Consider the following 60948-nt stretch of genomic DNA (forward strand, 5'->3'; position numbering starts at 1 on the left):
TATAGACTCTATCACATCTGATCAAACCATACCAACACAGTTTTAAGGTCATTTAGTTTTTGAGTGTTAAATACTTAATAAATGATACCTAAGAGTGTCTTTTTTACGAGCTTTAACTATGATTGTTGTGCAGGTAGTTATTTTATGTTATAGAAAAATACATATGATTGGAAATCAGGTTTCTAGGGGCTTTAATTATTGACCCCATATGGACACACAATCGCTTTCAGATTTTTTATGATCAATCTTGTTTGATAGAGTCTGGAAAAAAAACATGTCTGCAGCAGAAATTGAATGCTTAATCTTTGCTTATTACCTATTGTACATTACTTGACCAATGAGACCTCCACAATTTCTAAAATCTGTTGCTGGAAAAAAAGGTTTTTAAGCACTCAAAACCAAATATGTTCTTCATGATTATGGCACTCTGACATTTTTTTTTTGTTTGAAATTCTGAATCAGCATAGCTGGAGTACTATCTTTGTGTGTGTGTGTGTGTGTGTGTGTGTGTGTGTGTGTGTGTGTGTGCGCGCGCATGTGTGTGTAGTCCTATGCGATTATAGTTTGGATCTCTCGTGTTGACAACACACGATCAATAGTGTTTGTTTCCATGTCATTTATGAAGCAGGCATTCGGCACCATGAATGCCTGACTCTGGCCTGTGCAGAGCAGTGAATGGAGGCCAGTTCATTAGTGAAAGGAGAGGAGTGATGAACTGGCTGGAGAGTGTGAGGTGATTATGTCATACAGTATCATTTGGACATCATGGAGGGTGCTGTTCTCAGCTGTGTGTGTTTTCAACACAGGGATTCACACATAGAGAGGAGTGCTGCTCATCAGCATATGATATGTTCATGGACACACATATACACACATATCCCACGCTGTATGTAGTCTGAGACACTCTCTCACACACACACATACACACACACACACACAAACAAACAAACTACCACAAACTTGTGTACATGTATTCCTCTCTCTAAGGCTGTCAAATGCACACAGTGAGGTGGCAATTGAGATTTGAGAGATGACATTAACGGTGACACTGACAGCAATCTGAAGACGGAACACCTTTGAGGGATTTTATGAGGTGAGGTGACAAAGTTTGTCTGCAGATAAATTGCTGTGTCTGTCTCTGTTGCTGCGCTGGGACTGTCAAAACAGCACCTTCCGCAATAGCACCTGTTCCTTGCTCCCTGAGGCCTGATGTTGTCAGAAATCTGAAGGGACTTTGATTGGTATTTGAAAGTATTCACATTCTAATTAATATAGAGATTAAGGGATGTCTAATCAAAAGCACAAGAAGCAGATTCTTATGATGACTGCAGCTGGATAATTGTCTGTTTTTCCCCAGTGCAGCTGATTATAAAATCAAGGGATTTATAAATTAATATAACATCAACTGCACTTGGAAAATTGAAAAGTTTTCTGAAGGGTGGCTGTGTTGATTTACCATGAATACTTTACATAAGGAGCAGAAGAACACAACAAGAAGAAAAAACAAGACGCATGAGAAGGCAGCATCAAGTAGCAATACCCTTTATAACTTTCAAATGTGGATCATTTGCAAATTGAAGGAGAGATTTTAACACATTGCTCACAAATGTCCCTCTTCTGTCGCCACATCTGCACTCATCCTTTATCAATCATGCAGATGCAACCTTTTAGAGCGGTGATTGACGCTTCCATGTCAAGACTGTTTCCATGGAGACACTGAGATCCAATACATTTCTAGGCTTTCCCTATCACTGGTCTAAAACACAAACACTAGGGAGTGGTGGTTCTTCAGGACCAGCAAATGTACCAATCCCATAAACGAGGTACCATAATGTGTCTTTTTATCCAGGTAATTTCAGACTTCCCATTTCCCAATCTAGTGGGTCAGACAACCATCTAGGTGTCATGCACATTTCATTTAGAGCAGAAGATTGTCTGATGCATAATGTATAATGAAATCTCAACTTATTGCCAGTGGAGAGATATCACTGTGAGAGATTTGGCATCTTTTTTCATCTCCGGGCTCAGCTTGCATTTCTCCTCGAAGATTAAACGACAACCGCTCAATATCACAGCTATTAGGGTGTGATGTATGAAGGGAGAAGAGTGCTGTGAAACGTGTACATATGTGCATATGTGGCTGTCTCCTGTGCACGTGTGTGTTCTTGTGAGTATGTGCACATGTTATATGTGCTTGTGACTGTGTGTGCTAGAATTTTTTTTACAGACGTGATGTTTTTTTGCTTCGTCACAGTGACCGCAGCGCATTTTAGGCCTGCTGATCATCCCCTGCTCACAGCCAAGCTGCTGCCTCCATGTCACTATGGAGACACTGCTGTTGCTATACATCAGCCAATCACTGCAGAGTAGGAGATGTTAAAAAGTTGTCAGTTTAAAGATCCTCTGTGTTATTTGGTGTGTGCTCAGGAAGTCAGACTGTTTCTGTCACTTTGTGTCTCTGCCTTTTCCTCTCCGTTGATGGGGTTTCCATCCACTTTTTTTTCTTGTAATATTAAAATGTATAGAAATAAAGAAGCAGAATGGAAATGGCAAAATTCAATACAATGTCCTCATTATCATGAAATAGTTTTCACCGTCCCTTGATGCGGAAAAGTTGGTTTGAAACCGTCCAAAAAAAGTGCAACATGTCACAATCTGTTGAATAAACAAAGACTTACTCAACACATTTAGTTAAGGAAGAAGTTCAAATTCACCTCAAGGTTTGATGAAATCTTACGTTGTCTTTCTAGTTTTGTCTCAGCCCTGTTTACACATCCTTTGGTCCATTTCATGCATTCTGAACTCAGTCTGAAGGACAGGTCGAGACAAGTGATCGAATAGCCATAAGGACAACAAAGACATCCTGACATGAGATGAAGAAGGTGAGGTGTGCTAACATCTCAGAGCTGAGCTGAATTTTTGTGGACCTTCAAAGTGCCTTTCACTTAAATATGCCTTATATTTTACCCAAACAATTGAATTGGCAGTATGACGTTGTAGTTTAACTTTGACCTTCTGTAGAACGGTCAAAAATACAAATGTAAGACCCACAAACATATTTTCTTAAAGTGATGTTTCGGGTTATTTGACGCAGCACATCAGTCAGCTAGTGTGCGAACTAGTAGCAGGCTACTCCAAATATATTGCAGATAATACACTGACTATGCATGACTACCTCACACAACCCTACATCAAATAACCAGAATTATCACTTTAAGTGACCATTATTGTAGTTGCTTTTTAAATGACAGTGAGAATAAAAATGACAAGACAACAGGAAGCAGCTGAATGAGAAAGAAAAGAGAAAGAACTGAGGGAGAGAAGAGGGATGAGAAGCCAGTAGTGGGAAGAGTTCAAACAAGTCAGGTTAGAGAGAGAAAGAGATGGGAAAGGTGAGTTAATGATCCTTTAGATGGAGGCTAATGAGATCATATGAGGTGCTCTAAGGTGCTGTCTAGACTGTGATGACACACACACACACACACACACACACCTACACACACACACACACACACACACCTCCCCACCCCCCTCCTCCCTCTCACCTGTGGAGTGGGAACAAAGACACACCATGAATTGATGAGCTCCTTCCTCCAGTATTACTGTTGTTAACAGCTTGCCTGTAGCTGCTCAGGCTCGGGCTCAGACAACTACTGCTTCTTGTTAAGAGAACTTATGAACGCTTAGGCTACATCCACACTACTATGTTTTAGTTTTAAAACGCATCTCTTTTGCTACGTTTACGCCTCCGGAGTTTTCGAGCACCTAAAACGGAGACTTTTGGAAACAGTGCTGGCCCCGTTTTAGTTGTATTTGCGCGACATTTGGAAACGATGACGTACACACGCACCGTCGCTCCATGATTGGGTCTTATCACCCTTGACGACCAGTGGTGAAAGCAACATGGATAATGAAACACAAACATTACTGACCTTGTTGTCTTTGTTGGCAGCTGTTGTGCAGTTAAATTCTACCTTTTAATGCTACAACTGCCTTTGTAGTTTATTGTTTACAGTATTTTCTGCAACTAATCAACTGCACAGTAGACAATCTGCTTCCTGTTTATACTGGCTCGCACATGACCAGTGTATGTGAATGGTCATGTATATGTATGAGTTTTCAGGTGTGTTAGCATGGATGGAGATCGTTTTTGATACGGAGCTAAAATGCTCGTCTGGACAGAGATTGATTTCCTGGTTGTCAGGATGTAGTGTTGAAGTTTAAAACTCAGGTACAGCAAGAACCCTTTTGTTATTGTTGATGTTACTGTTGTCACTAGGACAAAATAAATATGAATTCAGCTTCATATTGTGTGCTTTGCTGCCCCTCTTTCATCTTCCTTTTCAATCTTTGCTCTGTGACTGTGTGAATGCACCTCAATTGCTTTGCATTTTACCTGAACCTCAGTTACCTCGTCTTGAGTAAATTTTCACTTTGTGATTGATTTGCAATTAAACCCAGAGATGATGAAATATTAAGTCTTACAAGTAACAGATTTTCAAATGAGGAAGTGTGTGTGTGTGTGTGTGTGTGTGTGTGTGTGTGTGTGTGTGTGTGTGTGTGTGTGTGTGTTGTGTGTGTGTGTGTGTGTGTGTATTGATGATACGCACTATTGATCTTTCCTCTGCTCTCTAAATTGCCTCCAAAATTACATTTGCTCATATGGAATTGAGGTGGCAGAGAGGCAGTGATGGTGGTGGTGGGTTGCACTGCAGCCATCTCCTCATTGTAAACGGTTTGTTGTCTTTGATAGCCAGGCTCACTCACCTGCATCAGCCCTAAATGCAGTGGATTAATAATGTAGGTGCCTCGCTCCCGTGAGGAACACCACTGATTGGATGGAAATCATCCTGTCACTTCATGTGCTCCGCCTCTGCTGTGCCACTCCAATTAAACATATTGTATACACACACACACACATAGACATGCAGGTGATCATACATGCCTGTCACATTTGGAAACATGTACTTAGAGATGTGAGGAAATTTGTGACACACACACTCATACACACACAGCAGCCCAGACACAGGCAAATGTGACTGTCACTGCCTGTTACATGTGTCTGTTTCTTCATGGATGTGCTCATCCTTTGTGTAATTCCATGCAGTGCAAATAATGGGCTGAAAAATGACACATCTCTATGCATCACCCTACAACTGATTAGAAATTTCCACCGCCACAAGTATAGTGGAACAGAAAAGGTCTAATTTGTTACAGAACGCCAGCTTGCCCCGTCTCCGAGTAGGACACAAAACGATCCTTTAATTTGATTATGTAGAAGGTAATGAGAGTGGGTGATAGATGACAGTGCAAAGACATTCAGCAGATGTGTGTGTTTGTACTGTAGCTGCGTACGTCTCCCTGTATCTGCGTCAGTCTCAGTTTGGCTGTTTTGGTGCACTTTGTGTCATTTCATGTAAACGATGGAAGCAAGTGAGGGTGAGGCGACGTTAGTGTGATGCACAACACTGTCGTCAGGTATGAAGTGGACCCCTCTGGCCTGCGTGGAGTTGCAGTTGCTGTTTCTGAATAATCTTAACTATGTGTGAGCAGTGTCAAAAATTCAGTTGCTAACAATATCTCACAAAACCAATCCTAATAATTATGAATGTGTCACACAAAGCTTGAAATTGTTGAGCTCTAGTTTCTAAATGGAAGTGGTCCATTGAGCATCCACAATTATAAAGCTCTACAATTTTAAAGTGTGATGGATTCAAACATCATCAAAATCATTCCTTGCAATTGTAGTATACCTGCAGTGGTGGAACAAATACTCAAAACCTTTACAGTTCTTAAAAATACAAAAATGTAAAAATACTCCATCACAAATAAAAGTCCTGCGTTCAAAAGTGTACTTAAGTAAACGTGCTACTTAATGTATCAAAGATTGTAGTCCTTGGCCCTTCTGACTACTAAATTATCATGTATATTAGACTGTTAATACTAATGCATCAATGTAAAAGTAGCATTTAAAAGTTGTAGCTGGTTGAGTTGCGACTAGTTTTAACTACTTTTAGTATCATCTAGTGGTTCCCAATGTGGAGGTCAGGCCCCATCCAAAGGGTCATAACATTAATCTGAGAGATGATTAAAAATCGAATTTCCTCTGCCCAGATATTTTTTCATGTTTTGGATTTTTTCTCTAATCTTCTCTAACCGAAAAAATTCTCGAGTTGTATTTTATAAGCTTGTCACTTTTTTTAATGTAAAATCTCAATTCGAAAAGTAAGTAGTGACTGTAGATGTCAGATGAATAGTTAATGGTAAAAAGCACAATATTTCTCTCTGAAATAGCAGTGTAGAAGTATAAATTGGCATAAAATGAAAGTAAGTAAGTAAAGTACAAGGACTTCAAATTCATATGTAAGCACAGTTCTTGTTTAGATGTACTTTCCATCACCATATACTTCCGTCTAGCTGATGTTCTTAGCTAAATATATAATTCAGCTTGGTACATGTAGTATAAATGTCATAATTCAGTAAATAGAAAGGCCATTTTATCACCACAGTTTCTAATGAGTCAAATGGAATTAAATGCATGTAAAATAAGCAGCTGGACACACACACACACACACACATACACACACAGAACTGATAGCTGTGACGCACAAATTTGATGCAAATTAATACAAAGTAAAAATAGAACTGGTGCCAAACCAGCATTGATCATAGGTGGATGAACAGCCTAGCAGAATGGAGCAACATGATGGAACAGTGAGACAGTATTAATCCCATTCACATTTTTTTATTCGACATCATACAGGTAACAACTTTTGTCATCCCTGAAATAGTTACGCCTGTTTTGGAGGAAATGCCCTTTGGCCATGGTTTCCATACCCCGTTGGTGGTAAAAGAGGATGCTTTGGGACGGCTGAAGGGGGGGGGGGATGTCAAGCTGAATCAGTACAGAGCAATAAGTGACTGGCAGTGTCAGCTCCAGTAACACACAAGCTCTGATCAGCTGAGGGCGCAGAGAAGACGCCGTGTCGTGTTTAACCCTGTTTTACCCTTTTGTGTAAAACCGGAGGTGAGCACCTATGTGAGAGGGAGAAATATCTCTCCTACTCTCTCCTTCTGTTCATTGGCTCAAATGCAAATGGATGATGCTCAATATTCTGAAAGTTCAGCAGGCATTTCATTCTTCTGCACACAGACCAGCAACTTTAGCACTTGAGACATCCTCTTGAGGGAAACCAGGAGTCGCTCAGCTACCATGAAAGGCCTTTGTGCCCTTTTCTCCCTGAAACAAAACAGCGTGATCTTTCCTTCCTTCTTTCTCTCTCTCTCTCTCTCTCTCTCTCTCTCTCTCTCTCTCTCTGATTCTGTCTCTCACTCACTCGCTCTTGCAGTCTCCATGGTGACTATGAAGCTCATACCAAGGAGCAAGTATATACTGTATAATGAGAAAAATTAAAATTAAGATTGAGAAAACTTTGGCTGTACTTATGTGCTCTCCTCCCACGTTGCCCATGAGTGAGTCACAGGCCTGCATGATGGAGATGAGAGCTTTTACCAAGCAAGTGAGAAAATGGTTGTTCTGCCAGAGTCATTCAAAGATACAATTAGCCCATAAGCTGTGCGGCACTGCACATTTTTTCTAATCTAAACTGAGTAAGTGGTGAGAATGCAGTGTGTTTCTTTTGCTTTTTTGGAACATCTTGGTTATGTCTCATATATTTTTTTTACCCCCATGAGAACAAATGCCAGAATGGCCCATAAGCTCAGCCTCCCTTAACTATCAAAACAAAATGCAGATGAAGCAGTTTACAGGGACATTTTCTGTGAAATGTTCTTACCGTGCATCGCATGAGGACTCAGATAGACGCCTGTTCACACACTGCCACATTGGCCTTTGCTTCAAGTTCCTACCTTTGCTGTTTGAGCACAGCGAGGGCACGAGAATATGCAAATGTTCGCTTATTCTCGTTATAGTTTTGTCATGGAAATGTTAAACTCTTATCATCTGCCTCTTAGCATCATGTGCCATAACACAAGTTAGATAACAGAAGTGACGTAAGTGGTAAATTTCAAATACAAAAGATGCACAGAGTGAGACAGGACAGTTTTGTTTTATGTCTGATGATGCAGTCCTATAATATAACAGCAGTTTGCTCAGCCACAACATGTATTATCAGAAGGTTTATAAGCAAACTTATATCAAGCTCTCGTTATTGTCTACAAACAGCAACATTATCAAAGCTCCTTGTGAAAGAAAGAAAGAAAGAAAGAAAGAAAGAAAGTGAAAATGACAACAGGTACAACAAAATGAAAGACAGACAAGCCTAGGCAAGTTGCTGTTTGCCAAAAGCTCCCAACAAACACTTTTCCAAAATTTGTTGTTGTCTGTGTGATTACCTGGTGCTGGCTTTGTCAGTGTAAGCACTATTCATTTTTTTCTCTTCCTGTCTCTGCTCTTCCTGCTCTTCTCTTACATAACAGAAAAAAACATAATGGCGGTGCTCAAATTTATTTTTCCACAAGGGCTGGACAGAATAACGCCTCCATGCTCATCATTTGTAACAATTATTTCCTGTGTGCGTGCGCGTGCATGTGTGTCTGTGTGTGTGTTATTGCCTGACCTTTTCTTCCACCTCTCTTCCCTATTGATTGTGAAAACAGACTTGGATTAATAATTCACAAAAACAGTGGGAGTTTTGACTACTCTTGTTGCCCATGGCAGCAAGACCCTAGTTTGTGTTTGCATGTTGTGTGTGTGTGTGTGTGTGTGTGTGTGTGTGTGTGTGTCTGCAAATGTGTGTTTTACACCAACTCAAACCCTATGAACTCTAAGGCTGCTGATATCACAACTTCCATTCTCTCCACTGCTTTGTCCAGTCCTCCCTTTCAATACTGTGAGTGGAATGTATAATATATGAGTGAGCATTGTTATTGTCACCTGTTTGAAGTGTCAATGAATACACATGGACACATCTCATCATACACCAGAACCACTGTCTGGAATCATTAAGCCATTAAAGGAATAGTTTGAGATTTCTGGAAAGACGCTTATTCGCTTCCTTGCTGAGAGTTGGATGAGAAGTTTGATACCATGGCTAGGACCAGTTGCCAGACAACCAGCAGAAATTAAAGCTACATCCACACTAATACAGTTTAGTTTTAAAACCCATCTCTTTTGCTATGTTTACACCTGGCATCCACAGGAGTGTTTAAAGCACCTAAAACAGAGACATTTGGAAATGATGACATAGACCCCCACGGCCCCTCCCTGATTGGGTCTTATCGGCCCCGACTACCAGCGGTGAAAGCAGCATGGATAACGAAATATAAACATTGCTGACCTTGTTGTCTTTACTAGCAGCTGTTGTGGAGTTAAAATTCCGCTTTTTAATGCTAGAACTGCCTATGCTGTTCCACATTCATAGTATTTTCTGCAACTAATCAACTGCATAGTAGACAATCTGCTTCCTCTTTATAGCTGCTCGCAGTGTACATGACACCGGCAGTGTATGTGGTTGTGAATGTATGCGTTTTTCAGGTGTGATTGTATGGATGGATCACAGCATTAAGAGGCATGTGGGCATGTATAATCAAATTACTCTTGGTTATTTCAAAAACATGCAAATAAAAAGTCATCGGAGGCAATAACTCAGGTGACTTTACAAAGTAGCAGTGCGACAGAAGTTACGTCAAGTCACGTAGACCTGTGTGATAAAAAACATTAACCCAAGATGATAATTCCCAGTAATGGCAGTCTTGGTGCTCAGTGAAATGAAAATTGTTAATTTAATTGTTTAATCCACTTTAAACCAGGCAGGAATGGGCTACTGCTAGATTCCAACCCAAGTCCATTCCAAGTGAAATCACATATCACAATCGCAACATCTGCCAAAATAATCACAATATCGCATATCGTGCAGCCCTAAATAAAAAGCTACACGTACGTGGACCTGAAAGCAACATTAATGGAGACTCTCTCTCTCTTCGTCATTTGTTGAATTCACTCTTCTTCCTCTCTTATTTCCAGTAGTAAACGCATGTGATTTAGTCAAGCACGCTCCTCTCAGACAACATTTAATTTCCACATCCATGCTCCGTCAGCTCCTCTTCCTCCATTCTGCCTCCAGGCCAGAGTACAGTATGCGGCGTATAGTGTGTAGAGTGGAAACAGTGGTAGCATGTTGCACTCTTGCGCTGGGCTGGATTGCCTTATTACAGGTCTATCTCCTCTCAACAGTCACCACCGATCCAAGTCATTAGACAGCAGAGTGCCTGCTTGAGAGAGCACTGGAGCAGAAAGATAGAGAGGGAGGGAGGAAGGGCGGGAACAGGGGAGAAGGGGTGAAAAAGCAGATAAAAAGAAGGTGGTGATGAACCAATGGCTCACTGTCACTGCCTTCAGAGGAAAGCAGCAGAGAGGGGAAAGGAAACAGAGGAAAAGAAGAGGAGGAGAAAGTAGATTGAAGTCGACATGGTGGAGGGAAAAAGAAAGAAAACAGTGATTAAGGAAAGAAACAGAGGAGAATGGGGGAGCGTAATCTGTTGCCAGGCAAGAAAGAGACGCAAAGAGATAAAAATGAAGAAAGTAGAGACAAAAGTCAGAAAACAAAGATGTGAGATAGAAAAAGAAAATGAAGAAAGAAAAAAAACTTGTTCAAGAGAAGGTAAATGGGAGAGAGAGAGTGTGAGAGAGAGAGAGAGAGAGAGAGAGAGAGAGAGAAAGAAGTGGGAACAAGAAGTAAAGGGAGTGGAGTGTGGGCTGTAGAGAGAGAGAGAGAGAGACTTGAAAAAAAGTGACATGGTGACAAGGAAGGGTAGAAAATGGCAGCGTGTCAGAGAAGAAGAGAGGTAGTTTTGATTGGAGGAAAGAAAAACATGGTCATACCTAAGCAGAGTGGAGAAAGACAGCCGAGGGTGAAAGCAGCGCTTCGGTGTAAATTGAGTGTTGGTGTCACTGTCTCCCTGAGGTGAAGAGCGTATTGTTCAGTATAGTACATGAGCTTTTCTTTTTCTCTTTTGATTGAATTCACTGAGACCTTTTTTTTGACCACAAAGGAAAGACAGAACAGGACAAAGAATGAATACAATATTATCAGTAGAATAAAAGCAGCATCAGTATCAGCAACAGCAACGTAGAGAAGGAAAAATAAGATATGAAAGGAGAGTACACCTTTGCATGTTGTGCATTCAAGTCATGTCTAAAGAATGTCACTATCGTCGTACCATATTCATGTCATATGTTCAGGATTTGCAAGCCTGTATATCACTGGACAAATCAAGACAGTTGCATGGCAGCAGAGCTGGTCGTGTGCAGGTTAAAAAATACTGTGCATTAACAATATAACACATCCATGTTTGCTTACTTTTAAACCAAGTTGAATATGTCAGAGTTTCCAGAAAAATCTTCCAGATTTTTTATCTTAATGTTTATGCTTATGTTTTATCTTAATGATAAAAACAATAGTGCATATTTGACATTAGCTGTGTCCCAAGTCAGGGGCCGCATCCTTCCGAGGATGTTGTCTATGACTGTGGCTGCAGGCAGCAATCTTTTTCACAAAAACTCGAGGTTTTAAGGCTCTTAGTTTTAACTGTTGTTCCGTTCAGCTGACCTGAAACCCAATATTTTAACTTAAAAGTGTAATCCTCAGGCTCTCTGTCTGCGTTGTTTTCTGCTATATTATTTTCATTATCGCAAGGAATTTGGGACAGGCCCAAGAAAAGAAGGCAGCATTTCTTGGCTGCATTTGTGGGAGCCTTTGAAATGGGACAGAACTGCTATGGGATAGAACTAAGCCCTTCTAAATGACTTGATTTAATCACTTTATTGTATTTCTCCTCTCTTCTCCTGATAGTGTGTCATCTAAATGTAAGCGTGATGCTGTATGGTTGATTATACCTATTTGTCCATGATGTGGTAATTAAATAAAACCATCAAAAGCCACACAATCAGAATCACAGAAGTAAGCACCTGACTACTCACGAATTGCAGAAGTGTGGGAACTGGGAGATAAAGAGGTAAAATGGTGCACTTTTTGCAAAGTGTGATGTGTTTCTATTTGTCTCTCGCCTGTTGTCCTCACTCCTGCTCCACATCGTGCCCATCATTTCAATTTCATTTCATGTTCCTTTCTCTTTTTTTTTCTCAGTCCACCAGGCTTGCAAGAAATCTAACCCTGTGATTTCAAACATTTTTGCCAGCTCAGACACTCTCTGAGGGACACCGCTGAATGGAAAATGCTGTTACTGTACTGCTGTGTGTAGAGAATAGGAGCAGCTTTGACAGCACTCAGTCAGAGGTCAGGAAAGGGACTGACAGCTTTACATTGATAGCAGTGACTCAGAGGACCGGATGACTCCTCCAAACATCAGCTTCCCTCATCAACAAAGTGACACAAAGGTGAGCCAATGGCTTTTTCTGAGACTAGGCCATACTGTGGCCACGTGTCTAGATGTTTTTCTATAAGATCCTCATTCACAGTAAAATATTCTTTTCCTCTTTTACCAGTTGTATTCTGCACTCAATTTATAAATGGTACTGCAGGGAATAAATAGAAGATAAACCAAAGTAAGATTACATAACTCACATCTTCATGCATAGAGTAGTTTATGAAAATTAGGTTCACACATCCATACATTATAACTGCTATTATTAGATGTCAAATGCTATTTGAAATTTTCACCTCTTTCATCATGTGCAAATCTCACATTGTTTCACCCTGCAGATATCATTGTGTGTTATATACAGCAACCTATTTTCATCAAATCTAAAACATCATCTAAAATAATCTAATGAAGTATATATATGTATATATTACATATATACATACATTTACATATATTATTTTCAAGTGGTATGGTAATTGTAAAAATCCTAATGATATTCCTACTTACCTGTTGCATTCAAATAAATTCACAATTTAAAAACACACAATACTCTCAATTTATAATTATATATTGTAATCCATTGGGTCTGTGTCAAGCCTCTGTGAATAAGAAATTAGATGAGTGTGAGGGGGGTAACACAAGCAGGCTGTGGTTTCCTCCACAATCCAATTACATACAGTATGAAAGCAATCTAACAAGCATTTCCTTGACCTTTTCCGCACGCAAAACAATTACAAATCTAACAGTATAGAGGGTCATCTTTGTTGCTATATTTTATTTATTTATTTATCTATTTATTTGTCTCTTATGCAAGTTTAAATTATTTACAGAGCCACATTTGCCTGTGCACAATGTTATGTTCGTGCACCTGCAAGTTTCCAGCATTACTAAAAGGTATTCCCTGCCAAAGTCCATTTATACTTCCCAACTATTTTTATTCAAGCCGTAAACCATGCAGAAATGAACATAGGGGCAGAAAATAGGTGTGATCCACTGGCAGAACATTTTTGTGTGTTATTTTAATTGACATAATATTAAACAGTTTGTTTTTGCATGTATGCAAACAGGTGAGTAATCTATATACCTACGTGGGCGGCAGAGAGTACATATGGCTGTGTTTTAGTGTACGCTCTACCCATGCTGTTCTCACCGCTCGAAGGTAAAGGTCTCATGAATGATTTAAGGAGCTTTGTGCATCTATTACAGCCACTCTTGAAAAGCCCTGACCTGCAGTGTGTAAGGTCTCTGGGGTATTTCCAATAGATTTGTCTCTCAATTCAACCGCATTTTCTGGTTGAGAAGTTCCAGGACCGAAGCGATTCTGTGAATGTGTGAGCAATGACACAAGGATAGCTGACGGCTTGGTAAAGAAAAGACTTGAAATGCCATTTTTATTTCCTGAATAAATGCATCCATTGATTTCTCCATCTGCAGGTAAACATATAAAAACACCATATGGAGGAAAGACACTACTTTTTTTATACTATGTGTTTAAGTAGGATTTCCACAGGAATGCAAGCAGAGGGAAACTAACACAATTATGCATCAATACAGATTAGCAGAACACTGATGGTAAAACCTGTGTGGAAGAACTGATACCAAAAACAACATGTCAGAAATGGAATATTGCTTTACACTGTGCACAAGAAGTCATACCAACATTCACACCAGCATTATTGACTTTTTTAATTCTTTTGAAAAAAGACAATCATGGACATATATTTAATCAGAGCATTTACAAATCTAGAGTAAAATACAAATCAGGTGTGTTGTTTACAAGAGATACTAAACTCTGGGTGAGTCTTTTTTCACACGGGGGACATTCATATGGGCATTCTGTGTATGAAACTCCTCCAGGTTTTTTGTATAAATTGTATTAAACACCATTTTTCAGCTGTTCATTTGAATTAACAGCTGGTTTCTGTCCAGCTGAACAAGATGGCAGGATTCACATGATCACTGCAAATTATATAAAATAGTCAATAAAATGAAAAGGGAAGGTTAATTTACTAAAATATAAACCTGTACAATGATCAAGCAACTATTCTGATTGGAATAAGAAAAGTGGAAACGTTCCTCTCAGTGGGACCTCAGAGCCAAATGTAATCATTTCTTCTTCTTGTGTTCCCCGGTGAAACGGCGTCATTTAAGGAACTTTAATTTCAGTGCACCTGCACCAGCTGAATGACTTTGGGGCCAGTGTGACTCACTGAAAAATAACATGGTAGATTAACAATATACAACCTTTGTGTAAAATCTACGCAGGAAATAAAAATTACTGCTGTCAGGTGAAATCTGATTTTTGTGTTGATATTGATTCTACTAGAATTGAAAAGGTCATCTATGATTTGAACATGACAATAATTAAAAAGCCACTAAAAGCAAAGTCTGTCCCAATGAGGTTTTCATCTGACAGCAACAATATAGTTGTCTACAGAACAGAAAAATAAGGAAGTAAGTTTAAGGATTTATTGAGGAAGTATTTTACAGTCATAGGCAATAATTAAATGAAAAAGTCCTCTGCGTCATACTTATCCTAAATATTTTATCTTTAGGCATTTATGGCCCCAAAAGAAAAATAATATAATTCAATAGGCTGCAGCATTGCAAATGAAAAATATAAGTGCCACAAACATCTCTATTTTTTCTAAATTTGCAGTCAATTCTTCATGGATGTTTATTATACATTTGAAGGTGAAGGTATGTTTCATAACCCACAGTTAGAGAGACAAAGTCATGAGGTGAGATGACATCCAGGCTATAGCCTCCATTCCATTAACTTCAATAACGCAATTTAATGTTTTCTTAATTGCTTTTGTGAAAATCGAACCATGTTCCTTGATATTTCTCTCCATATTCAAAGTCAAATCGCCATCCACAACAGCACTTGCTATTAGAAGTAGAAACCTTTATGATTTTAACAAGGTTAACAAAGTGTAGCAGCGTGGGAACATCATCGAAAACTCACCCATGGTCTCAAATCATTTTTCCATGCAGTAGTTGTATGTTCCCTCCTCTCTGTCCTGCTATCATTACTAACATGTTTGAAGTAAATCGCTCCCTCTTCTGTCCAGCTGGGATGTTTAGCTCACAAATGTCTGGGGCTTATGGGAAATGGTGTTTGCTAAAGGCCACTAAAACATTTTTTAACATTGCCTACAATGATATTAGATTGTTTTCCAAAAAATGTACCATACTTATCTAAACACATCAAGTGAGCCACACGACATACTGTTGAGAAAGGCTCAGCTCCAAGGCTGGACTTCTAGCTGTTAGCAATGATAAAAATGTGAATGGGATTTTGGGGTCTGTTCGGTTCGGAACAAAACAGAGCCCAAAGTTCTGGTTTCACTTTGGCTCTCTATATGATAATTATTTAGTTAATTAAGTTACTGTTTCTTTACCTGTCACGCTTGTCAACCCAGATTTACCACATCTACCATTTGAAAAGTTCTTTTGCAGCGATGGTCCAGTCCTTGATTTCAATGGTAGTCAAAGACAGGCCTCTCATTTCTATACAGTGACAATCAGTTTTTTTTAGCTGAACTATCACTTTCTGATTTTATCAGCTGTCGTTATAGCTAGCTAATTAAGCTAACATTAGCCTCACAAGTTGGTTTAAAACCCTGTGTTCGGCAGACTTATTCATATTTTCATGATTCGTTTTAAAAGAAGTAAAAGGGTCTTAAATATGTTGATGTTGAGTTGATGGTTAGGCATACACACGGCTGGCTACATAATACTGTGCTAAAAGAGAGAGGCTGAAGCTAAAAGATCTCAGGCAAAAAGATGGCATCCTTCCAACTTGACAATGCCACTGACTTTGGAAGTAATGCTGGGTGAGGTTGCTGTCACTGCAGTGTATAGTTTGCCGGACATGATAGCATTTGCATCTTATGTTTAATCCAATTCTTACACATTTGTACTTGTATGTTTGTTTTTGGAGAGTTTTTTTTTTTTTTTTTTTTTTAGAGGAACCACTATTCATATTCTTTCTATGAATTATCGGTCTAACTACAGCCCCATGCACGCTGCTCCAACATGTAGAGTAATCTTCAGCATCACAGGAGACCTGCTGTACATATTTACTGCTGCTGAGGTTTGACTGGACAATCGCTGTTCAGGGTTGCAGTTTAGCGAACATCAGTTATTTTCTAAACTTTGTGTATTTCTGTTGCTTTTATTTTTTATGCCCACTAAAAGCAAAGTACATGTGCTAACAATCAAAGCACAACCTCCAAGCTTTAACAAATACTATGGACAATATTAGAGCTCCTGGACTTAAGTCACCAGGGGTCTTGAACATTGACCTGAAATCAATGACTGATGTCAAAAGGGAGAATCAGGCAGGTGGTCTCTCTGTAGACAGTGGCACATATTGATTGAAGAAAGTCCATGGAGAAAAGATAAGACTGCAGTGACAGTAGCCGATTACACCAATACACTCCAGTTTAAACAATGTGTTACAATGGCTCACCGCTTTTTTTTTTCTTCAAATGTTATCTGGTCATTTATTTCTATGTAATTTAAATATTAAGTCTTAAAGTTTGATCATGACTTGTTTGTTGTCATAGTGGAATTTTTTGTCTAGTCTAGCATCTGAAAATCATTTTACTTTTATTACACTGACTGCAGTTGGACAGTTCAGGAATTGTAGGATTAGCCACTAAAAACCATATATAAAAATTATATTTTCCGATGTGATTGTCCAACAGTGTAGCAGTCCTTGAACTATAAAGTGTCAAAACTCTTGTTGGATGTGGAACTTAAATACGTTGACCTATGTCCTGTACGGTCAAGCCTTAAAGGGCAATTCAGGTTTGTTTGCATGGTTTACCTCATTTACTACCTGCATCTCCTACAATTGTTTGTACTCGATCCGTTCTTCACTTCCACTCATCCACTGGTTGCAGTTTATTTTAGTAAAAAAAATATGAACCTTGGTGGGCTAATGCAGTTACAAGCAGAACCCACATGGACCTGATAATGTGAGTTTGGTACATGTTTTTTGTTGTTTTTTTTAAGGTTCTCTTCAGCAAACATTATTTAAATGTAACGTTTTCAAAACAGTTCCTGTTTCCAGCTGATTTACCACATGAGGACAACATGAATTTCTTTGTTTTTGGCTGTGGTATCTTTCATATGCAACTCTTCTCAAGTTGATTTTAATATTTTACTAATATGAACTGAAACCAGTGGACATCTGTAGGTGGGAAATCTGACTAAAAATTTTTTATATCTCTTTAAAAATAGCTTGCAGAAATGATAAATATGTGGGATAGGATTGGTAGTTAAAGGGCTACTTGTTCAACCAGGTTGTCTGTTGCACCACCTCTGGCTAATCTAAGGGCTCAGGCTCAGCATCCATGCAGGTCTCCCAGGGATTACGTGGCATGTGGGGCATGGAGATGAGGAGCAGGGCGACTCCACTGAGGATGAGCAGGGTGAAGGAGGCGCAGGCGCAGGTAAAGGACCAGGAGTAGTAGTATTCAATCCAGATGGTCTCATCACTGTCAATCATACGTTTGACAGACTGGCGCATTACCTCGACAGAAATGATGATGCAAAGACCTGTGAGTCAAAACAGAAAGAGTGGATTGTAATGGGCTGTAGGAAGCAGATGCCGCACTTGCATTGATGGCATTTGTGTTGTCTAAATTGTTTAATCAAATGCTGTTACAGTTCCACATTTGCACTACATGATTGTCAGTTTTATTTTACCTTTGAATCTGTAACGTTAAATGTGATTTTAGATGGGAGATCACGCCCATCACAGTCAATTTCATACTTTTAAATATTGAAATGTTGTCCCAGAGCTGCAACAACTCTATCAGCACTTGCCACCTCCAAAATAATTGTCAGTGAAAAATGAGATTTGTCAACTCTGTTAAATCAGCAGTATCAGTAATATTCATCTCCAAATGAAAAGGTGTGCATGATAATGACACTGGCACACTTCATTTCAAGTTGAGCTATAACCAAGAGACAAGAGGCACTACAGACGAAGCATGATCTGTGATTCACTTCATCCGCTATTTCTGACCTGCAAAGGCAAAGAACATCCCAGCAGGCCGGAGCAGGTAGTCCCGCCCCTTCCCAAAAGAGAAGGTGACGCAGAGGGTGCCCAGGATCATGAAGAACAGACTGAAAATGGCGATGGCTGCTGCTGAGATATTGTACTCTGAGGAAAGAGGAGAAAAATAGAAAAAGAGGAAGGATGCAACAGAGACAGCAAGATCATGAAGACAGATAAAAAAAAACAGTGAGGGAGGAATATTGAGGGAGTGGGTAGGAACAGAAGGGGAGATTGCAGTATCGTTTACATAATAATTGTTTCAATATTGCACTCTGGCGAGTTATGACACAGATAATTAGCCTTTAAATTAGCCTCACTTGAAAAACAACAGTCATTTATCCAAACTGGCAATAATGCCGTTTGCATGACAGATAAGATGCTGCAGGCTTATAACAAGATGATTAGAACATCCCTCCCTCCTTCTCCCTGCCTGCCTCCCCTCCTGTCTGTTTGTCAGATAAAGATAATCTAGTCTTTCCTTCTCTGTAACACTCCAACTGTGATAGAAATGATCCTTGGAGCAGCCTGTGCCGTTTCAGCATCACAACTGTGGAATAACTCTAATGTGTACAATAACCTTCAACTCAGCCTCTCCAGTGTAGGTCGGGCTTATTCTGTCTTAGTCTGTTTGAGGACTGGTGGTCTGGGGGTATGCATGTGTGCGAAAGTGTGTGTGTGTGTGTGTGTGTTTATGCATTTCCTGTGTGCATGTTTTTTCTCTCTGTTCTGTTACATCAACAGATTTGCAGCTTTATTTATCATTTATTTTTTAAAATTGTATTCTGTGTAGCGGGGCCGGTCAAGACTGTCATTGCTCTTCTCTCTAAAGCTGCATCCCCCTGCAACAGTTTTTTTTTCTTTCACCTATATATATATATAGTGTATAATGTACCATCCTGTCGACCTTGCACCACATATGAAACCCTTTTAGATGTATAGTTTTCAATGTGTGCCTTCACTGATCACCGAGACATAGCCGTGTCCTGTACACTGTACTGTACATCTACTGCAATTTATTTAAAACTTCAAGAGTGTGTTCCTTGCATGTTCCTCAGTGTCTGTCAGAGAGCTGAAAGGGTCAGCTCACCAACGTAGGAACAAAGGCGCTGTTTCCTGGAAATACGTTTACTTTGAACATAACAATCTTCCTAAAGCAGGGAAGATGAGAGGATAGAAATCAGAGGATATTGCAACAGATTGTTTTCTTATCTGAGAGATGGTCTGCACTGTAACTGAAAAACAGTATTCCAGGCAGCATTAGCATTTCCTACAAAATGTAGCTGCTATTGCAAATTAGTTGTGTGGGAAAGGAACTGTAGAAAACACAGGTTACAGTGTTTGTATATTGCTGGGGTCTTACACATGACGTGTGTGCATTTCCTCACATGTTGTGCGCCGTATTATGTGGGTATGTGATATGTCAGAGCTTATATCCTTATAGAAAATATCAATTTACTGCACATCTCTTTTCCTTTTACTTCTATTTCTGTTAATCTTTTTCACACAGACAGAAAGTTGGGTCCGAAAAAAAAAAAAGAAACAGGATCTGTAACATGTAGTCTGGGAGGCAGTGAGAGGGCACCCACCTTTCTGGGTCTTGACTTCAAAAACTTCAGCTTCTTCCCCCGATGTAAAGTGTTTGAAGTAGGAGCAGTTTTTCGCTGCAGAGTAAGACAGGAGGGTGAGAAAAAGGGGGAGACAGAGAGAAAGAGATGAAACAGGAGATTGAGATACAGCAGATACAGTAGCTCAGGTTGCGTCTGTAATACCAATGTAAACGTTAAATCTCTTGATGGATCCCATTAGAAATCTAACAAATACACATGCATTAATGAGGCAAACAGCTATTGGAATTCGGGGTTGGTCTTTTGCTACTAGCCTGAACAATTATTTTACGTGTATTCCGTTACTTAATTTTCAGCTAGAAAAGTTATTCAATCATTACAAGTTCTTTAAAAGCCTTATGTCTTACGTGTCTAGAAACCTTACATCTCTGGCAAAAATGATTTACCCATTTATATCCTCACAATTTTGTAAATAAATATTGTCTTCCTTGAAATCAAACTGCAGTTCTACTGACTGATGCCTCTCTGTATTATCTCACAACCCAGGAGATTAAGGCTCATGAATGCTTAACCAGAGTGGATACGTGCAAACCCAGCAGCTTGAACTTGTGCCACTTTGGTTGAAAGACATTCTTCTTCCCCATTATGTCAGAAAATGAAGTATAAAGTGTGTGTTGTGTGTTATCCAAGCATAAAACCACATATCTGTCTTGTTTCTAAATTGGTAAAGAATCAGCATGCACAACTGTTACGGTTCGTCTTTGGCTGTTTGATCAGATGCACGTTCAACACCGCCCTCCATATCACAGCAGTACTTTGTGACTTGCCGTCATCCTAGAATAAAATATCTCTTGTCCCTCATGTTGGCATGTGTTTGCATCTCAGAAATGAGTTCACACCAATTTGTACACAGCAATGATATATTTCTACACTTTGCTGGCCCAAACTCTAGTCCTTTGACCACAATCTTCAATATAGCCTCATATAGAAAAACGATTCCTGGGTGCAGTCATTTCCCATACATCCATTTATCTATTTGTTTCTAAGGGCAGCTGAGCTGGGAGGGAGGGGTGAAGAGGACATAAAGGCCAAGTAAGTGTCCCCTCTTTCTTCCACTCGCCATCCTTTCTTGCTGAGATTAAACCCATAAAGCAGGCAGGTGCTCTCTCCGTTGACACAGAGATGGACAATGTTTGTGTGTCGTGTCTGCTCGTCTGCATGTGTGTGTGTGTGTGCGTGCGTGCGTGCGTGCATATACTATGTGTGCATGTGTGTGTGTACCAGGCAACAGACGAGCTGTTTGTTACCCAGGATGAGAAAGAATCACTAAAGAGGTAACCTAGCAACAGGCTGCTGCAGGTCTTGGCTAGTCCTATCTATTTACTCATGTAAAGGCATATCAAGGGGAGTGTGTGCGTGTGCATTCGGTGGATGTGTGTGTAATAGCATGCAACCTTAGGTGTGTGTGTGTGTTTGAGGTGACGGACATGCTGGCAGTGGGGAGAACTGGGGCTTGGCTCACAGAGCAGCTTGGATCTGCAAATACATTTTTTTCATTAGCCTCTCTCATCTCTCTCTCTCTCTCTCTCAGATCCTCTTAAGCTCTGTCAGGTTGGATGGGGACCGTCGGTGGACGGCCATTTTCAAGTCTCTCCAGAGATGTTTGATTGGGTTTGAGTCAGAGCTCTGGCTGGGCTACTCAAGGATATTCACAGAGTTGTCCCTAAGCCACTCCTGTGTTGTGTTGACTGTTTGCTTAGGGTCATTGTCCTGTATGAGGGCGAAACTTCAGCCCAGTCTGAGGTCCTGAGCTATCTGGCCCATTATTCATTTAGGATATCTCTGCTCCTCTCAGCTTTCCCTCAACCCTGACCAGTCTCCCCGCCGCCACCATGCTTCACTGTTGGGATGGTACTGGGTAGGTGATGAGCAGTGCCTGGTTTCCTCCAGACATGATGCTGGGAATTGACCAGAGAATCAGTCTGTGAGTCCTTTAGGTGCTTTTTTTTTTTCTTCTTCAAACTCCAAGCAGCCTTCATGTGTCTTTCACTGAGAGAGGCTTCAGTCTGGACACTTTGCGATAAAACCCAAATCAGTTGATTGTCTCGCATCACAGGATCTCTGGAGCTCAGCCAGAGTGACCATCGGGGTCTTGGTCACCTCTTTTACCAAGGCCCTTCTCCCTGGTTGCTCAGTTTTGCCGGACTGCCAGTTTTAGGTAGAGTCCTGGCTGTTCCAAACTTCTTCCCTCTAAGAAAGATGCTGGCCACTGGGCTCTTGGGAACCTGTAATGCAGCAGAAATGTTTTCGTAGCATTCCTCAGATCTGTGCCTCAACACAATCCTGTGCAGACAGTTCCTTCCACCTCATGGCTTTTTTTCCTGATATGCATTGACCTTATATAGACAGGTGTGTGCCTTTCCATATCTTTGGACAGTTGGATAGTCAAGGTGTAGAAACTAGTCTAGATCAGAGATGATCAAGAGAAATGGAGGCAAATGAGCCATAAGTTCAAGTGTCATAGCAAAGGGTCTGAATACTTGTGTCACTGTGATATTTCAGTTTTTCCTTTTTGATAAATTCTGTCTCTCTGCACTGAGTGTAGACTGAGGAGGGGGGAGTGACTTTAAATGATTTTAGGCTGCAACATAACAAAATGTGACAAAAGTGAAGGGGTCTGAGTGCACTGTATGTGTTTGGGTGAAGCTATAAGATTTACTCCTGCCCTACTCTCTATGAAGACTATTATCTGCTCACCACACTAAGACAAGATAGAAAGACCTTTGATTTATACTAATGAAGCTTCAAAAGACCGAGCCACTATTTTTCTGTGGTTCGTGATTGAAGAAGGATAATGTCGAGAGCAGTGAAAGAAAATGATTTTTTTAAAGGTAATAATTAGCCTAATTGACTGTTCACTAAGCCCACCCTCCTTAGTTACTGTTGCTATGTCTGTCAAGTTTTCCTTTCTGGCATGGCACAGCTAAAGCAGTTTGGTGGTGCCAGATTTGCCACTCAGAATTTGCAATACATTTTGAGACAACAGATCTTCCATTTCACACAGACGTAAACAAAAGCAGCATTTCTAGCTGTGGCAACTTAAATATCACCTCTCACTTTTACGAGAGGAAGGGATTTGTGTATGAGGCCAAAAATAATGCTATTCAACATCACTTTGGCTGGAGTTTCCGGTGTGTGAATTCCCCAAAGCAAACGAAGAGAAAGACGCGGCTAACATTACACTTAATTCCCATATACTAGCACCTTAGCTCCCATGCAGTGGATGCTCCAGTCCTGAACAGGTATTTTTCCAATGTAACCTGAAACCCCACACAATAATTAAATTAGCTCATGATGTTTTTGGAAGTAATGCTAGTTTTACTACTTTAGCTGTTAGCCAGTTAGCTGAGCATGCTAACATTTGCATACTGATAAATCTGTTCTTTACACTTTTGCTCCTATGATTTTGGTTTTGGAAAGGTGATAAAAATTAAAGATAACAAAAGACACCTCTCTCACAACTCTTTACATATGAACTATTGCCCGTAGTATCTAAGCAGTTAGATCAATTAATGCTTACTGAGACTTGGTCAAGTCCATGTGACTGTGTTGCACTGAATGAAGCATGTCCTCCTGGTTTTAATTAGTTTCAGCAGCCAGGAGGTTGTGGAGGTGGTCTGGCAGTTTCACAGGGAGAATTTTAAATGTTCCTACAACTCACTTGGAAACTTTTCATTTAAATCACTTGGTTTTATCATAAATGGCAAGCCCCCACTACTTTGTGTGTTATACTACAGACCCCCAAAATCTCACTAATAAAGCAGTCCCTCCTTCCACCTCCTGCTCCAACAGTGCTACTTAGGTTTCTTAGCCTGCCCTCAATGCAAAGTTTGCTGATAGCTTTCATAAGGCCTTCTCCTCCGCATCTACACACATCAATAAGCATGATTCAAATATGTCTTCAGAAAAATTCAACTTCAACAATACATGTGAAGGACTTGCCTCCATAGAACCTGTACAAATCAAGAAAGTCAAATCAACTCACAGCATGCCTTGGCTGAAAAACAACACCAGGGAAATAAATAGAAAATGCAGACAAGCAGAATGGAAATGGAGAAAGGACCCTCTGGTAGTTTCTCATCAGATTATGAAGTAACTAATGTCTACCTATCAGAAATCAATAAAAGAAGCCAGGTCATGACAACAAACCCCGGAAATTCTTTTCAAAACCATTGACTTTTAACCATTGAATAGAACTTTAAGCCCCTTTCATTAAGTACCAGAAATGACACAATGAAAACAAATTAAAGCCTTCATCGAGTCCTTCAGATTTTATTCCTGACAGACTTTTCAAAGAGGTTTTTAACACTGCTGTTCCAATTCGAACAACTGCTTACTGTGTTCCCTCTTGCCTTAAAGTGATAGTTCGGGTTATTTGACGTGGGGTGGTGTGAGGTAGTTGATTGTGAAAAACTTTTGTTGCCAATAATGTGTCATAAAAACAGATTATACTGTTACTCTGTAAACACTCACATTTTGTCATGAAAGAACCCAAAGAAGTTTAAAAAAGTAATCTGGCGTGTTTCTTAAGTCTAGATGGTGAACATTCAGTGTGGAGGAGAACATCTGGGTGCGTATCATTGACCTTGCAGTCTGGCTAATGGGGAGATTTAGTTCCAGGGGGGAGAGTGATTAGAGCGAGGTATCGCCTGTCATTTTAGTTTCACCTCTTTCCATTACGCTGCGCAGCCTCCTCCTCTCTTTGCAGCTTCTACTATACACTTCTTCTTCGTCTCCGCTTTCCCCTTTCCACCTGTCATTATACCTGTCACCTCAACTTTCTTATTCATTGTTCTTTCAGTTTGGTATTCTTATGGTTTTACTTTTCCTTTTTTCAGTTGGTTTCTCTGCTCCTGCCGCCCACTTTCCCATTTATCCATGGAAGTTTTGAGGATACATGAACATCAAAAATTAACTGACTTTTAACTAAATTATTATGATATTTCCATCTTTTTACATATAATGACAGCTGTGCAGATGACTTGCACGTTTGCCCTGAAAATAGCTTCTATTTCTTTCACAGGACTTTCACAGAAGATGGGTTTTTTAGGTGATGAAAGGGGGGTTGTTCTTTTTCTAGCCAGGCGGAATGACCGACTAATTCTGGGTCAATGTGAATAGGATGGGTGGTGGTATTTGAATGGCTATTCCACCAGGAACTAGTGATAACTGGGACACAACAGCACAGGAGAGTCCTCATGGCCCTCATGATCCTGTATGTTCGTGTGTGTGTGTGTGTGTGTGTGTGGCCTGGCCTTTGTCATGAAATTCAAACCACTAAAGTTAGACTGTCATCATCACAACGGCCACAAACCGCATCTTAGCATCACATTATGTAAGTGATGGCATCTCTGAATATGTATTTCCTTTTTTGTGTTTCAAATTTACATAATGGGGAGTGATTCAGTCAAATTTTGAACCTCTCGCTTGTTTTCTGAATGCCAAATCAGCACCACACCTCCACAGTTTTGGATCTGCACTAGAAGCAGGAACCTGGCAGACTAGAGAGGAAAATGACAAAAAAAAAAATTAAAAAATTAAAAATGGTGGTTCAAGGTGACATCTGCGTTTTCGAGGGTATGAATTGGGGGCACCAGCACAAGCAGTGTGTCACTGAAAAAAGCAGAGGAGGAAGGTTTTTTTTTATTTTTTGAAGGTGTAAGTGCTCTGTAGAACTGGAAAATGTGATACTTGACCTCTTGGAAACTCTTAAACATCTCTAATAATAAAATCCCTTCCTCCGTGCTGCCTTTGTGCACATATTGTTTGTGTAGGAACGCACACATGCACACAAAAGCAACATTTATATGCTCTTTATTTCCCAGCCGAGCGGCATGATGTGATCCATAAAGTGTTTGTTTGGTTTTTACAGCACTCAAGCTGTCATGCGTCATTTGTGGGAAGCTAATTTCAAAAGTCATTTGGGTTCACCGCTTTTCTGCCATTGTTATGCAACCCGTCCGCAAAAGCAGTGTAATTGTGCCTATATGAAAAAGTGTTTGTGTACGCGCCTCTTGGCGACTAACTCCCCCTCTCTTTGGGAAAATGCAAATGCATGTTATTAAGTCCAATCACCGCTACTTGCTTGGGTATAATGCTAATCAAGAATGTAATCTGTTATAGTGCACTCTCGATCAACTCTGAAGTTTTTTTTTTAACACCACTGTGCATTGCTTATGTGTTCAACACTCAACCTACAACACACATTAGATTGAGAAACGGGTAAAGTAACGCTGGTGTGGCAATTTTAGCCAGCTGGCCACTCCATTAAAGGCTCTAAATTCAGTGGCCAATTACTTATGTAGACCCATGTAGTAGAGCTCTGTTTGCTTCCAGAAGCTCACATCCTACAACATGCCAGTAAGAGTAGATGTGTACTTTTCACAGCTGTCTTGTTGCTAATTGAACCAAAATTATTACAGAGTTTGTTCAGAACTGTCCAACTGCATTAAGGGGTTGAATTTTGCAGACCCTGTCACGAAGTGAACTTATCACATGTGAAACACAATTATATGGGTGAAATTTCACCCAAAGCATGCAGCCTAGCCAAGCCTTTAGCACTCAGCCAAGCTGCCACCCCTGATAGCCTTCTATCAAGGAAGAGGTAAACCACTGAGGTCAGAGAGCGGCTGTTTTTCTCTCTGTTGTCAAACTACACCAACTTCGCAAATTGACCAGTCGGGTGTCAGCAGAGAAAGCACCCATTAGCCTTTAGATGTCTTTTCTTGGCCACTGGAGGACAATCAGCAAACTGATAAGTTTGCATTTAGCCTTTCCCCCCCCACAGACATCGGCTTCACCTGGTGAGGACAGTCTGTGAAACTCACTTTCATAAAACAGAATAGAAACTGACCAACCAGCATCTTACCAAATCCCATCTCCACGTCACGTGTAGTGAAAGGCACGGACAGAGGAGTTGCGAACCACTCTGTGGCCGGGGACACGCCACCTCACTCGTAGATCCATCTCTGATGACACCGGGGCAACAAATGGGCTTGTATAACCAAAACTATTAGGCCTGGCGTGGGAGCACACAGCCACATGCCAAATCCCTAGACCTATTAGAGAATGACTCATTTTCTCTCATAATCCAAATGTAGAAACATCATGTGGTTGTGGGAATGTAGCCACAGGGGTCTCTAACTAAACAGCTGATATTTCTTGCCACACAGTTTCACAGGCAGCAGCAGCAGACTTAAGGAGGGTGGAGCCCTGTGCACTGTGCCGAAGTCCCCTTTGCTTTACCGAAAGGCAAGCTGCCAACACATGTAGTTTGTCAGATGGTCTCTCTATAGTCAGTCAGTCTGCAAAGCAGCTGGGAATCTGCAAAGATATTCCGAAACTGTTTTACTGTTGCTGTCAGATTGTGAAGGTTGTATCTGGATCATTCATCATATTGGAGTTGGGAGTCTGTCAGCGACAATGAGCCCCTCTTTCACTCCACAAGTGATTGGCTTGTCAAAAAAAATCTCCAACTACTGGTGTAAACAGAGTTTTCTGTCTCCATTTTACACCAAGAATGTGTTCTGGGGTTCATCAATATCCATGTACTTGTCGTATTATATGACAGGCAGCTGTCATACCTCTTGTCCGTCTCCCTCTCTGTCTACTGGCCCTCTTTTTCTGGTTTCTGAACATGCAATACCTAAAACGTAGTACAGTAACATCTCTAATGACTGAAAGCCCCCCTCCCTCTTGGACACTGTAAACCCCCCCCCCCCCCCCCTTTTTCCTGGACAACAGAGGCATCCCTCCCTCTATCCACCCACGCAGACTTCTTTCTTCCCCCAATCCTCTTCATCCCTCCCGAGTCTCCCAGGTGTACCCTAACTCATGAGCTGGAGTGGGAAGCCACACTTCATTAAGACCTGCACTGATCCTGAGGTGCTGGAGCCGGGGGATAAGTCAATGATAGAGTCAGAGTGAAATCTTTCTGTTAGGCTGCAAGGCACGCACACACAGCCAGAGGCCAGCGAGAGCAGCGAGACACCCAGGGCTGGCTCTCTTCAAGGAGTGCCAGTAATTAAAGCTACAAGACTATTTTGGAGAAGTGGACTTTTAAATACATGACGGAATGATTTTGAGTTACTTTTTTTTAATCGCTTCACTGTATGCAATGTTATGCAAGGAAGGGAAAAAACGTCCAAAACTGACTTTTGTCTTGAAGATTATCTTTGGACTTATTGACACTGATGCCGCACGCACCCTGTCCCTCTTTTTAGTTTTTTTTTTTTTTTTTTCCTTTTTAAAAGCTTGTGATGAAGTGAGAAGTTTGGCCACAAACGTTTAAACACTGTGCAAGTCAAGCTTTATCAGTGGCATCAGAAAATGCTGCTTGAATTCAGTATATTCCTGCTCTCTTGTCAGTCTCGTGCCTGGGCTCATCAAAGCCAACCTCAGATCTGCTTTGACACTGTCACTCAGACTGAACATTAGACAAAGAAGTTAAATAGCATCTTATGATCTTACATTTTAGAATAGGGAGAGTCAAACAGCATGCTGACAAATTATGTAACACTTCCTGTTGAGATCTGAGAGGCCACCCGAAAAAAATGGAGTGGCAGAAAAACAAAAGAAACAGGAGCTTTGCTTGGTTCTCATCTTACATTGAGAGACCATCAGCCCAGACAGAACAGATTCATGTTTTTGTCACATTAAATGTGGAGTATAGCTGCGATACTCTTCCATTACGCACTTGACTTCAGCTGTTTGAGTGTGCTTAATTGTCAGTCTGTTCAGAGACTTCCTCTCTGGAAGATAATGATGGTTCAGTGAGAGGCTGGCTACAGAAGTCTCACACATTCAGTCCAAACACAAGTTTGTGTTTCTGTGTATATATATGTGTTTGTGTGTGTGTGTGTGTGTGTGTGTGTGTGTGCGCACAAGCATATTTAAATGCCAGCATATACAGTATACTGGCATATGTTTGTGAGGGGGGAGAAAATAGCGGGATAGGACGGACACACAGATGGAGGCAGGGAGAGCATGAGTGGAAGAAAAAGCTGACACCAACCGAGACTGTTGATGTCTCAAGACTTGTGGGAAAAAAATAAATGCAGTTTTTCTTTGACTGTTTGTGGTGCATATACAGGAAACGTGAAGAGATGAAACCCACATATGTCATAGTCAAGGATTAATTCTAGCTGTGATTCGAGTGAGTAGATGGGTGATAGCAGAGACTTTGACCTTCATGTTTACACAGACACATAAATATTTCTGAGCAGCTTCCAGTCCACTTTCCACCATAAGAAAAGAAGAAAAACTCCTCGCTGTGATTTTACATCCAGGATTATTTCAAGCCAGGGGAGCTGTCAGTCAGCAACTACACAACACATTCACAATGATAACAAATAGAACACATTTTCCTAAGCTCCATACCTCCAGGTAAACTGATGGGGCCACAGCCTTTGCCCTGGGGGTCCGCCTCCACAATGAAGATGCTCTTCTTGCAGAGCCTCCAGAGGCCAAAGTGGGCTGCCTCGCAGGTGGCGTTGAGCTTCTCCACCCGTGGGCTGAGCACGGCCCAGTGGTCAGTCACCACCGCCGCCAGCATCGATGACATGCCCACCAAAATCACCACAGACGTGATCTTGACCTTGGTCGCCTGCTCCTCAAACATGTTGCTGTCCAGTGTCTGTGTGTGTGTGTGTGTGTGTGTGTGTGTGTGTGTGTGTGTGTGTGTGTGTGTGTGTGTGTGTGTGTGTGTGTGTGTGTGTGTGTATGTGAGTGTGTGCACAGTTGTGGAGGTGTGTGTGCGTGCGCGTGCCTGTGTTTTTGCACGTGTGTGTGTGTCTGTGTCTGTGACACGAGTAAGTGAAATGCTAGTGTGTGTATAGATAGAGTGTGTGTGATCGTAAAGCCTGCGAAAGACAGTCAAGGCTGCCTTTGTTTTTCTTCAGGTCCTTGAGGCCAGATGTTGACTCCAGAGGTTCCCCTGTCTTGTCTACAGCTTCACTACACTTCTGATATCCTCTCCTCTCTCCTGTTCTCCTGTCCACGGCTCTTTCTTTCTCTTTCTCTGCCTTGTGCCTGGTGGTTGGTAAAAAGGGGCCAGATAGCAGTGCCCTAGTTTCTACCTCTCTCCTCTCTTCCTCTCCCTCCCTAGTCGCCGCTGGTGAGCTTAGGCCATTCAGCTTCGAGATGAAGATGTACCGGGAAGTGCTCACACCTATTACACCTATTATTTGACCATTCTGATGTCGGGTCACGATCAGACACTTTCACTTTAACACAGTGTATTTGATTGTGAGCGATCCGGTTCTGTGCTTCCAACCACAACATCAAAGACAATGTGATGAAAACTCTTTGACAGTCCTGTTCAATATTTCAGTGCCATTCCAAATACTCCAACTACTTATCAATCCATCGTTTGTCTAGAACATTCCCCGTCACATCTCTCTCGTATTCTTATTCAGTCTGATCCGTTTCCAGTTCAGTTGTCTCAGGCGCTGCGTGCCTGGGGACTCCTGGGGGGAGATTTCCTTTATTAGTTGTCATCTGAATGAGCTGATCTACATATTCAGCCAATCAGCAGTCAAGGTTTGAGACAAGGGTCCAGCCTGATATCAGCAGCTGATCTAGATTTGGAAAGACAGAAAAAGGGCTTTGACTTAGGACATCTAAAATTTGAGATTTAGCCAGTTTATACAGTTTTAAATATGATTATTTAGGCAGCAAACAACAGATTTTTTTGAATTTTATGTTTTCTTCTGTTTAATAAATCAGCTCTGTCATTGTTCTTGGATATATATGATCTTCCAGAGGCATTTAGAGTAAACTTTGTCGCCAAAATCCTACAAGTGGCTTTCATAAAAGACTTTTCATTTCAACTCTAAGATAATGATCTGATGCTGCACTCAGATGCTATTGATGGCTTTACTAAAAATTGGGAAAAACTAAAAACCTGATACATCTCTGAGGCATAATCAGCCTTTTCCCTATGAAATACTTGAGTAAATGGACATGCTTTTTATAAACCACTGTGCCCCACTTTAGACAGGACTCTGGCCCATTTTCAGCCCTGACAACGCTCACACAGCTGTGGCTTTTTAACACATCTGAAGCAGAGAGTGAAGGGAAAGTGTTTCAAGACAATGCAATGATGCTGAGACTTGTTTTTGTGTGTGTTTGTGAAAGAGTGTAGGACAGAGAGAGAGAGAGAGAGGGAGGGAAAATGAATGTAATGTGAGAGAACCAAAGTGCTTTCTCCAAACACCATCAGTAGCTAACTGACCCGGGAAATTGATCATCAAAGATAAATCATCTCATTCACGGGCTTAAACAACAGAAACCCCACAAGGGGGGGGTTGCGAGGAGATGAGAGACAGTTGTGTTCATTATCACGTTGCACCTGGATGCATTTGCAGCAAAACGGCTTTTTTTCTCCCAGAGGACGAGTCCCTTGCTGAGGCTGTGGTAGCAACCGCTTGTCTCTAAGTGTGTAATAATACTTTTGGCGCAGCCTGTCTTACTGGGTGACCCTCTGACCTGCTTCATTTGCTCATGGCCCCCTGGAGACTGTGGAGAGACCAAACGGCTCACAGCTGCAAAGTCTCCAAGCAACAGCCTGCAGTGTGGATGACAGTGGGCGACACGTCATCTGCGATACGGGGGGATCACCCCCCCCCCCATGTCAACAGAACAGGGAGGCGAAACACTGGAAACAGATGACAACACCTGGCAAGAAAGCATGAGTGCCACTCACTGGATCGTTATCAACATTACCAGAAATATCACTGGCAATACCATAACTGTCGGTGCAATGACGGAAACATACAAAATCACTTCTGCCGAAATCAGGATTGACAAGTCTGAACTCAGCAGTGATTAACTTCAATTACAGCTGGCAGCTTCCCTGTTAGAATTTTTATTCCAGGATGAAAAACAACCTTAATTGGTGGCTAATTTTACCCATAGCAGAATAGATTGCATAGCCTTCAGAGAGACCCGCCTCTATTCATCTGCTAATGACAGGCAACATCACTCAAGCTAAATTAGATTACCCATGCCCTGAGGCCATTTCTATGAGGGTCACGTTGATATTCTTCTCTAAAACAACGGGATCATCTACCACACATGTTTGCCTTGGTGGCGCCACCCTCAACCCCATTTGACCCGTTCTAGTGCAAGCTTTGGCCATCGATCTACATGAGGCAGAGGTTCCGTGATGTGGGACAGTGAAATGCGAGTTAATGAGGACGGATTGAAGAAAAATGAAATTAGGTGGAAATTACAAGGGGCTGATATAGCTGTTGTACTGCAACATCAGATATTGCTTTCAAAAGATAATTTCCCCAGCTAGATAAACAGAACAGCTCTGATTCCTCTTACACCAAATGAAATCTCACCAGCATAATTACACATATGAGACAGGGTAATGTGTTTTCATTTATTTAATTATTTGTTTTATATGGGGCACACCATACTTCACTGAATATAACTATCTGACTGCTGGGTCCATTTGAATTAGAGAATGCTCTGTATTTTGAACTATGAAAACAGAAGCTGCTGTTATAGTTGCACATGACCAAATACAGAAACATTTGAAAAGCAGAACCAATGGTAAAAGAATTCAATCCAAGGAGTGTAAAAGCTTGCATTTTGCTTTGAAAAGTAAAAACACTTGATGCTGTAAAAAGACATTAACTTCTAACCTTATTTCTCTGCCCACAATCCCTTCTTTCCTTCAGTCAGTATATTATATGATTCACACACATTGAGAGAAGAAAGGTTCACTTCGCCCACTGATTGAATCAGGTGGGAGACTGCTGAGATAAAAAAAAAAAATGGCTTCATTTTGTCAGGTGGCATCTCACTGAGATAACACTTTGATCTAAGAGCGCTGCCATTAGTACTTACACTTATGATTTATTTCTTTGCAAAACAACGTGGAGACTCCGAGGCTGAAGTAGCTCGTAGCTTATTCGGAGATGACAGTGATTCTGTCTTATGCAGCGGATATGAAGAGGCATTCAGGACCCAGGAGAAGGTCGGCCACAGAAATCTGAATGAAACACTGCAACGGAAAACAGGTCCCACTGAGGTGAAAGTTTATGGCTGTAATTATTTGTGCATAACTCCTATATACATTTCCTGTACATCTGTATCTTAATTTTTTATACATAGATGGAGGGCTGTCACATCACTTTCTCCAGACTAGTGGATTTTTAACCATGTCAGCAGCATTGCTCTTGGGTTGACAATGTCAGCCTGTCGGTCGATTGATCGATCAGCCATCTTTTTTAGACTGAAATATCTAACTATCTGATGGACTGTCGTGAGATTTTGTTCAGAGCATTTTCCCAGAGGATTAATTGTAATAACTTTGGATATCCTTTAACATTTACACAAGCGCCACCATTAGGTTAAAGTTGTATTTTGTCTAATACTTTGGTTTATGGCCAAATACCTGCAAAACGAACAACACTCCCATGTGCCTCAGCTGTACTTTGTGCTAACTGCTCATGAGCAAATGTCAGCACGCTAAACTAAAACGGTGACATTTTAGTTTAGCGTGCTAACACTTGCTAATTAGCAAATGGTAAACAGCACATCTGCTAAATGTCAGCATGTTAAAATTGTCACTGCCAACATGTTAGCATTTTGACATTAGCAGTTACCTCACAGCACCACAGAGCTGCTAGCATGGCTGTATAGACTGTTAGTCTTGTTAAAAGAAATCCCCACTAAAGCACAAAAAAACATGACCCTGATTTAATTTATTTGTCTATGTACAGTCTGTTTTGGGTTTTTCAATTCAGATTAAATAAATTGAGATTTAAAAAAAAATGCTTGTTTGAGTGGAACAATAAATGCAGTATATCAGAAATAAAAGAGAGGCACTCTACTATCCAATATCAAAGAATTGAAAATACATTTAATAGTGATGTAAATTCAGTAGGTTTGTGCTTGAAATGTACTGTATCTAGGGCAAGGAGTTATTCTTTTATACAACACAACAAGTGCCTCAGCTTCTTTCCCTGTATTTTTTTTTATTATGCAACTTCCCCAAATTAGCACCTTCACTTCTGAACATCCATGCTCAAGTGTTTAATTAATTTCTTTAAAAAAAATTGACAATGTGCTTATTTCACAACAATAGTAAGCCATTAATCAATATAAGCACATTCAGTAAAGCACAGCTGCCACATACACATGGAATAGAAAATATAGTATCTTCTCCTAAATGTACTTACTATACTTCACCTTACAAAACAGAATATTCAATAGCTAGAGTTACTTTTTTTTGACTGATAACAGCAAAATAAGTGTTTACCTGAATATAAAATGGTAAATTGAATTGTATGGCCAATGCCAGATTGCATCAAGGCATTATTATTGAGACATAGTTCAGTAAAATAATGCTTTGAAGACTATGTTCATATGTTTGCACATTGAGTATTCGATTTTTTTTTTTTTGTTTTTTTTTGTATTTTTTTATTGTACTTTTATATACAACTTTACAGCTTTACATAACATACAAACACATTTGGATTTTTTCCCCACACTGTATTATAAAAATGTAAGATCTACACTCAGAATGGATCATACTGATGGCTTTCTCTTACATGAGCCCAGTCCGGTATATGAAGTGGTATCTCTAATGGAATATCAAACACACTAAATACACTCAAATACTAATGTGTGGTTGAGTGAGCTCGCTTGCCAAACTAGAACCAACCAATAGCCCTAAGACTGAAAAAACCCACCCCAGCTGGTTCTTGGAGCAAGCTCAAGCAGACACTCACAGCAATTTCTAAATACAATAATGCCTTTTTTTTCTCAAATCATTTTCACCAGGTTTGTCTTTATCACTTGTCCATTTCCCAGCACTACCACAAAGCAAGGAGGGTACCTCAAAAGTTTTTGACTTGCCACAACAGCACAGCATTTCCTGAGAGAACTAAAAGAAAGAGCAGAGATGGACATGCAGGACGACAGTAGGCACACACGCCTGGTTATTAGAGCCAAATCCTTCAGGGACGCAGTCGCAGACAGCTCCCTCTGCCTCTGTCTGGGGCCTCTGTTTCACATGGGAGCGGGGAAAGGCAGCCAGATGGACTCACAGGCGGTGTGATAGACAGACATGCATTCTCCGCCTGACTCTGATCCTTATCCATTTAACACTCTGGATGCTTGGGATCCATTCAGAGCAAACGGAAGTCCTGACCTGTGCCGTTTTCACAGTTCTGGGCACCCCCCTTCTCGTCAGCTGCTCCTCTCTTGTGACAGGCACAAACACAATGTCACATCCATCAGGGGGTTGTGATGGAAGGATGGCGGACTGATATGGAAGTGAGTAAAAAGGGGCCATTGAACAGAGGTGTTCCACTGACAAAAAGAACATTTTGTTCCACTGACAAATGTCAGAGAAGAAAAGGATTAAGGAAGCGGCAGCGGGGGAGAGAAAACCTTTCATATTGTTTGGAGGACTGGATGGTCGACTTGTACAATGTGCTAAAATACTAAACATTCGTAACACTACAACTCAACATGAGAAACATTTTGCAAAGACACTGACTCCCGTGAAAAAAGATGCGTTAAAAACATATATAATTTGTGTTTGTTTAAAAGGCTATATATTATTCTAAAGGACAGTGCTGAGAGACGCCCTGTTGTCTCTTTCAAACCCATGAATATAAGGCAAGACCAAACTGGTTATGAGGACACAATACAAACTCTGGAGAGAGGTCCACATTTTAACTTCACACACATATGGAACACCTTCAAGTTGAAGAATATATTTCATTTAGCACCTTGTTAAATAATTTACAGGTAGAATACTGTTATGTTGTTTGGCACACCACTACGCTTCACTCTCAAGTTTGCCCACAATGTGTAGTGACCATTACACAAACAAAGGGTTGTGATCCACACACTGTTCATTGAAACATTTTGACACAGTTGAAAGATAACACTAACTTTGCATTGGCTACAGCACAGACAATGGTAACGCTATTCTGCTTTGATGGTCTCTACAAGCAGGTAAATAATCAGCTTCTCTTAAATGGCTCATCCTCTATCCAGCTGACCGTCCTCTCGTCTCCCTCTGGTCCTTTCGAAAAGGACAGTCTCTCTGAAATCTGTGCCTCTAAGATGGCAGGCTATCACAAGCACTCAGGCCCCAGCAGGTCAGCCCAATGACTTTTCCAGAATTTCCTGTTCATCCTCCACCAGGTGAACCTCGAGCCCAACAATATGCCACTCACACCGGTGTGGTCCTGCGATTCACCCCGTCCTTTAAATCATTGGGGAAACAGTTATGGACCTGGAGGAACTCAGCAGCCGCCTCATGTTCAGGGCTGTACGTGTTTTCCGTCACACTATCCCTCGCCAGGGCGTACATGGACAGCTCGTCCAGGGGCCCACTGGAGGATGGCGCCCCCTTCAGACCGACCACCGGCGAGTTCTCCCGGGACGCCTCTGTAGAATGAGAGCTGGCGTGCGACGTCCGCCGGCGGTAACGGAAGCTCGGTATCCTTGAGTACGGGGAGGAGGACGAGAGTGAGCGAATGAACTCACGCCGTGCCTTCCAGCGGATCTCCTTGTTTCTCTCAATGTAGATGTTGATGGCGAGGACGGCCACCGTTTCGGCCACAATGAAGGAGAGGGCACCAAAGTAGAAGGACCAGCCGTAGGAGTAAGTGTATTTCTTGTCATCGTCACGTTTATCACTGGGGTCTCCTGCATTGCTGGAGATGTAGACAATGATGCCAATTATGTTGCTCAGACCTGATGATAAAAAACAGACAGACAAGAAATAAGTATAAAGTGTAAATAAACAAGTATAAGGAAAAGCGAAGAGGAAGAGCCAATGATCAATCATCCATGACGTTATCAGTAATGATGATGAAACCCCCTGAACTTCCACTATCATCAGCCAGTGATTACAGGACTCTCATCACTCCCGGGGCCCTTAATGATATGTGGGTCCTCTTCACTTGTGTGTGAGGTGTGTGATGAATGGAGATGCTGACCTTCTTCGGTGGATATTGAAGCTCGTCTTTATGATTGCACCATTGATGAAGTACAATGTGTGACCGCAGGTGCCACATCGGGGGCACCTGCGGGGGTTTGATAATGCCTTTCTGCATTATCAAACCCCCGGCCCCTCACATGATTGGTCCTTGCTGTGTGCACGGATGACAGTGTGTGCAATCCTCCAGCTCACCTGCAGCGACGAAGAGAATGCCTGCGCTGAGTAGGACGTTGTTTGTCTTGTTGTAGACTCGACCCACGCCAACACACAAGCCGCCCAGCATCAGCAGGATGGTACTGAGGATGGGGAACACACTGGAGGCACGAACGATACCTGCAGAGACAAAGAGATTGATAAGTGAAGTAAGCCACTGTAAATGGTTTCAACCAATATTTGATTGGGCAAAAAAAGAGGCTGGTTAGTAAAACAACATGAATACAGATGAATAAATCAATCCACCAATCAATAGATTCAATCATAAGGCATTTTATAGACACCAGAATGCAACAATAAATAGATTCATAACAGACAAATAGGGTATGGAATTTGTGAATAATTTTAATGACACTGCTTTTGTAAAAAAAAAACAAGACTCTTTTAAATAATTTGAATTTTCATTACCCTGCTGAACCCTCATCTATCCAGTTCCAACTCTTCTCCACCTCTTCTCCATCCATTATTGAGAACTCCATTATCATTTGTACTTTGGGGCCTTGTTGTGACAAAGCTTTGCTAATCAGCTGTGGGATGTAACAAGAGCTCTCACTGACTATCACCTCCCCAGAAATGAATCACTGTGCCATTTTGCAGGTTTCCAAGGATGGACGAGCTTATTCAACTGTAAAGTCTTTTATTAAGCCCTCTTTTTATTTAGTCTTGCTAATGGACTGAGTTTGGACTTTGGCCAAAGTCTGATAAGTCTTCTTTGTTCTTCTCTGCATATTAGGCAGATCCTGAATTGGCTGTGCTTTAAATGAAGGTCTTTTGCTGATTGAATATCCCAAATATAATCTAATAACTAATCACAATTTATGTGTAAGCCTGGTCATTCTCTTTGACCAGTTTTCACAGAAGAATACCTTGAATTTTAAAAAAGGAGCAGATTGGTTTAGACCGGATTTAACAAGAATTTTGTCTCACCATGTAGCCACACATTTTTACTGCAAGCAGAGTCTTCACTACAAAAGAGAGTAAGTTCTTCTTCTACAGCTCACAATATGATAGAAATATATAACAGAAAAAAATAGAGGAACATGCAAATGAGCTTCGGATTCTGCAATAGCATCATTCATAGTAATTAAAAAATGAAATTACAGACAAACAAAAAAACTGTGCGAGTGTGTGCACTGCAAATTGTACAGTATTTTTCACGCCTTTTTAATACTTCCACATTTTAACAAGAAAATAATAATGAGCCTCTTCTATGTCTGAGCTGCATGTTTGATACCACAGTGTCAAGTTATCTTTTGTAGGGTTGGAGCTAATTGATGAGCAAATGAGGAACATTGCATTCATAAAGAACCAATCAAATTCTTGCAAATTAAGGCTTTTTTCAGACAAAATTGATACAGTTGGCTTTATCTTGTGGTTGAGTTTGGCAAGGCTACCTTGAATTTCCTCATTAAAAACGGAGGTAATTAATTATGACTAGGACATCTGTGAGGAATAACAATGTCGGAAATCCAAACAGACACAAGTAAATTAATTAATGAATTAATTAAAAGTATCATGAGTTGTAACTTGTAACGCAACTGTGGATATATTTAAATCCTGTCCCGCTGTCACATTTCTCATTTCATGCCTTTGTTGTTTATTTATCAATCTCTGTTTGAAGACTGCTCTCAGACCTACATAGTAAGACGACGAAGGTCGGCGAACTGCCTGCTTGGCCTTAAAAATATCAGAGCGACAGTTCTCACAATGCCAGACAAAGAGGACGAGCGAGGAGCACTTACGCAGCAGGTATTCAGAGCTGTCTGTGTCGTAGTCGTTGTCATCAGGGAAATGGTTGATTCTGTAACAGCTGCCTTGATTGATACCTGCAGGGCAAAAAGACAGAAGGACTGAGTCTCCACATCAAATATGAAGTAGAGCCCACTGTACACATCAGTGCGCTTTAACAGTGTTACGCTGTATATATGCATTAGGGGATGAAGATTGTTCAACCAAGGAACAGAAAGCACATATGCATTAATCACCTCTTGAAGCAAGCCGAAGTTAAACCGGATTTATTCAGTGCTTGGGTGGGGGGCATTTTTGTTGTGAATTGATCAAAGTGAGGTTGGTTTCAGCTGGCTGAAGGATGTGTGGGTGCTGGAGTCAGAGCCACATTTGCTCCCTATAGCCGGTGAACTGTTTTTGTTAAACTGTGTCCACCGGAGTACGACGCTCCTGTGCTCTTGTCTCAGATAAAAGAGGATGGAGTGGGGAGTCACCTCGCACACGAACTCTGGTCATTTTTCACATCTTGGCATTGCTGCCTCCTTGTTACAAAAAGGCAACAGGAGCAGCAGGACATAAAAGGGAAACACAGCCTTTCTGATTTAACTGAACTTTGTCTTCCATTGAGGTTAATTTGGTCAACTGTTAGCAATGAATAGCACAGTCAGGCAAGTGTTATTTATACTGTTTAATAGTCGAATTTTAACTCATTGAAAATACACTGTGGATTGTTGTTATAGCCCCATTAAAGCTTTTCCTCTTTTCTATTAAGCACCATTTTTCCCCTTTTTCTTTCAGTGTTAAATTGAATCTCAAGCTCATTGTTTGCATTAGATAGATTAAATTGGATTCCTTCATATGGCACACAAAAGCTACATTCTCTCTAGGATTAACTCATTACTCTCTCTATGATTTTCACTTTCAACCATTGACCTTTGACTGAAACTGTTGTTGATAGCTCCCTGGGTCAACCATGAATCCCTGCAAACTAAAGCTCACAGCTCAGTGCACACATATTTGCAGAAGAAAGTCCACGTGGGGAGGGGTAGTTTGTGTTTCGAGGATCAGTGCATACGCTCGCTAGGCTACACGGTTGTGCGATTAAGATTGCATTGCCCGCAGGGATTTGATGGGTCGTGGCGCATGTCCTAATCAGGCTCAGGTAAATGGTTGAGTGCTGGGAGGAACAAGGAGCCTACTTGAACAACAAAAGACTGTGTGCAGGAAGATTTTTAATGCCGAGGTGAGTTAGAACGAGAGAATGGAGTGGAGGGTGAGAGTGAGAGAGACAGAGAGAGGTTAAAGCTGAGAGAAGTCTATAGCAATAATTGAGCAGGGGGTATAAACAACACCTTGTCTAGAGAGAAAGGGAATGGGGGTGGCCTTAATGGATGTACTCGGTGCAGTGGTGTTAATGCTGGGAGCTCTTTGGCTATTCATTCACCATTTGGACTGTGAACACCCCCAACACTTTAGTCATTCAGCAAACAACACCCATGGTACTAAAAAGTGGGCTGGGCTGTGGTTTAATTTTCATATTTTTACATAAGCATAACAATGTTTTTCTCTGCATTATGTGTTCACGTGCGGGTCTTTGCATTTGTCTGAATCCCAGAGACGGAAAAGCAATGGGCCGTTTGCTAAGCCCCACCAGCCTTAGTTACTGCTGCTACGGCTGTCAAGTGTTTGGTTCTTGCAGAGCACATAATGAAGTGTACAGTGATAACAGCAGCATATTTACCCCTTGAAATCTTGGTAGTGAAATTTCTAAAGCCATTAGTCTTTCATTTCATGTGAAGGTGGACTCAAGCAGGCTTCTAATTTCGATTTTGCTAAAATGACACTTTCTATAACTGTCTTTGGCATATTTTATCAGCTAGCTAGCTTACAATTCAAGCTAATGTTAGCTCCAGGAGTTGGTTTAAAACAGTGTCTCCTCATTGGCTGACTTTTACATATTTCCAGTTGTCTTGTGTTATACTGGGCATGCGTGTGCCAGTGTAAACAGGAAGTAGATTGTCTACTCTGTAGTTGGTTAATGCAGAAAATCCTCAACTATGTACGAGGAGCAGAAAAGGCAGTTGTCACATTAAAATCCAAAATTTAACTTCAAAATAGCTGCTAGCAAAGACAGCAAGGTTAGCAACGCTTGTAATTTCTTAGCTATGTTGCATTCGCCGCTGGTAGTTGAGACTGTTAAGAGCCAATCAGGAGGCGAGGTGGGTGTCTGCGTCGTCGTTTCGAAAAGGTCTCCATTTTAGGGGCTCGAAAACTCCGGAGTAGCGTGGACATCAGGCGTAAACATAGCAAACGTGGTGCTTTTTAAAACTAAAAATATATTACTGTGGATGTAACCTAAGGTGATGAGCCAGTTAGCCAGACATAATAACAAATCAGATTGCATTACAGCAGATTAGTTGGAACAGATAATCCTTTCCTTAAACTTTTGCCCTTGTGTTTTTGGTTTTGAAAGGGATAGATTAAAGGGACACCACCCTTCAAACGCTTTAAATGCCAAGTATCCCTTGAACCCGTTCTTCAGCGTGTAAAAAAAATCTATTGCAGACATGCTGAGCCTAATTATCGCTGTTAAACTATGACTGGACATTCATTGTTTGGTGAAGGGGGTTTTGCAAATGGTCATTGGCTAAACCTCAGTTGAGCTTAGCCTGTATCTCTGTAAGCAAGAAAGACTTTCATTTATCCCACCTCAAAAATACAAAGTCCTTCTTTTATCCCTAATAGCCTAAAAGGCAGCAGAGATTAGGGACGGACCGACCACTGTATAAATGTCAACCTTCCCATTAACTGACTCCGCCAACAACTGACACCTGTCAACTCTATTTCCCAGGTGCCCATGGGTGAGCAGGACAACTGTCATTGTCTGTGGCACAGCTTTTAAGGGCAGGCTTGCTTCCATTAACTGGGTCTGCTGCTTAATAAGGGACATCAAATTAATTAGCGTCAAATCAGTCGGTGGAAATGGAGCACAAGTTTCTGTGTCTAGTCACTGATGGAAAAAAGGGCTATGAACTATTTTAAGCAGCAATGTGAGACTTTGTGCCTGGTGAAAAAAACACATATGGCTCACGTGGTTAGATCAAAAAACAGTGAGGTTAACAAAAACACAGACACCTTTGCTGTCCTGCTAATTGCTGTGTAAACGCTGCATGCTTGCTTGTAGCTGATTTCACATGTACATTTTTGTACGCCTCTGTGGGTGTGTGTGTGTGTGTGTGTGTGTCTGTGTCGATAGTTGTGTCTTTTGTACTAGTGAAAGTGAAATATCAAACTGCTTTTACACGTTTTTAAAAACTGAAAACAAAACACACCTTACACTGTGAACCCAGAACGCTACTATTAATTTTGACTTGTACATAATATTCTCCCTCCTCTGTTCGAGTCTAGACCCAGCCAATCCAGCCTTGTGCGACTCTTCTGTTGTGTGTGTTTGTGTGCATGTGTGTGATAGAGAATGGAAGAAATTGAAGGCAATATTGCAGCTGATTTGGAATCTGATTATAAGCCGAGGCCTCAAGGCTCGTGATTTATGAGTGACAGTTATCAGCTGAATGTCTACAGTTAGAGTGTGTGTGTGTGTGTGTGTGTGTGTGTGCATTTGTATTTGTGTGTGTGCATTTGTATTTGTGTGTGTGTGTGTGTGTGTGTGTGTGTGTGTGTGTGTGTGTGTGTGTGTGTGTGTGTGTGTGTGTGTGTGTGTGTGTGTGCGCGCGTGCGCAGGCTGTCAGATGGACTCTTCGTGAAATGAAATAAAGTCTGAATACTGACAAGCTGGGAGGGAGGGAGGGAAGGAGTGGGGAGGAAGGGAAGAAGGTACGAGGAAATTAAACAACAAAGGCACAGAGTAGAGGAATGATTGGGGGGGGGTGTAGTAGAGGTTACATTGAAGAGGGACTCAGGGAAGCCAGCAGAAGAGAGTAGGAAATCAGCAAGAGAGAAATCAAGAAAGGCAGAGACAGCTTTAAAGGGCAAAATGTGGATCATGCAATAAAGGTGGGAGGACAGTTGTTAAAGCCAGGGGCTTGGCCAGTCAGCATACAATCAGCTGATCATGGTTAATGTTTTGAAGGTGTTGGTGATGAATAGAGATGATAGAAAAAGTGTTTATCTGGGGGATGTTACAAGGTGATTGTGTTGTGAGAAATTGTGAATTAATCTTACACAGTCAACACATTACATGGGAAATAATGGGTTCCCTGGGCCTGACTGGAGTTGCAAAAGCCCCATGCTGAGCATCTCCTCCTCCTCTCCATGGCAACCACTGTTAGTCTTTAATAAGCTCATTTACATAAACAATTTCCAAGGATGCTTTTGACATCTTCATTGTATTATGATACCCACCAAATAAAAGGCGGCACTTCCCTGGCAAACCCCACTTTGCCTTTCACAGATCTGTCACCTCTTAATAGTACATGACTGCAAACACCAACGGACACATGCACATGAAAGCAAGCAGACATGTGTACAAACATAAACACATATTGTATTGGGAGCAGCTGTCACAGCAGTGGTGCCACTGGCAACAGGATGATGCACATCGTCATTATTTTGAATTAGCTCAGCCAATAAGGGCGCAGCCTCAGTGGAATACACCAATAGCATTGTCTCATCAGAGTCCAACACTTGCTTTCTCTGGTGTCTCCAGGAGTACAGTATATCATGACAACAAGCTCCATGTGACACATGCCCCCACTACCTCATTTTCACACATCAATAGCTCTGCAACTAGACTGATGAATAAACCAATCAAAAGTGACTTTAATATTGCTTTTCATTTGAACTGTGTATAGCCTCCAGTGGGTGATATACCTCAAGCAACAGAACTACAATCAGCAGGAGTAACAACACCTTGTTCCACTTTGCTTCCGTTCTTATCCTCGTTGCTTTTAGACCTGCGACGGAAAAGTGTGACCACAGCCGAGGGAGAACGCTCTGTGGCTTACAGCAGGTGGGATGATTAGGTTTTATAAAGCTGTAAACAGATAGAGCGCTGTTACTGGGGCTTCATATCAAATGCAGACATGCACGCACAACTCACACAGACTTAGCAACACATACATTTATTACTTTGGAAGCAAGGAATGCCAGGGCAGAATATGAAAAAAAAAAATCAGTGCAATCAAACAATCCCTTCCATTTTTTTTTTTTTTTCAGGCCAAGTGAGGATGAAAGAAAAGCAATTTGGCGCAGACATCAGTGATTCAGTGTTGATATGACTGACAGTTGGTTAATTAAATTGTCACCAGGCAGCAAATTCTTGAAACACAGCTCTGCTTGGGGTAGACTGTGCATGTGTAGCCACGTTGTCTGGAGAAAATGCACATGTAGTGTGTTGTGAAGGCTGTCGTGCGTTGTCACTTACTTGTAAAAATGTTAATATGTAATGGATTCTCAACAAGCTGAAGGTCGTTTTGTTTGAGCATGGATTAAAGTGAAAGGTCTTTAGCACTGCGGTCCATAGGTGCTCAGTTACATATTTTACGTTGTATTTTTCCTGTGTGCTCAAAACCTTCATCATCGTGTATAAAGTCTTACAATGACGACGAGGTCAACAGTCACTCAGGAATATCGAAAATAGATTTTTATGAATTCTTCCATATATCCAACTTCTTTCTTTTACTTTCGCATCTTGTTTGTGTGTAATATAAAATCAGTGTGTCATGACAAATCCCTGTCACTGAAATTAAAATGAAGTGATTCAGATTGGTATTCTGGTTAAGAACATTTCCTTTTCCATTTTATCAGGTGGTAAACCAGGTATACATCCAAAAAAAGCACTGTCTTTTTGAAGCTTTTTTTCACCAATTGGAGAACCAGTGTAAACTCCAGATAGTGAATAAATCTTTATATTAGGTTTGCAGAAAATGGCAAATGTTGTTTATGTTGTGTTGGTCGTGATCTTAAAGGAGCCAGAGCTCGTCTGGTTCAGGGGTGAACCAGCAACAGAAAATGGTGATGAATGTCATGTGAAACCACCACTACTGCTTCTGGACAATGAAGGGAAGAATTACACATTTTGACATTTTGGGGGATTATGTGCAGATGCTACTCAATGACAGAGAGGGGATTGCTTTTTTCACCCACCTCCAGTCTTTGTGCTAAGGCGACGGCCACGTGAATATGTTTTCATTTTAAAATTATGTTGCATTTTAAAATAGTAGTTTTCATCCGGGAAAGGGTCACGTGATAGAAGCGTGACAAATCAGAGGAGGATATGTTGTGACTGATAAGACCCAATCAAGAAGTGAATGTGGGTGTTTTTGTCAGTGTCTCCAAAAGTCTGTTTCCTGCCATCCAGACTAAAACTCAACCTCAGACTTTTCAAACTGAAATGGGGCCAGCAGCGTTTCCAAAAGTCTCCATTTTAGGGGCTCGATGATGCGTTATAAACCAAACTCTAAAAGGTAGTAGGATGTAGCTGAAGTTAGTTAATGGCAGTAGTTTCATGCTTAGCATATGAGCATGTGAGTGATATGAATCTTCTCATCTAACTCTCAGCAAGAAAGTCAGTGAGTGTATTTCCCAAAATGCTACTAACAATAGCAAACTGCATACAACATCACTTGCATATGACACAACAAAACTTTATTAGAGAAGAGAAGAGAGGAGAAGAGAAGTTAAATGTGCCCCAAAACTGAAAAGAGGTGGGGGTTTGTGGGCATGACAGAGGGTTCATTAAAACAGCAGAAGAGAAAGCCACGATGAGGGAGATAAAAGAAAGATGAGGATGGAGGAGTTAAACCTATAAAAGGATGAAAAGAGAGAGTGCACATCAAGCGGAGGAGAGGAGGACGGACTGACTGAGGTGGAAGTTGGGGCCTGCTGGTTAATTAGTGCCCCCGCATACATGGCTTCTCAGTTGTCGCGTTTTAATTACAGACTTGTGGAGCACGTTAGGAACAGCAAAGTGACCCCCCCCCCCCCCCCCTTTAACTAAGGCCACCTCACACTTCCACTGTCCCCCAAGAAAAACAGCTCTGCCTCGCCAATCACACGCCAACCCACCGCCAGCTGGGATGTTTACTGTAAACAAGTACCTGCTAATTGGATTATTCATTAGGTTATTCCTCGTGCTTAGAGTTGGTTTTATTTACTCGTGAGCATCGGCCTCTGATCCACCGCCGATTCTCATGTAAATTAGGCGCACTCCGTGCACTGGAGGGGTGCTACCCTGGCCTCACGATCTTCATGCGGGAAAACAAACAAAAAAACAACCAAAACAGCTGTTGAGAAATGAAAAGGACTCCATAAATGAGGGTAGTGCTGACCTCACTGTAAAGTAGCCCCATTCAATATATCCCTGCCTGCTCCTTAAATGTCACGCACGCCTGCTGAGGGAGAGGTAACGCTTGTTGAGCAGGGCGGCTAGAAACACTAACACACATTCAATTATATGGTTCTGGGAGGAGAAAAGGGGCGAGAGAGTTCAGGACGGCCGCCGTGTGTGTTACAACGATGTGTTGATCGTTGACAGAAAGACATGTTGTCCCTGCGATCTGTTCAGCCAGACGTGGTGATGTTTTCCCCGATAGCTGTGGTGCACACGGACCTGTGTCCGTCAATAACCCAGCGTTTCGGTCATTATGACCATAGGTGTGTGTGTGTGTGTGTGTGTGTGTGTGTGTGTGTGTGTGTGTGTGTGTGTGTGTGTGTGTGTGTGTGTGTGTAAGAGAGGTGGGGGGTGGGAGTCATCCTTTTTTGTCTTCTCCTCTACACTTATGAGTCTCCATGACAACAGAGCCACTGTCCAGCAGCTTGTAGTTTTAAGCAGAAGCTCAGAAGTGAAACTATAAGCACTGGAGGGAACGATATTTTAAGCCGGCCTTTCTTTGTGCAAATGATGCCTTCAAAAAGAAGTCTCATTGCACAGAGCCGGTCTTTGCCCCCAGCCTCATCATCATCGATTGAGTCTCTGCTGTCATTAATCCACTTTGATTATTTACTTCTCATTATTACCTTTCATTTTTTGTGATGGGAAATCACGCTCGATGTAATAATTGGTATTTGGCATTTGTGAGGTATTGTGATTTCTTAGGGTCTCAGAGGATATAATCCAAGACAGGTGCCTGGCCAAGCATGACTCTCAATAAATTGCAAGTGTCATAACACACCGGGATGCTCTTCACTTGTGTCTAAAGCGTGCATCTTCAGCACAGGGTGAGCCCAGGAACAGCTTAATCACTGATGACAGCTGACTATATGTGGCCTCTGATGGCATTACTGTAAGTCTGAAAAATGTGAATGAAGACAAGCTCACCAAATCACAGAATAAACTGCAGACGCTGAGGAACACCTCACTCAACACCAAAACTGTTTTTTACAAAGGCAGTAAAACTTTCTGGATTCTGTCAAAATACATGTATTTTTTTTTCTTTTTGATGGACAAAGTGTAGAATATTCCACTGTTTTTGGGGCGAAGACACAAAATTGATTCAGATGCCTTTTAATGAATAAATAAATACACGAGTTAATACAAAATCTAACTGTATTAAGACAACACAGTCAAAGGAAAATGCATAAAAGAGGATATAAGAAAAAAATTCAGTTTCTAAGTGAGTGCTGATGAGGTTAAAAAAAAGTTTTTGATCTTGGCCTCTGAATTTTATTACTGTATCTAAAATAGGCTAACGCTCCAGAAATGACAATAAGGCTGTGTGTCACGTTTCTCAGCAGCTCCGTTTCACCTGCCGCTGGATCACAGTGTGCTGTGTTTAGGGTGGACGCCTCCTCCTTCATACTACATCTTTTCTGTGCATGTCATGTTCACTTGTGAGTCGCTTTGAATAAAAGCGTCTCTCAAATGAGCAAAATGTAAATGTAATGCCTGATGCACAGAACTGACTGATAATGACTGAATTTCACATATGTGATGCCAGCAGTGAATTTAAAGATACATTTAGTCAACTTTGATGTGTTTTTAAAACATCTCTAAACACATTCTTGAAGTAAGATACTTCAGTTTTTTCCCCCTTTTTTCTTCACTTTCGTGTAGCAGGACATGTCAATGTGTTTGTGAACCTTTTTTCTCTGAATTTGTGCGTCATGACAGACGTTTGTGCCATGAAGAAAACCATCCAGTCACATCGACTCAGGCACTGATGGGTGAGGCGAGGAGTCAAGGGGTGGCCGGAAGGAAGATTGGTCAATGAATGAGTGTCTGTCTGCCTCTGAAATAAGACGTCACAGCCAACGCAAACTCTTTTTCAAACACCAAATGCGTAAAATGATTTTTTTTTTTTCAAAAAAGCCTTTCCAAACGGGGGAACGGGTGAAATGTGGAATTTTTACCTCATGTTCTATTACAAAAAAGAGGGTTTTTTTCTGTTTTGCTTGGACATGACGTGAACTCAGAGTCATCTATTTTTAAATCACCGGGCATGTTTCCATAGCAATTTCAGGGATGTTGCCAAGCAACAGCATCGGATACAATGAAGACATGAATGAAAGTAGACTAATAGTGCGCACATTTCCTGGCAGCGCCCGGCTTAAAAGTGAATGGGCTCAGACGCGCCGGTTTGGCATCGCATCCTTAAGCAGACTATAACACCGCCGGGTTTTATTGTGTGCCCCTGTGCTTGAACAAAGCGATGTAACAGTTGGCAGACAGCTTGAGTTGAGCGCTTAGCTGGACACCGTCCGTTTGTTTCTCGTTGATCTGACAATTCAGTGGATCAGCGCTGTTAAAATCCGAACCTGTGTGTATATATACGCCTTCCCCATCCGACCTATAACCTTTGAAAGTTCTTCCAGGTTAATGTTCTTTTTCTTGTTGTGCACCCATCTCCCGATAGATACATTTGCTGTGCGTAAAGGGAGTGCGTGTTTTGTGCGCTCAAATGATTGTGCGCACCGAGGAACAAAAGACTCCTCGTCGGGTACTACAACTATTTGTTATACAAAAGCATCAGGGAACCGTGCAGTCTATGTTTAATTACCATGCAGAGCCATGTATATGTTAACGGCTTTCATGCGTATAGGAAGCCAAAGTGAGACTAGACTCACCTTCAATACAGCAGATTCTCCACAGCCCGGAGTGAGTGAGATCGCCCTTCTTGGTTTTGGGCTGCGGCTGGGTCTCGTCCGTGGTGGCATTGGTGCCGTTGCAGATGTACGCCCGCGAATAGAGCCAATAGTCCGTGCCGATGGCGATGGTCATCAAGCTGAAGGCAGCGAAAGCCCCCACGGTGGCCAGCAGCGTTTGAACCCCGCGGTCACACCAAGCCATGGCGCTTCATACTAGTCCACACTCTCACCGGTCCAACATGCACGCACCGCGGCGCGTCAGGGCGCGGATCCTTTGGTCATAGTACTTGTTTGGGTACGTCCACTCTCTCTGCTCCTCTGTTAAAAGTAGAGTGTGTAACTCAGAGGAAGATAAAGAATTAGGAGTATTGTCTGAAACGCTCAACTGATGCTCAAAACCAACTGGTTGCTGCTGTGAACGCGACAGGACACCAGTCGTAGCCACTCCAGGGGCTCCACATAGGTTTGAAGCTCGCAGGACAGCACGACAGCAACATCGTGTACCAGTTCAGAACACTTCAAACCTCCTCACCACTTCATGTTTCTGTTTTCCCACTTTTCCCCTTGTCTCAAAACACTTTTCTCTGTTCCTACACTCACTGCGTCTCTGTTAAAAGCCATTGCCAAAGAGGGCGACGTCAATGGCTCTTAAGTGAGACCCCACCCTCACCAACTCTAACCAATGGAGAGGATGTGCTGTTGAATAAAGAAAGGGAAAAACTCTGGGACATTACAATTTGCAACTAGATCATTCTTGCGTTTGAAATATGTGGGGAATCTTTTGGGAGAATATTGATTAGCCAAACAATCAGTGTCTCAGCTGACACATTTGGACACTACGCTGACATCAGAATCCATGAATATTACCAAACCCAGAGTCAGCTGTCAGAGGGGTGAGGACTGGATGAGAGGGGGAGAGATATAATGACAGGCTTTGACACAGCAGTGCTTTTCTGTGGTGCACTAAAGCCAAACATTATCATAGCATTTCAAAAGACCTTTCACAGGAGATCAGAGAGAGATAGATAGATAGATAGATAGATAGATAGATAGATAGATAGATAGATAGATAGATAGATAGATAGATAGATAGATAGATAGATAGATAGATAGATGTAATACAGGCACTTGTTGCTCAGCAGTGCAAAGTTAATATTTGTGCAAATAGGATGAAATGCAATGTTTGTTTCACTATATTAAACAAGGAGACTTGCAAAATAATGTGGCATTTACATGCTGATATAAGAAAGAAGTCAGCTGGTTAGTGACAAATAAATAAAACATGTGAATAACTTAGAAAAGCTCCTTCTCTCAGACACACTCACACAAACTCTTCCCTCCCCTCCTTGTGACTTTGATCATGCAGCTGACAAATTGGTTTATTAAACATGCAAAAAGCTTCATTCATGCCAGTATGAACACCAGAGTAAAGACATGCTTAATGCAAACCTGAGCCAGATGGAAGATTTTCAAACCAGCGGGGAAACATTTAAGGAGTGTTCTTCTTGGATGGCTTCCACTGGAAAGGTGCCTCAGGCTTGATAAAAAAAAAACTCTTTACCGTTAGCCGGATCAGCAGACTGGCTGATTTCACCCTACAGTTCAGGTTAGAATAAAAGCTGATTAGTGTTAGTGTGAAAGCATTAGATTAGAATTAAGGGTAAAACTAACAATTCACAGACAAAAGCTTTTTAACAGAATGAACCACTTGAGGTAACAGAGGTACAATATCTAAATGGCCTCACTTAAACTCAGTTCAACTCTCTACAGCAGTCACTATACAGAAACTACAAAACATGAAATTTCCTAAGAATAGTGCAAATGTATGGGGCAATGTATGCCCCAATGCTTTTCTAATATAGTGTCACATATTATATGGGCTACATTAGAAATCAGTCTGAGCAGGAACAAAGAGCAGTGTGAGGTTACTAGATCTGTTTCTGCTCTTTAAGCTAATATTTCTCAATGGAGCTCTTGCTTTAATTGCTATGATTAGGTTAGTGTCTTTTTAGAGCCAAGTTCCCACATGCTGCTGGATGAATGAAAGTTACTTGAAATTTTGAAAGATCCCCTCCAGACATGTTTAATGGTTCTCTTTGGACTTGCGTGGCTGACCATGTGACCATTATGTAGCGTTTAAGTAAAACACATTAATGAGAGAAGGGACTTTAAATACTATCAAAATATTCTAAAATTGACTGTTTGAGAAGTTTTCAAATGTAAAGTTCAGAGCATAAACCGGCAAAATAAATAAATAGAATAAAAAAAATCAACCCAACAGTTATTTAGTCTTTGAAGCCTTTTTATGCAACTGAAATAAATCTGTGATTGATTATATAAAACTGGCGTTTTATTACTTGTTTCTTTGTTTCAGTCTGGTTTTCTATGTATTGCTATTTTCTGTAATTGCGGTCCAGATGATCATTTAATGTTTACTTTATTAATTTATAAGTGATTGGATGTTTTGATACAATACATCAATTAAAACGTTGTGACTTTTTTTTACTTCCGCTTCCTGATGGTGGCGCCAACTCGCGCAACACAGAGGAAAAGGAAATTCTGGTAAAAGTACTACTGTCTATGAGAGTAAAATTCACAAGAAGAAGACCGTGACGTATCAATGAAGGCACCCTGGTGTGTGTACTACGCATGCGCACAGCTCCACAGTGTCTCTTCTCCATTGATTTAGCAGGCTATGAACGCGCATGTGCCAAAGTAACAGTGACGACAGTGTCCGCACCTTGTGTGTTTTCTGAGCAACATCTGAACAAAGGCCTGCCCCTTTTCATGAGGATTTCTCTACCGCCATCGTTACTTTACGTGTAATCACGATTACTAAATCGGATTACGATACTTTTATTATATTTCAAGACGTCGGCAACAGTAGAGGTAGCGTCCGAGATGGATGTGGATCACCTTGAAACCAGCGGCGAGACCAAATCGGCCATGCATACTTGGCGTTATCGCCACCATTTCACGTACAAGGCAGATCAAGGAAAAAATATCATCGTCCAGTGTAATCTGTGTCTGCCGAGGGTTAATCTGCTTTCCACGTCGAAAACCTCAACATCAAACCTAAAGAAGCATTTAGACGTGAGTTACAGAAAGTAATATCACTGTAACGATCTCCCACACCCGTCAGGTTAATGTTTGAAAGAGTCAATGAATGAATAGCAACCCTCGTGATTAATAACGTTACATTGTAGCTGCATGCTGATTACCAACTCATGGCGCTGGAGGCTCTTTATGTTCAACTTTATGTTTTAAAAAAAACTGTCATTTTATTCGAGATAAGGGGTATTTTGATTTTTTTTTTTTTTCATTGCAGAAGAAGTTTGTAAACTGACACAAACTCAGAACATACAAATGGCACACCTCCAGCAACTAACATGAAGCCCCCTGCGTTTTGTCTTTCAGAGAACACACTTGGGCTGTGAAGCAAGTCCTGATGCCAAGAGGGGAAGGAAGAAAGAAGAACGCAACGGCGAGGAAAGTAGGCACTGCCAACTCAAAAAACTTAAAGCAGAAATCATCTCCAAGTGCATGACCCAAGCCAAGATCGATGATCTAATCTTCAACTTCATTGTGGAAGACTGCCAGTCATTTTATGTGCTGGAACAGCCTGGCTTCAGGAAGCTGATTGCGGGTTTAACTGAAGGACTGAAATCCATGGACAGGGTGACCTTGTTTACAAAGGTGGACCAGGGCTTCTCCAGGATGCGAGAGGAGCTGATGGCAAAACTCAGCAGCATCCAGTACGTGTGCACCACGGCTGACATCTGGACAGCCAACAACAGGAGCTTCTTTGGGATGACCTGTCACTGGATCGACGGCGACTCTTTGGAGAGGAAATCTGCTGCTCTGGGGTTCGCGCGGCTGCAGGGCAGGATCACATATGACACCATTGCTGGGCGAATACATGACATCCATGTGGCCTACAATATCGAAAGCAAAGTTCAGACCACAGTCACTGACAATGGCAGTCCCTTTATCAGTGTGTTCAAAGAGTTTGCAGTGGACGGCCAGGAAAGTGACGATGACATTGGGTTCTACGAGAACGTGAGCTCCGTCCTCGAGGGTGAGCCCGAGCAGGACATGCTTCTGTTTCTGCCCACTGTACAGCGCTGTGCATCACACACCCTGGAGCAGATTGTGACAGAGGACTTTTGGCAGGCTGTGTCACAGGGGCCCATGTGCCAGCTACATTACAGTACAATGGCCAAGGTGTTTGCCATATGGAGCAAATGCCACCATCTTCAGGTCGGTATGGATGCAGCAGAGGAGATAGGAAAGATGGCACTTGTTGTCCCCGCTGTTATACGCTGGAATGTGGAGTACTGTGCTGTGCAGAAGATCGTCTCTCTCACTGAGCGGGAGCTGACGGAGCTGTGCGCCCGCCTGGAGGTCCCGCGCCTGCAGCCAGAGGAGATGGCGTTCCTGAAAGAATACGCGACTGTGTTCCACCCGCTCGCTTTTGCACTTGAACTTTTCCAAGCGGAGCAGAAATGTTACTTGGGTCTGGTCATCCCAACTGTACTCAGTCTGAAAAACAAGTTAAATGAGCAGAAAGATGCAGCAAATTACTTTGCTGATGTAATCAACGCCATTGTAATGGCTATTGACGTGCGGTTCCAGGAGCTGTTTGCCAGCACAGAAGCAAAGTTTGCAACAGCGACTACTCCTCAGTTTCGCTTGTGGTGGATGGCTGCCTCTGAGAGGGAGGAGATGTGCTCTCTGCTGGCCACAGAGGCATCTCAGGTGGATCCCTGTAATGTAGCCGAGGCAAACACCAGCCGGAATCTGTCCACCATTGAATCTGAAGATGATTTCTTCAGCTACGGGCCTGTGAAGCCAGCCACTCAGATCCAGCAACGGGGAGTGATGGACGAGATCCGCAAGTACATTGAAGGAACGGGGAAGAGCCTCGAGTGCCTGCAGGACTTTCCCCGAGTGAAGCAGCTTTTCCTGAAATACAACACCACCCTGCCATCCACGGCCCCCGTCCAGCGTCTCTTCAGTCAGAAAGGGAACCTGGTCACGTCACAGAGAAACTTTCTGACTGACGACTACTTTGAGCGCATTCAGCTTTTGAGATACAACAGCAATGTGTGTTCTTTGAGCACCGAGTGAATACATAGCTGGTGACTCTCTCTCTGCCTTTTTAATTGATGCGGAATCAAACCACATTGTGCTTAAATCATTACAGAAAAAAACCCTGAATTAATATCTCATTTCAGACAACTTAGCCCAGATGTGTTTTCTAATATTCCTCCCTTATCTGTTTTGATAGGCATAGGTTATATCTCCCACTCCAAAATGGCCTAATGAAAATATCTAATTGACAATCATGGAAAGTGACATTCAAGGACTGAATATATTGACAAAAGAATCTTTTTATCTGTGCTATTGTTGTGATTTGAAGTAGCCACAGGGTTAAACTGAAGTGATTTTGTCTTTCAGTTAAGCTAGTTTGTTTTTTCTACAGCTAATCAATGAGAATGCATCTCCTGTCTGTATGTTTTATATCATATATAAAGAGACAAGAGCCTCTTATTGTTTGTGTCTCGCCTTTTTTCCATAAAAACCCATTGGAAACCTGAAGTAATTAAATTAGTGACAGGATGGGATCGGCTATCTGACTGCTTCAACACATGCTGATTACTGTTTCAAAGACTGTTTGTGTGAAGAAGACAGAGCGCACACGAACACCAAAATTCCAATGACTCCCGAGTGTATTCCTTGTCATGTGCCCAGATGTCAGTTAAGAGCTTTCGTCTTGTCAGACAGCTGCCTGGAGACCAACAGGAGGCTGTCAGAGCATGCTAACACACTCGCACACAAACTGAACCGGAGCTGTCGAAAACATGACACTTGTGAAGATGCAAAACCAAACCCTAGAGAGTATGAGAAGCTATGGGATTTGTTTTTTCTTCTTTTCAACATTATTTCATGTAAGACCCTCTATATATATATATATATATAGATTTATATGAGATCTATATATCTATATATCATATATATATATATATATGATTTTCTTTGACTTTGCCTGCAGCAGTCACAAAGGATTAGAAATATAGAAACCTCCCCAGCAGTGGACTGCTGTAAAATTGAGCTGCTCCAAAATCTATTCTTCTTGAGCGACAGACAGGGTATTGGGATTCTATTCAGCAACACGTCAGCTGATAAGGAGAAAACACAGCTTGAACAACTGATTGCAGAGAAAAAAACACACTAAAGGTGTGTGGCTGAAGGATTGCTGTAGTAAATAGAACTGTCATGTTGATAACACTCTTAACTAGAATGGCTCTCAGTAGAGCAAATTCCTCTGCCAAGGCCAAACATTTTCTTCCACCAGATACAGATCGTTATCTGGACTTGCACCACACTGTACAAAGTCATAGATCTCAATGCCATAAATGTCTCTGATTTTTTTACATTGAGGAATTGATCAAAATGTAAAAAAAAAAGAAAAAAGAAGAAGCCCTATCTCACAATATTTATTGATAAAAAACAATTCCTGGATCCGCACCTTTAACCAGATCCGCACCAAAGTTTAATGGGTTCTTCACTGGCCCATGTCTCATCCCTCCACCAAGTTTGGTGCAAATCAGTTCAGTACTTTTTGCGTAATCCTGCTGACAGACAAACAGACAGACAGGTGAAAATAAAACCTCCTTGACCGAGGTAAAAATTTTACAGACATATCTCACAGCACTGGATGTCAGTCAATATTTACGGCCCTATTTTGCCATTCCACAGTACAAAAGTCTGACTGACACAGGATTTATGAGGCCATATTGAGATTGATATTTAAGTGCTTTGTGAATATATGTACTTATGTAATATTAATATTCTTTACACAGTCCATAACGTAAGTAATTATTTTTTATAAAGTTGCCTTAAAATAGCCTTTTTTGTGATAACTGTGATGAAGAAATGTACTGGGTAGAACATTTTACAGTTGAAAAATAAACGTCTCTACTCTCTGGTGGACAAACTATAGGATAGTGACTCTGTTTCATAACATATCTTTGGCATTTCAGTTCTTCAGTGTCTTATTTTATTGGCTAGACTATATGAAAATGTAAAGGTTTGGCTTAAAACTGCAAATTTAATTTTAAACATTTTCAGAAATAAATGTCAATAGAAGCTTTAACCAATTATAACATCCCAGGTTCTATTCCCAAACCTTATTTTGTGTTCAATCCTATGTCCTTACTGCTGCTCAAGAGATGCGAGCCAGGTGGAGTAGAGATTTTTCCAAAGACGAGAGTTGTTGTGTTAAATTTGTCATGCAAGAACCACCTGTCTAATGTTTCTCCCTCTTGATGTACGATGTGAAGAGGTGCAGCTCTGTGTGTCCATGGATAGGATCAGCAGGTGAATGACGTTCATCAATGACATTATGTTTGGAAATGATCCTCTATTTATAAATGACAATCCTGCCACCTGTTGGACACAGAGGTGCACTTCATTGAATGCCTCTTGTTTGATCACTTAAACAATAATTGTTTAAGTGATCAAACAGTCCAATAAAACAAACCCAATGCCCCAGTTCAAAGTTTGATCCAAAGTGGAAGTTTTAATGGCTTCAGAAAAACAACTGGTACAAAGTATTACCTTTGAAAACAGCCAGTAATACCCGCCAGCACATATTAACACACATAATTTAGAAGAGGATCATGTTAGGCACAAAGTGGGTGGAAGGTGAACAGTGTGTTACACTAACAATTTCTGTCAGTACCTTTGATTTAATCCATCACCAAGCCCTTGTCTTTACAGTCCTCTCATGCTTCCTCCCTTGGACAAAATAATCTAGATTCTCTTGTTATACAAAAGCAGCATGGCAGAGACAAATGCTCTTGAGTTATTTTAACCATCAACCATCTTGCTTCTACTGAGTCTTTGTCAGTTCAGTGATATAATACAGTAAGGAGGGAAGCATTAGAAAGCCTTCCAGACATGGCTGTGGTATTTTAATATTCTAATGCCTTTCTCTCACTTTGCTTGGTTAAGACACCCTTCTGGTGTCTGGTCCTGGGACAGCCCCAGTCACTGCAGAAGTAGCTTGGCAGGGCCAAAGTGGCCCAGGTTCTCGCAGGACTTGAGCCAGCGCTGGACATTGGTGGGAGCAGAGGACATTGAGCCACTTTGCAGCACGCAGCAGTAGCAGGCAATGTCAGCCAGGGAGAACTCCGGCCCAGCCAGCCAAGGGTTGCGGCCCAGGGCGGAGTTCAGGGCCCGCAGGACGGTGGCTCGCTCCTTGGCACTGCCCTCTGCCAGCTGGAAGAAAGCTGTGTCCACCCAGCTGTCCACCAAAGTGGCAAGAGCAGGGTCGCTGGGGTAGGGAGCCAGCAGCTTGAAGAGGAAGCGTGCCACGCTGGCCTCACCCTTGATCGGACACATGTTCTGGATGCTGAACTTCATTTCCAGTTTAGGGACTGTGGATAGGGCAGAGGAGAAACGTGGCACATGATAACAAGGACGCAAGTATTCACAGCATCCACATCATGTGAAAATGCTGATCATTGACAATATGAACGCAAAGCTTGTAATGGTTTTTTACAGCATTTTACAGTATTGTACATGATTTTATGTGACTTGAAAGGCTAACTTTTATGTATAGAGCGCATGAAATTTGCATGATTTATAAAGAAGTAGTACAAAGCCTTTATTGCCCCAAAAGATGATTTTAACTTTTTTAAATTAATTTTGTCACATTAAAATGTTGCAAAACTTTGTTCCTGATGGATAAATTATTGAGAGCTTCTCAGATGGATTTATGTTTGACTACGGCTGTTATCGTTTTTTTCTCTCCCACTTCACTTTCAGTCTTCCCACACTTCTTGTCCTCCGTCCACCCCTTAACACACACTTTCTTTCACTGTGGCCTTACCATCTTTCCATATGAGGGTGAAACCCAGCTGGAACATGTGGCGGGCGTAGCTGTCGGCGTGACGTGGACCGAGACAGGACAGGAGCTGTGGTGGCACATTGGAAACTGAGGAGTGGACGTGGACGGTGGAGAGCACCCGATAGCGCTGAGAGAGCAGGCTGTGGAGCACCAGCAGTGTCAGAGGTGGTTGTGCCGGGTTGGCGTTCACGACAATGTCACGGAGGGCACCTTGGTCCTGATATAAAGAAGACAGAGGTAAACAGGCGCAGAACCCAAAATAAAAACTGTATTAACATTTGTCTTCTATAATTAGACCAAAACAGCTTTGACAAACAGGCTGTCATCAGACAACACCCTCACATCTGCCTCAAGGCAAATTCCATTATGAGCGGATTGTGCCAGTTAGAGCGTTTACAACTTGGAACAATAGACAGGTACAATGGGTAGGATCAGAGACGGCTACGACCAAAGAGAAAATGCAGTTGAATGCATGGTTCATGTAGGAAAAATTCTCAGATGATGGAAGTCCAACAGTATTACTCCCAGTTTCTCACCTTGCCAAGTAGTGTGTCCAGGTCCGTGGTGCCTTTCAAGGTTGTGGAGCTGAAGCTTTGGGAGGAGAGGCTGCTGCTGACTGTCAGGTCCAGATCGGCGTCTGGGGTGGTCACCGTCTTGGCCAGGCCCTCCACGGCTGCTTTCAGCTCGTACAGTTTTCTCATGATCTCATCCTGCCGGGCCTCCAGAGCTTTGACTGCTGGGTCCACCTCGCCATTCTGGAAACCAGAGAAATAGCTGTTTAGCCAAAAACAAGAATGGACGCATTTACAGTTTAAACGATGTGAGTACGACCTTGCAGCAGTTTTACAGTCTGGGTGTAAAGTGGAATCCCAATATTAAACTGTCCTTTCACAAATAACACTGACAGAATACTGAGAACGTTTTTACAATATTCTCACGCTAGAGATAAACCATAAAAGTATACACACACATACACACACATACACGAGGGATCAACAAGACATCTCACGAAGAAATCTGAAGACTAGACCTTAAACAGATGGGGTTTCAATTTTGTACCACAATATCTGTCTCACATGAAACTCAGTGCGCTGCAGTGTTGGAGGAGGTATCCAGATACTCAAGTAAATCTAGCAATATACATTGTACTTAAAGTATAGGTCCTCAACGTTGTCTAAAAACAATAGTCAGCTTCCAATATGAGCACTGAAGCAGGTTTTACTTGTTGTTATCATTCCTCTTGTTCATACTTACGATTCACAGATCTCTTCTTAATGCACAGTCAGTGTAAGTGATGGGGGATAAAATCCAGTTCTTGTTCTGAGTAGAAATATGCTTGAGTGGGAGTTTTTTAATGCTAATATGAGGCTTCAACAGTTTGAGTTGACAATTTAAGTGTTTTAATGCAATTCCCTGTTTGCGTTACTGTCCCTCCACTTCAGCTCAATACATTTACACTGTCAGGGGTAACAAAAAACTGTAACTTTGGAAGATATCCACTTGATTTGTCAACCCAGACTGCTGAAGCCTCATATTTAGAGTCAGATACACTTTGGAGCATGTTTCTACTCAAGATGAGGACTGGACTTCCTCCTCCATCAGGTACACTGAATCTGTATTCAGAGGGGGCTTTTTTAAAGGCCAGTATAAACAGGAGGACTGATTACAGAATGCAAACCTCTTCCACACCTTACTATTGCTTTGAGACAGAAAATGTGAACTTATGCTTTATGTAACAAACGTGAAAGTGCTCAGGTGAAAAATTGCTCATTTGAGTGACATTATTACATTATTATAACAATATATTATATCATTATATTATTATATACTGTATATATTAATGTTGCTCATGTGTTACTGTGTAAGTAGAATTTAACTATTACAGTATGTCATATTTTATGAGTTCTTTAAGTTGTGCGTGTACAGTAGCTGCTTTCTATAGCCGTCACATAAATGTAGTGTAGAAAAAAGCTACAATATTCCCTCTGAAATGAAGTGGCATGAATGGAAATGCTTAAACTGTACTTAGTACAGAACTTGACTTACTGCACAGCTGGAGCAAGAGTCTCCTAAGAGTAGTTACACTATCAATGACAGGGCCTTATTATATATTATCAATGACAGTGTCTGCAAATGCAACCAAGAGTGGAGACAAGCTACTCTCACAGTGTCGTGACTTTATATCGTGGGATAATCTTTAAATTAATGTGGAAACGTGCATCTAATTGTTGCATCAGCTAGGAGTGACACCACTTATTGTCCTGACAAGCTAAGTTAGCCAGCTAGCTTGGCTAAAGAGAGTTCGTGCTAGTAAACCGTGCGAGAAGCGGGAGGCGAGGAACAGAACGAACTGCGGGCAATAGCGAGAGCAGAACACAAGCTAATTATTTGAAGAAGAAAATGAAGCTTGTCGAAATGAAATCAGTTCACAGTTACCTGAAGCGCGTGTTCGGAGGTGCAGCTGTTCCCTTGCTGCGCGTGGACATTTGGTAACTTGTACATGCAGGTTGGCAAATCAATCTTTATGTCACCCCCACAGATGGGCTTTACCTGGTACATGGACATGGTGGAGGACAGTCTGATCACTGTCAGAGATAAACAGTTAAAAATAAAGTCCCGGACACAGACGTCTTCTGGAGGTGTGGGATGTTGACAGGCAGCAGCAGCAGCAGCTACCAGCCGTACCGGTCAGACAGGAAAGAGGCCGCAGTGTCGTCACATCCGGTGAAGTACAAGTTTATTTATTTATTAATTTGAGTGTTTTTTTTTTCTTGTTTGTTTATTAGTTTGAAGCGTAATGATATTTTTTTAAGTACTGACAGAGAGTATACAATCATCGAGACTCACAATTACACTACATGTCACTCTGCCTGTATCATCCCAAATACACTAGAGGACGCCACAGTATAATTTCTCACATCCTATCTTTGCAAGTGCAGTGCAGGAGGTCAGAAGTCAACAGAGGGTCTGGTCTTACTCATGCATGTATTACTGAAAAGTCCTACCGAGCACAGGCCAAGGA

At 41.5% G+C, this 60948-nt stretch overlaps 4 protein-coding genes across 5 annotated transcripts; 1 reads left to right on the plus strand and 3 right to left on the minus strand.

Moving 5' to 3' along the window:
- Positions 1 to 17683: 17683 nt before the first annotated feature.
- On the minus strand, positions 17684 to 29665 carry LOC111227239 (voltage-dependent calcium channel gamma-1 subunit-like). Its single transcript, XM_022752673.1, has 4 exons — positions 29425 to 29665; positions 20008 to 20082; positions 18389 to 18526; positions 17684 to 17916 (listed from the first exon to the last, which is right to left on the minus strand). The coding sequence occupies exons 1-4, from the start codon at positions 29663 to 29665 to the stop codon at positions 17684 to 17686; spliced, it is 687 nt and encodes a 228-aa protein (XP_022608394.1).
- Positions 29666 to 35986: 6321 nt separating this feature from the next.
- On the minus strand, positions 35987 to 49211 carry LOC111227134 (voltage-dependent calcium channel gamma-4 subunit-like). The gene is made up of 4 exons (XM_022752544.1): positions 48989 to 49211; positions 38980 to 39063; positions 37217 to 37357; positions 35987 to 36777 (listed from the first exon to the last, which is right to left on the minus strand). The coding sequence occupies exons 1-4, from the start codon at positions 49209 to 49211 to the stop codon at positions 36251 to 36253; spliced, it is 975 nt and encodes a 324-aa protein (XP_022608265.1). The 3' UTR covers positions 35987 to 36250.
- A 2579-nt stretch (positions 49212 to 51790) lies between these two features.
- Positions 51791 to 54562, plus strand: LOC111227145. The gene is made up of 2 exons (XM_022752559.1): positions 51791 to 52102; positions 52427 to 54562. Exons 1-2 carry the CDS (start codon positions 51911 to 51913, stop codon positions 54137 to 54139), a joined length of 1905 nt encoding a protein of 634 aa, XP_022608280.1. The 5' UTR covers positions 51791 to 51910; the 3' UTR covers positions 54140 to 54562.
- Positions 54563 to 56567: 2005 nt separating this feature from the next.
- aimp2 (aminoacyl tRNA synthetase complex interacting multifunctional protein 2) lies at positions 56568 to 60600 on the minus strand. Of its 2 annotated transcripts, none has more exons than XM_022752752.1 (4): positions 60477 to 60600; positions 58463 to 58681; positions 57909 to 58143; positions 56568 to 57453 (listed from the first exon to the last, which is right to left on the minus strand). In XM_022752752.1, the coding sequence occupies exons 1-4, from the start codon at positions 60489 to 60491 to the stop codon at positions 57065 to 57067; spliced, it is 858 nt and encodes a 285-aa protein (XP_022608473.1). In that variant the 5' UTR covers positions 60492 to 60600; the 3' UTR covers positions 56568 to 57064. The 2 variants fall into 2 exon arrangements, with proteins under 2 accessions (XP_022608473.1, XP_022608472.1); XM_022752751.1 differs by having other exon boundaries at positions 60363 to 60600.
- Positions 60601 to 60948: the final 348 nt, after the last annotated feature.

This window comes from Seriola dumerili, unplaced genomic scaffold (genome assembly GCF_002260705.1).
Source record: "Seriola dumerili isolate Sdu_G_001 unplaced genomic scaffold, Sdu_1.0 BDQW01000169.1, whole genome shotgun sequence".
Taxonomy (NCBI): domain Eukaryota; kingdom Metazoa; phylum Chordata; class Actinopteri; order Carangiformes; family Carangidae; genus Seriola; species Seriola dumerili.

Coding starts and splice junctions, on each gene's coding strand:
- aimp2 (XM_022752751.1), bottom strand. CDS start 60,491: ATGTCCATGTACCAGGTAAAGCCCATCTGTGGGGGTGACATAAAGATT. Junction 58,144..58,462: donor TGGACACACTACTTGGCAAG/GTGAGAAACTGG, acceptor TCTTTATATCAG/GACCAAGGTGCCCTCCGTGA. Junction 57,454..57,908: donor CACCCTCATATGGAAAGATG/GTAAGGCCACAG, acceptor CCCTATCCACAG/TCCCTAAACTGGAAATGAAG.
- LOC111227134 (XM_022752544.1), bottom strand. CDS start 49,211: ATGGCTTGGTGTGACCGCGGGGTTCAAACGCTGCTGGCCACCGTGGGG. Junction 39,064..48,988: donor GAGAATCTGCTGTATTGAAG/GTGAGTCTAGTC, acceptor TTTGCCCTGCAG/GTATCAATCAAGGCAGCTGT. Junction 37,358..38,979: donor CAGCTCTGAATACCTGCTGC/GTAAGTGCTCCT, acceptor TTGTCTCTGCAG/GTATCGTTCGTGCCTCCAGT.
- LOC111227239 (XM_022752673.1), bottom strand. CDS start 29,665: ATGTTTGAGGAGCAGGCGACCAAGGTCAAGATCACGTCTGTGGTGATT. Junction 18,527..20,007: donor TGAAGTCAAGACCCAGAAAG/GTGGGTGCCCTC, acceptor CTCTTTCCTCAG/AGTACAATATCTCAGCAGCA. Junction 17,917..18,388: donor GATGTTCTTTGCCTTTGCAG/GTCAGAAATAGC, acceptor TTTGACTCACAG/GTCTTTGCATCATCATTTCT.
- LOC111227145 (XM_022752559.1), top strand. CDS start 51,911: ATGGATGTGGATCACCTTGAAACCAGCGGCGAGACCAAATCGGCCATG. Junction 52,103..52,426: donor ACCTAAAGAAGCATTTAGAC/GTGAGTTACAGA, acceptor TTTGTCTTTCAG/AGAACACACTTGGGCTGTGA.